The 71,694-nt window shown below is 44.8% G+C and overlaps 1 protein-coding gene across 3 annotated transcripts; it reads left to right on the top strand.

Annotated features, from left to right (window-relative positions):
- The first annotated feature begins 17,510 nt into the window (after nt 1-17,510).
- On the top strand, nt 17,511-51,585 carry ZNF664 (zinc finger protein 664). 3 transcript variants are annotated; one of them, XM_068989846.1, is made up of 6 exons: nt 17,511-17,570; nt 18,233-18,369; nt 33,022-33,109; nt 33,791-33,829; nt 48,845-48,905; nt 49,013-51,585. In XM_068989846.1, the coding sequence occupies exon 6, from the start codon at nt 49,522-49,524 to the stop codon at nt 50,383-50,385; it is 864 nt and encodes a 287-aa protein (XP_068845947.1). In that variant the 5' UTR covers nt 17,511-17,570; nt 18,233-18,369; nt 33,022-33,109; nt 33,791-33,829; nt 48,845-48,905; nt 49,013-49,521; the 3' UTR covers nt 50,386-51,585. The 3 variants fall into 3 exon arrangements, with proteins under 3 accessions (XP_068845947.1, XP_068845946.1, XP_068845948.1); XM_068989845.1 differs by having other exon boundaries at nt 17,546-17,619; XM_068989847.1 differs by lacking the exon at nt 33,791-33,829 and having other exon boundaries at nt 17,546-17,619.
- The last annotated feature ends 20,109 nt before the right edge of the window (nt 51,586-71,694 follow it).

Below are 71,694 nucleotides of genomic sequence, written 5' to 3'. Positions count from 1 at the left end.
ACAGTCAGTCCATGGGGTCAAAAAGAATCAGACATTAGTTAGCGACTAAACAACAACGTGACTTGGGGCAACCACACTAAGCTTTACAGATTTGAAGTATTTACAGCTGTGCCTGGAACTATGTGCTGTCTGCCATTACTACCCTGACATGGAGCACCATCCACGCATGTTCCCCTGGCTCCCAGATAACACCACTGCGGAGTCTGCCAGGGCCTGCTGTCACTCTGCGCTGCAAGAACACTTTAACAATTCTTAATAAAATTTTTTTAAGTTGATAGGTTGTATTCTCATTTTTATTCAGTTCAAGAAAATTTCTTTTTTTGGTTGCCCAGCATGTAGGATCTTAGTTCCTTGACCAGGGATTGAACCTACACTCCCCGAAATGGAAGTGTGGAGTCTTAACCAGTGGACTGACAGGGAAGTCCCAACTATCTTGTCATTATCATCATCCCATCCCATCTTGAGTCTTTATAGCACTAATCACTATCTAAAATTAGGTCATTTATTGATCTTTCTTACAGGACTAGAATACAAGCTCCATGAGAACAGGGTTTTCTCTCTGTCCTCCGTTATAATATGAGCATTTAGAGCATGGAATGCCTCCCTCTAGTAATCTGAGCTGGCCCTTTAATAAGAAAGGGTTCTAGTTGAGAATTAGAGTAATTTCAATCTCTGGTCTGACTCCCCTCCACCCCCTGCCACATTAGGTAGTGTATATTGTATTAGTGACATGAGAGGACTTGGAAATACCAATACTACCTTGTCGGGCATGGGGATAAGCCAGAGGAGGAAGCAGTGCTAGTTCATGCAGGCCTCTGGGAAGTTTACAAATAAAAATGCCCCAAATCTCTCAAGCCACGTACAAAGGAAATATAGTTTAATTTCAGTGGGAGGGGAAGGGGGGCTTGTTGAGGATGCTCTGCAGAGCCTGTGACATACAGGATCCCACTGGGCACAGCTTACTGACACCTGGACAGTTAGTTCTGTTAGGGGCCGACTGTGTGTGCTTGCCAGCACTAACACGGGCACAGTGCCAAACCTGAAAGGTGGCTCTACCTGTGAGAACTGAGCTGGCTTCATACTTTCTCACCTCTCCAGTGGAGGCAGAAACTCAGAAATTCAGGAAATGCTCATGCCAAGCTTTGATGATGGTTTTTCTGGTCCGTGATGGAACGAGAGAAAAAGGACAATCTGGTGACTTTTCCATAAGGCTAAGTTTATTTGGTTCAGAGGGTGAGTCTTTACTTTCATTTTAGAAATTCCCAATTGAAAAATGCACCGTTCAATGAATTCTGCAGGCCTAGAAACCATTTGAGTCACCAAGAGGTTTATGGTGATGGCCAGGAGCTTAACATCATCATCGTCTTTTTTTTTTTTTTTTTAATAATTCAGTATTATGGAAGTTCACTTTATTTAACTGGCTGCCTTGGGTCTTAGTTGCAGCACGTGGGATGTTCGTTGTATCAGGTGGGGCTTTTTGTTGCTGCACGTGGACTCACCAGTAGTGGCTCATGAGCTCAGTTGCTCCAAGGCATGTGGTATTAGCTCCCCGACCAGGGATCAAACACACATCCCCTGCATTGCAAGGCAGATTCTTAACCACTGGACCACCAGAGAAGTCCTCTCAATTTTGTCTTCTAATTTTTCTTTTGAAGTTTAGGAGGCCCATTACAACAGGTCGAGCAACCATGCTTCCTTTTACATATGCACTGAGGTTAAAGATCAAGCCGGCATATGTTCTAAAGTGCTCACTGTGTACTCAGTCCTATGCCTACAGCTTACTGGGGATGTGAGGCTCAGCCACCAGAGTACAAAGAAAACAAAGTTATAATTAAATCCTTGTGAGGATGCCAAGTCAGGGACCAGGGAAAGGGTAACCCAGCACAGCACCTGGAGCTCCTTCTCATTTACCTGCCTGTCTACCGTATGAGGCTTTGTGAATCCCAGACAGGTGGGGGCCACATCCCAATCATGTTAGTGTTCCTGGTACCTTACAAATCACTGGGCACGTGGAGCTGCCTGAGAAACATCGAGTGGCTAAGGCTGCAGTGACCTAGCTGGTCTCAAGAGGCTGGGACAGAAGCTGACCCTCAACGATGGGCAGGGTTTACACAGGAGGAGATGAGAATGAAGTTTTGAGAGTCACAGAGAGACCACTATACTGTCCCACATGGAAAACGCATTCTGGCGAGTGATGAAAAATAAAGTCAAACAGAAAAGTGAGGGCTGGATTTGAGCTGCTTATTAAAAGTCACTCAGAAAAGCTGAGCTGGAAGAGAGAGGAAATGGGGGGAAAGTTGAGTTTTTACCCATTAGAGCCAAAGTGCTACCAGAGGGAATTGAATCTGGCAGGGATGATGCAGTGGGGAAGGGAGGGGCTGGGAAGGGCAGCAGCCACACAGCCTGGGCACCAGGGACTCAGGGTGAACAAGGCCAAAGGCAGAACCACCTTGTACTGAGGGCTCACATGCCAGGCGCTGAGCTACCCTGAGTGTTACAAACATTCTGAGGATTAGAGAGCCGCCTCCTATCTCACAGGGCTAGCAAACAAGCTGAAGGGGTTAAATGAGCTCCTTAAAGTCACTACTAGCCAGGGGCTGGGTGGGGCTTCATCCTTCTGACTCCACAGCCACACCCTTAGCCGTGAACTCCTAGGTTCTTGGCAGGTGAAGGTGAAACTCGTGCATGCCTTATGGGGGCAGAACATCCTTTGCCCCATATTCCGCTTGTTAAAACTCTTCTGCTCTTTCCTTTTCCTATGTTTTAAGTTTCTCTAGTCTACTTTTTTTTTTTTTTTAACTCTTTTTTGGCTTGGGCTAACCAGGAGAATACTAGTGGTTGTTGGGTTTTTTTTTTTTTTTTTTACGAGTTTTTTGAGTGGACCATTTTTTAAAAGTCTTTGTTGAATTTGTTACGATATGGTGCTTCTGTCTTACCTTTTGGTTTTTCTGGCTGCCAGATATGTAGGGTCTTAGCTCCCTGACTAGGGATTGAACTCACATCCCTTCCATTGGAAGGCGAAGCCTTAACCATGGAAAGTCCCCAGGGCTTTTTCTTGATGCTCATGAAAAAAGCATGTTTCTTTGCTCCTAAGGCTGCAGAACCTCATTCCATAGTTCATCAGGCACTCTATCTATCAGATCTAGGCCCTTAAATCTATTGCTCACTTCCACTGTATAATCATAAGGGATTTGATTTAGGTCATACCTGAATGGTCTAGCGGTTTTCCCTACTTTCTTCAATTTAAGTCTGAATTTGGTAATAAGGAGTTCATGATCTGAGCCACAGTCAGCTCCTGGTCTTGTTTTTGTTGATTGTATAGAGCTTCTCCATCTTTGGCTGCATAGAATATAATCAATCTGATTTCGGTGTTGACCATCTGGTGATGTCCATGTGTAGAGTCTTCTCTTGTGTTGTTGGAACAGGGTGTTTGCTATGACCAGTGCATTTTCTTGGCAAAACTCTATTAGTCTTTGCCCTGCTTCATTCCGCATTCTAAGGCCAAATTTGCCTGTTTGCCAAATTCACCAAAATGGCTGTCTGGCGAGGCCTTACAAATAGCTGTGAAAAGAAGAGAAGCGAAAAGCAAAGGAGAAAAGGAAAGATATAAGCATCTGAATGCAGAGTTCCAAAGAATAGCAAGAAGAGATAAGAAAGCCTTCTTCAGCGATCAATGCAAAGAAATAGAGGAAAAGAACAGAATGGGAAAGACTAGAGATCTCTTCAAGAAAATGAGAGATACCAAGGGAACATTTCATGCAAAGATGGGCTCGATAAAGGACAGAAATGGTATGGACCTAACAGAAACAGAAGATATTAAGAAGAGGTGGCAAGAATACACAGAAGAACTGTACAAAAAAGATCTTCACTACCCAGATAATCATGATGATGTGATCACTCATCTAGAGCCAGACATCTTGGAAAGTGAAGTCAAGTGGGCCTTAGAAAGCATCACTATGAACAAAGCTAGTGGAGGTGATGGAATTCCAGTTGAGTTTTTTCAAATCCTGAAAGATGATGCTGTGAAAGTGCTGCACTCAATATGCCAGCAAATTTGGAAAACTCAGCAGTGGCCACAGGACTGGAAAAGGTCAGTTTTCATTCCAATCCCAAAGAAAGGCAATGCCAAAGAATGCTCAAACTACCACACAATTGCACTCATCTCACATGCTAGTAATGCTCAAAATTCTCCAAGCCAGGCTTCAGCAATATGTGAACCGTGAACTTCCTGATGTTCAAGCTGGTTTTAGAAAAGGCAGAAGAACCAGAGATCAAATTGCCAACATCCGCTGGATCATGGAAAAAGCAAGAGAGTTCCAGAAAAACATCTATTTCTGCTTTATTGACTATGCCAAGCCTTTGACTGTGTGGATCCAATAAACTGTGGACAATTCTGAAAGAGATGGGAATACCAGACCACCTGACCTGCCTCTTGAGAAATCTGTATGCAGGTCAGGAAGCAACAGTTAGAACTGGACATGGAACAACAGACTGGTTCCAAATAGGAAAAGGGGTATGTCAAGGCTGTATACTGTCACCCTGCTTATTTAACTTCTGTGCAGAGTACATCATGAGAAACGCTGAACTGGAAGAAACACAAGCCGGAATCAAGATTGCCGGGAGAAATATCAATCACCTCAGATATGCAGATGACACCACCCTTATGGCAGAAGTGAAAAGGAGCTAAAAAGCCTCTTGATGAAAGTAAAAGAGGAGAGCGAAAAAGTTGGCTTAAAGCTCAACATTCAGAAAATGAAGATCACGGCATCTGGTCCCATCACTTCATGGGAAATAGATGGGGAAACATTGGAAACAGTGTCAGACTTTATTTTTTTGGGCTCCAAAATTACTGCAGACGGTGATTGCAGCCATGAAATTAAAAGACGCTTACTCCTTGGAAGGAAAGTTATGACCAACCTAGACAGTATGTTCAAAAGCAGAGACATTACTTTGCCGACTAAGGTCCGTCTAGTCAAGGCTATGGTTTTTCCTGTGGTCATGTATGGATGTGAGAGTTGGACTGTGAAGAAGGCTGAGCGCTGAAGAATTGATGCCTTTGAACTGTGGTGTTGGAGAAGACTCTTGAGAGTCCCTTGGACTGCAAGGAGATCCAACCAGTCCATTCTGAAGGAGATCAGCCCTGAGATTTCTTTGGAAGGAATGATGCTAAAGCTGAAACTCCAGTACTTTGGCCACCTCATGAGAAGAGTTGACTCATTGGAAAAGACTCTGATGCTGGGAGGGATTGGGGGCAGGAGGAGAAGGGGACGACCAAGGATGAGATGGCTGGATGGCATCACAGACTCGATGGACGTGAGTCTGAGTGAACTCCGGGAGCTGGTGATGAACAGTGAGGCCTGGCGTGCTGCGATTCATGGGGTCGCAAAGAGTCGGACACGACTGAGCGACTGAACTGAAGGCTGCAGAAAATTCTGGACTATACTGGACTAAGAAGCTAGTTCTATTAAGGAACCACAAGCTTACTCTGCTCTTCAGTGTGGAAATGTGTGTAAAGGTGTATACTTCTTTGGTTTATTATCAAACAAGTGTTTTAAGACATTTGGACTTCCAAAACTGTTGCTGACTCACTTAAAATGTAACTCCTAATTTCTAAAAGTTTGCGTTTCTAATCGTTTGCCTTACTTGATAATTTATCATCTTAGTAATACAATTTAAATCATTATCTGTTTTACTGACATTTTAGGGTTTCCTGATTGGTTAGAGGAGAGGCTTGGGAAGGTTGAATTAAGTGTAGTAACACTTTCTTTATTCAGATGGAGATTGAGTCTGCCAGTTCAGATCAACAATTGGATGGCTAACCAGCCTGGGGAGGGGAAAGAGAGGAGGACGGGCACTCCTTCCTGAGACAAATACAATCCAGAGCGCTGAAAGTAACACCCCTTGGGTCTTGCTGAGGAGCTGGTCTGCTTCTGCAGCCTGACTGACCTGCTTGGAACACCCTCTATGGAAGATTGTCTTCTTCCTTGGAGAATCTATACACAGTCACTATTTTACAGCTGAGGCAAGATACTGTTGGTCGTTTTGGTCCAAAAAATACACAGAATAGGCATGTAAATTTTATGACTTGAGACACGTAAGGGCAATCAGAATTCGAGGGGGAGCATCCTCCTGGTGAACCTCAATTTTGAGTCTGACCAAGTCAGGCAGTGGTGTTCCTGGGGGAGACCGGCCAGGTCTGGAGACCTTGTGGGCCGTCACAGCCGGGGAAGGGGCACTTCCGGCATCTGGTGGGTAGAGGCTGGGGTACCACTAAACAGCCTATGACACACAGGATGACCCCCCTCAAGGCAGAATGGTCTTGCCCCGAAGGTCACAGTACTGGGTTGGAGGCAGTCTAATCCGAGGCGGGCCTTTTCTCCCTCCTGACTTGAGGTTTATCCTGCTCTCCTTGGGGTTCTGGGATTGCTAGTAAACTGTGGGTGATGGAGCGCTCAGGAGGGACAGTCCCAGCCATGCAGCCTCCTTCCTATAACAGAGGGCTCCTGACCTGGGAGGAGAGGCAACAGTCAGTGAGAGACCACCAGGCTGCCTGTCTGAGAGGGTTTCTCCACACCTTCAACTCTTGGTGAGGTAGGTGTGTAGAAAGGCACTGCTTTACACATCTCACTGTTTTGCGTCAGGATATATGCATTTCCTTTTTTTCCCCTTTTGCTCAGAAGAAAGAAGCTGTATGTAAAATTTGCATAAAAATACAATCATTTTCTTCCCACTATCGGAGCAGTTTGAGATTTTGTTTTTCTTGTTTGAATGCTTCAGTGAACTGGGAAATGGGGAGGTTGAATGTAAGGTAATTCTGGAACCCCCCAAAGGGGACTCCAAATTTACAGTGATAAAGCTGCATATTTCTGCAGATGTTAAATGGATATATCCAAGTTGACCCAATATACACTTTCAACAGGGGTACTTTGATCTAAACGTTCAGGGCACTCCTAGAAATGTTGATGTTCAGCTTTAATGTTTCTTGAATGCAAAGGAATTCCTGTCTTAAAGGAGACCACTTTTTGTTACTGTTTTTAGCCACTAAGTTGTGTCTCTTTGTGACCCCATGGACTGTAGCCCACCAGGCTCCTCTATCCATGGGATTCTCCAGGCAAGAATACTGGAGTAGCTTGCCATTTTCTTCTCTAGGGGACTGTCCTGCTCCAGGAATTGAAACCACATCCCCAAGCCCAGGAGACCACTAAATACTTGCATATATCTTATGAGGGTTCTAAAGACTCCCTAAGAAATTTATGAAACCATACCCAAACTCTTAATCTTTTACATGTGGTGGCACTTTTAGAAAAGATTTCCAGGCGGGGAGAAATGAAACTACAGGCTTCATGGCCACCAGGAAACCCTGTTTACAAAAAAGGGCCATAATTTAAACTTTGTAATTTACACAAATATACTGGAGAAATTAAAGAAATGTATTGAGCTGGTAATTTTAAAAATGGTCTTCTACTTTAAAAAGGTCGATTCCAAAATACATTACTCAGGTTATAAAATCCCAGTTTAGAAATAAGATACAGGTACAAACTGAAAAGCTACTTATCTTCTTTAAAAAGCTTCTGTATTAAGTACAGGAAGGTATTGCAACAGAACACAGAAGATGCATGAAGAATTATTAAAATACTCTTGAGGCAAAACCCTTTCATACATTGTTCAGTGACTTTGGGGATGTAAATGAAGGTTCCGTTTCCCTCTGTTGGGGGATATAAAGTATCGCTGTGCAGTCTTTCAGTGGAGAAACCACCTTTCTCTGAGCCTCTGTCTGAGTGAGGCACCTCTCGGAGGACAACTGAGAAACACCAACAAGTAAAACAGATGCGAACCCGGCCACTACTGGAGCTTACATTCCTGAGGGGGGAGGGACAGATGATCCTACACATTATCACTTCATACCAAAAAAGCGGGATTTCTGCCAACAGGCTACATTAAACCGAAGTTACTATATTCCTTACTGACCATTATTTAAGAGTAGATAAATCTAAACATGAGCATACAAGTAAAATGAGCTATAATGTACGAAACTGTTATCCTATCATTTGCTCTTAAAAACTCTCAGACAATATTACATTGTGTTAACCTATAAAACTGCTCTATTTCCATTAGCTGAGTAATTTTTTTTTGAGTAATGTTTTAAGATGCCATACTTATCTGACAAAGTCTTAGTATCAACAGTTGCATTATCCTTTAATGCAACTTACAGTAATATTTATTTTCTAAAATCCCTAATTCTCTTTGGACTAATGGTGAAGTAGTTAGCTAACTTTTTACCTCAAGATTTGTAAAGAAATTAAAATAGGGAAAACACACCTTATCACCTCATAATTCCTGCGAATCATCTGCTCCATATTTGTTGTTGTTACTGTTTGGTTTTTTCAATTTTATTTTTCAAATTTGAGGATAATTGCTTTACAATGTTGCATTGGTTTCTGCCATACAACAATGTGAATCAGCTCTAAGTATACACATGCTAGCTATTTTTGAACACTTATTTTTAAAGCCAAAATTAAGACAGTAAAATCAATTGATATATAATTGGCTTCTGATATGAAAACTACAATGTAAAATCTCTAAATAGTGCACTGTCGTTTAAATATACTGTTTAAATGTACCTTCAACCACGTGTGTGTATGTATGGGTACATCAAGGTATATTAAAGTAAATCAGTAATAACTTGTGTATAATTGAGGAGAGAAAACTAGCAGCTCCCAGAACAGAACATCAGTCCCTGGAACGCAGAGTTCCAGCAGAGGAGGAGGCTCTGTCTTCGTTTTGCTTCCTCATGGTCTGTCCACAGGCAAGACGTATCGCCCTCACTGCAACATGTGATTCTGCTTTTCCTTCTTACTCTTTTTTTTTCTGATTCCCCTTCTGACTGTGGTCAATTGTGAAAATAGTGAGGGTGCCTCACTCGGGGAGGAACTCACGTTTCTAACGGTCTTCATGTTACCCTATGTTGGGGCCATTTCAGAAACATTCTCCCTTTGATGAATGCCATGGTCAAGGCTGTCTTTGGCCAGGCATCCTTTGTGCACTGACCAGTCCCTCAGTCCCTCCTTTGTTGTTGTTTTCTGGCTTCACTGGCTTTTTGTTGTGGACAGCGGGCTTAGTTACCCTGCGGCATGAGGGATCTTAGTTCCCTGACCAGGGATCAACCTGAGTCTCCTGCATTGGAAGGCAGATTCTTAACCTCTGGACCACCAGGGAGGTCCCTGACCGGTCCCCTCTGGCAGCTCTTTATCATGCTGTACTTGCCCCCGATCTCGTAACCCATGGTGCAAGGGCCTTTGGAAGCTGTCAGGGGTCCCTGTAACTAGTCACTTTGGCCTTCCCCAGGCAGCACCTTAGCAGCTCCTAAGGATTTTTCTCATCTTGCTCCTGTGCCCCCGGCCTTGTACATGCACGTGTAAAGGGCTGCAGGGGATAATTCAGCAGGAGTGGTATCTTCCAATTTCAGCAGTTCAACAGCACTGTATGAGATACATTATGTGTCAGGCTCACATGGGCAGGAAGGCAGGGGCATGTAGACCAAGAGAGTGGCTTAGCTATCTCCCCTTTAGAGGGGTGGGGTTTGCAAATCTATTCAAATTTGCCTGATTCAAACAAGGAAAATGATTTTCATGTCACCACTTAGTAATTTCACCAGATGTAGAGGGTACCCATGTACAAAGGGCTGACACAATGACCATCAAAAAGACTTCTAAAATATTTTTTTTTTAATTTCTGGATATGGTACTTTAAATGTGTCTAGACTTATAACAGGAGTCTACAATTTATAGGTTGGATTGTAAATAAAGCTGTAAGGCCCTACACATTCACTGTATCATTCAGAATCAGAAGAGGCAGTTAACTGTCACAATGGAATTGTAAGAAAAAAAAAAAAGAAAACCTGGCAGGATTTTTCAGAACTGGACGGAAGCAGCCAGGTGCCCTACTTACAGACTGTGAACATGAGAGCTTTAACAGACAAAAAATGGGACCTTCATCTAAAAAACTCAGTAGGCTTATGAGACTTTTTTTTCTAAGATTTTTCTTTTAATGTGGACCATTTTTTAAAATCTTTATTGAATTTTTTTACAATATTGCTTCTGTTTTGCATTTTGGTTTTTTGCCCTGAGGCACATGGGATCTTAGGTTCCTGACCAGGGATCGAACCAGCAGCCCCTGCATTGGAAGGCAAAGTCTTAACCACTGGACCACTAGCAAAGTCTCTTATGAGACTTCTAAAGGTAGAATTTTAATGTGCGAGGTGAAGTTGTGCTCTGTCACTGGGCAGTCCTGATAAAGGGCATTGAACCATTTCATTCAAGCTAAGAAGCCTGGGTGATTCACTTCAGGGCTCAACAGTTCGCACTGCTGAATAGTTGAACCTTCCCACAAGGATACTTCTGTGGGCTGCTAATACTAACATACCAAGGCCTCACAGCATCTCTTGTGGAAAGAAACTGGCCCCAACTGCATAACAACTCCTAACTTCACTCGGTTTTCCTTTGAGGTTCAGAGACGGATAATCTGCTTCCCACTTGAGTTTCAGACTCAAGATGAAAAGCCACCCAGGAAGGTCCTATGGGCCTCTGGGCCTACACGGGAAGGCCCTCTTCTGTGCCCATAGCCTGCTGGAGGGTAGAAGTCAAGGCGCCATTCGTTCCAGGCTTAGTCCATGAGCATCAAACTGCTGAGTTCCATTCTACAACTGAATGAGCCACAAGAACACTGCCGAACACACAGCACGTCTTCTGGAAGGTCTCACCTCTGGCCATATTTGTTCCAATTTAGATTCTATCCTCCCCCCTCCCGCCCCCAAACCCCATGTCTTTGGCCTCAGACAGTAATGTTGCACTTTGCTCATCTATGAACCAAGTCCTAATACCACAGCCTCACTATACTGAGAAATCACTTTTTGTTGAAAACTGACTCCAGCACTTTCTTGATGGGAATGAATTCCTCACTTGAAACAATCACACAATTCAGAGGCCGAGAAGGATGACGTATCTTTTTCCTCTGTCATCAAAGACTATGTCCTACCTGCCTCCCCCAGCCCTACCCCCATCCAGTGCAATAGGACATGTCAGTGAGCAAGTATCTCAATGGCTGAAAGCTGCTGCTCTGTTCCCCAGGGATTTTCTAGTCTGCTCACCATGATTCAACCGAAAGATAAAGATGACTCACTATCGAAGACAAGGATTGACCCCTCCCTGAAAAGGACAGGCTCTGCTGTATTCCCAGAAGAGAAAATTTAAAAAACAGCAAAGCCTTTCTTCATCTTTCTCACCAAAGTGCAAGGCAGATATTTCTAAAAAGTGGATCTATTCCCACATGCCACAGCCACTGAGGGAGACGTGACACCAGTGTCCTTTACCTGAGTTGATGCTTGTGATAGTTGGAGAAACAGGGGCTCCTTCGATGTCTGGAGTGTGGCAGGAACCTCATCACATACACTTGTCATTGTAAGAGAAACTACATTGGAAACCATTAGAAAAATATGGCGGCCTCTGGATGATTAAGCCATGACAGGAATGGACCTGTACCTTGGGGAGCCAGGGTTTTCACAGTGAGGTTACACTCAAGGTGGCCCTTTCAGAGTGTGGTGCCACTCATTTCCAGGTGGACTGTGTGACTTTAAGAAAATCAGTACTGTAATAATCCTGGGAATCATCATTAATATGTGGCAGCAATGTCACATGAGAAATGCCTCAGATGGATTTTCCTGGTGGTCCAGTGGCCAAGACTCCCAGTGCAAGGGGCCCAGGTTTGATCTCTGGTCAGGAAACCTAGATCCCACATGCAGAAACTAAGACGCGGTGCAGCCAAACAAATAAAAAAGAAATGCCTCATAAATCCTCTTTAGTTCAGTTCAGTTCAGTCACTCAGTCGTGTCCAACTCTTTGCGACCCCATGAATCACAGCACGCCAGGCCTCCCTGTCCATCACCAACTCCCGGAGTTCACTCAGATTCATGTCCATCGAGTCAGTGATGCCATCCAGCCATCTCATCCTCTGTCGTCCCCTTCTCCTCCTGCCCCCAATCCCTCCCAGCATCAGAGTCTTTTCCAATGAGTCAGCTCTTCGCATGAGGTGGCCAAAGTACTGGAGTTTCAGCTTGAGCATCATTCCTTCCAAAGAAATCCCAGGGCTGATCTCCTTCAGAATGGACTGGTTGGATCTTGCAGTCCAAGGGACTCTCAAGAGTCTTCTCCAACACCACAGTTCAAAAGCATCAATTCTTCAGCACTCAGCCTTCACAGTCCAACTCTCACATCCATACATGACTAATGGAAAAACCATAGCCTTGACTAGACAGACCTTAGTCGGCAAAGTAATGTCTCTGCTTTTGAATATACTATCTAGGTTGGTCATAACTTTTCTTCCAAGGAGTAAAATCCTCTTACCTATGTAGTAAATAACAGGGGTTCAGCCTGCATTTAGAAACAGGGTACAGAGGAACTCTGAAGAGGAAATGATCATGGATCTTACATGGGTCTAAATGTAACATCTTAAGTGTTGTCAAAGAGGCAACAAAGAGAAAGATTGTAGCAGCAGAATATTGTATGCCTAGAATTCCATTATTAAAAGCATTCTTCTATTTTGTTTTCTTTATTGTAGCTTTTAGCATCTCAGGCTTGTTCTTGTGTGCTGCTGCTGCTGCTGCGTCGCTTCAGTCGTGTCTGACTTTGTGCGACCCCATAGACGGCAGCCCACGAGGCTCCCCTGTCCCTGGGATTCTCCAGGCAAGAACACTGGAGTGGGATGCCATTTGCTAGCTGATGGAATTGCACTGCTCACTCCCGAGAATCAGCTAGTAGGAAGGATCTTGAAAAGAGGACAACACTTAATCCCTCTTCCCTTACAGGCCCAGAGGAGTAGAGAATTCTTGCTTCAAATGGTTATTTCTGATAAAGTGGTATACAGGGATAATCATAAAAGTATTCATTTGCTCCCCAGTGTGGAAACTCGGGTAAAAACATAAACTCTGGTTTTCTGATTAACAAAGGGGTCTTTTAAGACATCTGTGAGATGCCTTCAGAGATTATGCCGAGATTCTGTAAAATGTAACCTTTCACCTACAAAAAAGCTGCTTTCTAACTGGTTGCCTTACTTGATAATTTGTTGTCCTGATCATAATATTTAAAACAGCATCTGCAATTTTTTTCCCCTCAAGGAATAAATCAATACTCGTAAGGTGTCCTTATTTGATTTTTTGGTTGGCCAGAAGAACTTGGTATTCTTCTCTTTTTCTTTCATGCATAAAGTATAAATAAACAGTGCATCTCTGGTTCAAGCAAATTTTTAAAATCTTTATGTTATTTAAATAGTCACACCCAAATCCAGCTGGTGGATAACAGGCACAAAAGCATGGGACAAACTCATCTGCTAAAGAACAAAAGTGAGGAACTTTTTTAAAGTTTTTTTTTAATTAATTACACATATACATTAATTCAGAGCTGTTTTACCACCCCCCACCCCCAACCTCTTCCTAAATTGAAGAGCTCAGAATCTGGTCTAACTCATGTTCCACTTAAATCCTTGTGCAGACAGTATTTATTGGGTTCTCTACTGTTCACAGGAACCTCCAGCTCTGCTCCTGGACCACAGACAGAGTCCTAACCCCACTGATCCACTTAATACATGTACTGTGATTGACAGTGAATAGCCTCATCTTTGTTGTAACAGACAGAGCATCATTCTTATCACTGACAAATCATCATTCCCAGGTTTGGGCTTAGTACAAATGGGACACATCTTTTCCTTCTTCAAACACAAACTCCAATTCACCTCATCTTTTTGGACCACTGTGATTCTGCTTCTCAACTGTGTTTTACCTGCCAACATGTATGGGGCAGACATATGGGGAAAAGTCAAGTGCAACTAAACTGTCAGTGGATATGACTGGACTTCTGGCTGTGAAATTTGAGTCATGTTTGAGTAATGAAGTAAACAAACTAAAATGCAGCACAAGCACAAGAGTCAGCCCTTAACCAGTATCTTTCAAAAAATGATTTCAGCTAAGAAGAAAAAAATCTATTCATCTTCACAACCTGCTGACTCTTGAAAGAATGACTGACATCATTCCATTAAAAAAAAAAAAAAAGCCTCTCCTGCTTGTCTTCCTAGAAAAGGGTAATTTTCCTCTTGATTAAATGTTTATTATAGAAAATAAAAGCCAAGAGAAAAAATCATGCATAATTAAGAAGAGTCTTTTAAAATAAGACACGGGATGTGAGAGTGCTTTATTACCTGTAAAGCCCCACACAAATGCAAAGAAAGTAGGCTTAGAATCATCTCTGGTATCAGGTAGGCCTCTGTCCTGGTAACAATCTTCCGAGGAGGGAAGTAGGTGTGTGGGGTGTTGTTATGCCCAAACTGCAGAAGTCAGAGTAAGAAATAAAAAGATACCACGATGCCCTCCAATCAGACTGCCACTGCAGTCCCTCAGCCCCCCTCAGAAGACCTCTCTCATGCCAACGGGGGTACCTCCTAGCAGCCATTCCTGCCCAGCAGGGGACCAGATTATTCAGAAAATCTGCAGGGAAAGAGCAGTCCCTTCTTGCCACTGGACGTTCTAATTATAAGCAACTTGTGCTTTTTACATCAAAGTGAAGTCTGCCTTTCTGCAAGTACTACTTGCCTTTGTTGGATCTCATGGAAATACTCTAAAACACACAAAATCCCTCTGCTGCTGACAGACCTTGAATATTTGAAGACAAATAGGACACGTTCACTCCTCTGCCCAACCTTTCTGCTGGTTTAAACATCAAAGCTGGAGATGTGAAAATTGGTGTCATTAAGCTAGCACCTACCGAACTAGTCTGGAATGGTTAATCTGAATCAAACATTTATTGCACACTTGGTGAGGGAAGCATATAAAGGCGCCTAGTTTCTGCCCTTTAAGGATACCCAATCTAGTAGATAGAATTAATCTCGGTTAACAAACATAGTGTATCCACTATGTCTTAAGGACTTTTTATGGCTGACCTTGTTCCAGATAAAAGAAAAAAGGCTTCTTCTTTTCTTGCCATATGAGAAAATGATAAATAAATATAAAAATAAGTATGTCTAAAAAGTCTTGATGCTGTTAACATCAGTATTGCCGCAAATGCACTCTGTCAAGTAATGATGATGCTAAAATGAATTTATCCAGTGAATGACAGATGAAAGTTATGCACCCACAAGAGTGATTTTCTGCCGTAAGTAAAAGGATTCATTTGTTCTTTTTGAAAAGAATTAACAATAAAAATATCTAATTGCCAAGAAACCTGTTTGACTGTTGCATCTACAAACGCTACAGTAAAAAATCTCATATACACAAATTATTGTCCGGTACTTTAGATATTAAGTATATCTAAACTAAATTTACTAATTACATCATGATGCAGAGGAATAATAAAAACTATTTTAAGGTATTCCAGTAGTGTCTATGCACATGTAAACGTGTATAAAGACACACACATATAAATTTACCACAAACCTTTAAACCTTCTCCCCAAATATATTTCATATAAAATGAACATTTAGCCAAAAGAAATAAATTCAAAACATCTTTGGAGGTAAAAGTCACTTTAAATGTTAGCATTATTTTCCTTGCAATTCAATGGCAAGACAATGTAGAGGAATTCTTGATTGTGCAAAACAAAACCCATTTAATAAAACAATAATAAGTCTCTTGAAATACATTTCAGACTTAAAAGTCTTAAAACGGCAATTCTAGCATTAACACTCTTACAGGTAGGTTTCTGGAAATGAGTAATACATTACGGTAGGACAGTTGGGCGGCTTGTATTTTGTTATTAAGACTGATTGCTGCAACTTAAATAACAACGCGATCACACTTCCTCTTAAGGCCACTTCATTTCATTATAGAAATAGATCATACTGCCCAATACCAAAGCTTCTAATTAATACAAGTCAGCATGAAAACAGGTAAGTTAGATAAACTAGAGTACTCGCTGTAGTAGACGGCGGCTCTGTAGCCGAGCCTGGAGCCCTGCTGCATATTTGCATTCCGCTCAGTTTCATGAATCACAAACAAATCGTTATTTAGGGTAAACTAAAGCTCACACCAAAGCTTCAGAAAAGGGCTGTAAAGGTAGAGTACTTACGTAAAGGGTTATCAGGACAGGAGACAATGCAACTTATCTGGGAGGGTCTCTAACGTCCACGGGGTGCTAAAACGCATTTGAAAAGGCGACGTGGGTTCGGATGGCCGCCTCCCCACGGCCTCCCAGACAAAGCAGGGCCAGGCCCTCGGGCGCTCCCAGTGCACCTGCAATGCGGATCCCTCACCCTACAATCCCACCCCGGGGCTGGCAGGAGAGGCCCCTGGGCCGCCCTCTCCACCCCTTCGGATTGGCTTTGGTGCGCGGTGGGTTCGCACCCCAGCCTGGACTGTGGCCCTGGCAAGGGCAACCCCCTCCCTATAACGGGCTGGAAGACCCTGCAAGCAGCCAACGCGGAATCGCCGCGCCTCACTTTTGCCCTCCTTTCCACCTATTCGTTCCTCACCCCCCGCCTCATCCCCCCGACATGTCTCCGTAAGGGGACACCCTTCCCCACTCGGTAGGTCTGGACCACCCCTCCCCTTGCAGTGAGGGCTTGAAAATTTATCTAAACGAGTTCCCACTGCGACAGGTGCCGCCGCCCCTCGCCGGCACCCGCAGAGCCTCCCTGCAGGTACCGCCAGGTGAGCGGGGCTGGACTCGATCACACCTCGGGCCCCGCCTCACCTGCGGGCGCAGCCGTCGCGGTCCTTCAGGCGGCTCCCCCCCTCGGCGCGATCCTCGGGGCGGGAGGCTGCGGGGGCCGGCGGCCCATGGGCGGGGCGGCGGGCGGGGCTGGCTCCTGGCTCCGGCCCTGCCCCGGCCGGGCCGCCGAGGGAGGTCAGTGGGCACCGCCCGCCGAGCGCATCTCGCCGGCTCCCACCCGAGCGCTCGCCGCGGTGCACGCTGGGAGCGGGGGGCCGGGGCGGCGAGAAGGCCTGGCCGCGCTGACCCGGCGGGCTGACGAGGCGCCGGCGCGGCGGCGGCGGCGGCGGCGGCGGGTCTGTGTCTGCAGGGAGGGGCGGGGAAAGCCGATCGATACTCACTTCGCGGGGACGGGGTGACGCCCCGCCCCCACTCTCCCGCAGCTGTGCGGGGCTGGGGAACCGACCTAGGGGAAGGGAGGGTCTGGCCGGTGGGACGCAGGCGCACAGCTCAGGTGCGGCCGCACTGCGGTTGCCCAGGGTAACGCGGGCCCGGGTGGGGCGGGGGGGAGGAGGAGGAGCGAGGCGGGCGAGCGGGAGCGCGCGCGCTGGGCGGTGGGGGTTGGGGGGGTACCCGTGACAGGCCTGAGATTGGGGAGGGGGGAAGGCGCGCGCGGGCAGCCGACGGGGGCGGGGGCAGAGCCGAGGTGGGGGGGAAGGGGCGAGGGCCGGGCGGCGCGCATGCGTGCGGCCCCCGCTCCCCCGGGGCTCGCCGGTCTCGTGCGTGCGCACGCGCGCTGTCCCCCGGAGGCGTCTGGGTGTGCGGAGCGCGCGCGCGCGGCTCGGAGGCGCACCTGTGAGGTGTCCCTTGAGGAGAGGGAGGGTGGGTGCGCGGAGTGCGCGGCCTGGGGCGCTTCAACCCCTCACTTGGAGTGAGTTCTGGGGTGGCCGGGCTGTAGTGTCTTTATTTCTTTTCGGGATCAAGGCGGGGGCTAGCGGGGGTGGCCAGGGAGCGGGTACTGGGTCGGAAGGAGGATGAGTGGATTAAAGAAAAGAAAAACAACCCATCACTTACGATGGGCCTGGAGCCGGGGTGAGCGCCCAGGCATCGGGTGGGAAAGGTCACAGTGGCTCCGCGCAGCCGGGCGGCCCGGCGGCCACCCGGGCCGGCCCGGGGAAGGGCAGCCTGACTTTGGGCCTCGGCGAGCCGGCGTGGGCCCGCAGTGCCGGGGAGCGGGGGTCACAGATGGCGGCCAGGGCGCGCGGCGGCGGAGGGGCAGCGACCGGGGCGAGGCCGGGCGGAGGCCCCGCGGGACCCAGACTCCTGAGCCGGGCTCCATTGTTGTTGGAGCCGAGGGAAGGGGGAGCAAAACAGCTTTAGAAACCCGTGAAGCCGCGCCTTGGAGCCTTTCCAGGCGGGTCCCCGGAGAGGCGGTAATGGCCGCGCCGTGGGATCAAGGGAGCAGGGCTGTGCCGCGGAGAAGCCTGGCTGCATGGTGTGATGTTGTGTGTGTGTGTGTGTTTTTTTTTTTTTTTTTTTTTAAGAGCGCCTCGCGTCCCAGCAGAGCCAGCGGAGCATCCTACTCAGGTGATGAGGAACCCTCCGGGCACCCAGCGCAGATCGCTGCTGCCGCTGGACGCCTCCATTGTTTGACCATAACAAGGGCCGGATTCTCACCCAGGTAAACTGGATGGCAGCGCAGTCGAGCTCCCTCTAACCTCCCACATCCAAAGGAATCCTCTTCTCTTTCAGGACTTTACTCCAGTTTTCTTCCTGGGCCCTGCTTCTGATTAACTCAGTATATCCACTTCCCAGGCATTTCCCCATCTGGCTTAATCTTCCCGCATCTCTCTGACCAGTCACCTCTCATTTCCCTCAAAACTCAGCTCCTTTGTGAAACCTTCGTTGCCCAACTCTTAACAACTAAATCTCTCCCGGAGGAGCCTGTTCCGGACTGTCCTAGTTGATAGTTTTTTGGTTGTCTTATTGCAACAAAGGAGACTAGATATTTAAAAAAATTCTAAGCTATTGCCTTTTTTAAAGGAAAGTTTTGTGATGTTTATTGTTTTAAGATAATTGAACTGTTTTTGTTGCTATATATGTATTTTTTTTTTAAGCGGGGGTTCCTCCTCCTTTTATAGATGCACAGTTTTTTAGACCCAGAAAAATGATCTTGTTCACCCCACAGATTGGTTAAATCTTAAGAATTACTTTTAAATCAACAAAGTAAAACCTTTTCTTTGTAAAAATTAAAACATCACAGAGATGGCTAATGTCTTTGATTATAGACCTCTGTTCCCAGAGATAACAACTGTGTATAACCTTCTAGATCTTTAGAAATGTTTTTACGCCAGTGTGTGCTTGTATTATCTTCGACTGTTTTAACAAGTGTGAGTGCTCTCTAGCTTTCCGTTTTTAGCATAGGATGCATTCAGTCATTTTGCAGAACTGCTGTATCATGTTCCATAGTTTGAGGTCACCATAGTTTATTTAGCCATTTCCTGAACTGATGGCAATTTATGATTTAACTTTACATTAAAAAAAGTTTTTTTGGTTGTTCTCTACTGAAATTTCAATGAAGAGAGCACAAATCTACACTTATTAAATAAACTGTTTATGATGGGCGTTCTCTTTGGTTCAGAAATTTACATGTGGGGACAACCCCCACCCCTCCGTAATTGTGACTCTGTTTTAATTGTGACTCCTGTTTTAAAGTCCTGTGACCTTGAGGAAGACATTTAATCACTCTAAGCCTGAGTTTTCTTTTCTATAAGTAGTGATAATATCTGCTCTATTTACTCTACCAAGTTCAGTGATATGATGTGTGTGAAAGTCTTTGTAGAGTATAAAGTAGTATATAATGTTGATTTTGTGATCTGAAGGGATTTTTTAATTTGCACTACAATTTTTATTTCCATCTTTGGCCAGATATGTATATTATAAAATACTACAGATAGCCAACTTTGAATGCTGTTTAATTTCTGATTTTGTCATATTTTTATCAAGTACTCTTTAGACTTCTGAAAGAGTATTTTACAAAACGTATTTTTTGTAGTGCTTTACATGCTTTGAAAAATAAGGCATAAAAATTAGTTGACTGTGAATGAAACATCAGCAAATTGAACACTACATAAAACACTCATAATATATAAACAACTTTCTAGTGATGTAAATTTGTTTGTGTTTTTCTGTAGCAGCAACAGATTCAGGTTAGTTTTTATGTCCTTTGAGTAAAGTGGATTCTTACTGAATTTGCCAGCGGTATCAGTTTTAACAGTTTACATACATATTCAGTAATGTGATGGTTATCATATTAAGATGTAAAAGGCACAATTAAGAGGTATGTAGGTAGTTTTTTTCTTTTATTCAGATGTACACGAATGTTTCTAGCATGGCCACCAAAGTCAGCTTGCCCCTGTTCTCTTCTAGTTTACGTTATGTGGGCAGAAGGGATCAGAAATTAAACACAATCACGCAGCTGCTTGTATAATCACAAACCGGTATCTGCTATGAAAGTGAGGTAGCACTGGCTATGAGAAAGTATTGATAAGGGAACCAAATTTTAGATTGCAGAGCGAGGACCCAGAAAAGACTTTTTTGCAAAAATAAGCTTTGAGCTGAGATCTGAGGGGTGAGTAGGTGTCAGTGTAGAATGAGATGGGGGATAATTTTCCAGGCAGGGGAACGGCATGTGGGAAGGCCCAGAAGGGGGAAAGCTTTGCCCATTCCGGGAACTGAAAGAATGACTTGTGGATAGGCTATGGTGGGTGAGGGGCAAGTGTGGCTAGGCAGGGGGCCAAATCATGTAGGGTCTTGTAGGGCAGGTTAAGGATGTTTTGTTTAATCCTGAGTGAAATGGGAAACCATTACAAGGGTTGGGTTTTAAACAAGGGAATGACTTAATCAGATTTGCATTTTTAAACAACCACTCCAGCTGCTGCTACCTGCAGCATGTGGGAGTGGGGAGTGAAAGTAGGGAAGACCAGGTAGGCGATGTCAGAGGTCTGTCAAGAAGAGAGATGGTCTTTCCCTTCTAGTTCACATTGACTTCAAACTACCAGCTAAACTAAGGTCAAAATAGATATTTGCAAAAATAAATAATTTTTTATTTTCTAAAAGTAAGCATAAAGATGCACTTTTTTATGCAAAACGCACATATGATAAACTAATTATTCATACTATGCTTAACAGAATAGGATCAGAGAGAGTCAGAATTTGGGATATTTAACATATTTTTGGTAAGTTTTGTCAAAGCAGGAATGCATGAAATAAAGAGTGAGGTGAGGTTCTAAAAATGAAAAGAAGGGAAATATTGTAAATGCTGTTTGCCAAAAAAAAGTGAGAATAACAGAAAAAAATACTAGACAAAAAAAATGAGAAAGCTGGGCACACAGTGAGTATATAATATTTATAGCTTTCTGAATACTAATAATAACTTTTTCAGAAACTAAAATGGAAAAGCAAAAAAGCAGGCTCTGATCACAATGCAAAAAACCATGAAACAAGTAAACACAGTTTCATCAAGACAAGTGCGACTGACCTGCCTGGAAGAGACCAAACAATACCCTGAAAGATAAAGGAAGAATGTCTTAAACTGAAGGATAGGCCGTATCCCTGGATGTGATACTTAAATGCTATAGAGATCCCCCTTTTCAGGTGCACTGGATAGAATAGTGAGTAATAAACTAGAACAAGGTCTATCTAATTGTTTGAACATATTGTAGAGCCAGTTGTGTTTAAACAGTGTCACACTAGCTTCAGAGTATCTGGGCAGGTCACTGGAACCTATTCAGCACCCTAAAGATGAAAGTGTATGGAAGTGTAATAAGTGACAAACCATCACGAATGCCCTCCAAATCAGAGAAGATAAGGAAGTAAATATTAAGCATCTAGGCTGGACTTCACTGATGGTCCAGTGGTTAAGACTTTATCTTCTAATATAGGAGGTACAGGTTTGATCCCTGGTCAGGGATCCCACATGCCTCAGGGCCAAAAACATAAAACAGAAGCAATACGGTAACAAATTCAATGAAGACTTTTAAAATAATGCCCACATTAAAAAAACCCTTAAAAATAGGTGAACATCTGGGAAAAGGAGTTCTGCACGCCGAGGTGAACAGAGAACAGGCTTAGCCATCAGACAGACTTGAACTGGAATTTTGGGAAAATGATACCATCATACAGGTGTTGAGAGAGAAAGAGGTACAGGTCCTGGCACCCACGAGACATTCAAATCTGTTATTAGTTAAAATCTGTATTGGACTACATGAACATTTAAAACTTCTTTAAGAAGAAAGGAAAAACGAAATCCTAAAATAGTAATGACAAATATAAGTGAAGAGTTAATATCTTCAACACGTAAAGAACTCACACAAATCAATGAGAAAATGAAAATCCACACACATGGTTGCAGGATGTGGCTCAATAGTTCAGTGGATATAGATATAATTTGTTTGACATTTAGAAAGATGTATAATCTCACTGATAATCAAGTAATTTGTAATTATTCCTGTAGAAAAGTAAGACTGTATTCTCAACAGCAACAAAACCAGAAGACATTTAAGAGTAACACACAAACGTACAAAAGCTCTATGAAAAAAGTAGGAATTTTTACCTGAAGAATTTAAAAGCTAACCCAAATAAGTGGGCAGACATTATATGTTTTGGAAAGGGACTGCATCTTTGTAAAGCTTGCAGTACTCAACAAATTAAACTGTAACTTCAGTGTAATTCCAGTTGAAATCCCAGTGAGACTTACTTTTGGACACTTGATAAATTGCTTCTAAAATTTGTCCAGAGGACTAAATATGCTCGAGTGGCCAAGAAATTTTTCAAGTTGAAAATAATGATGAAGGATTTGCTATGCCAAATATCAAAACATACTGTAATGGTACAGTTATGTAAATGGTGAGTGCAGGAATAGAGAGGTTGGTACATGGAACAAAGTAGAGTCCAGTAACCCATTTATGTAGAGAGGAATTTATTATATAATAAAGTTGGTATTTTGAGTTGGATACATTGGATATAATGTTGGATACATTGTAGAGGGATAAATGACTATTTGGAAAGAAAGATTCTGCTTCCCCTTATTCAAAATGACTTACTTGCATTAAAGAATGAGCTTAAAGACAAAAACACCTGTAAAAGTATAAGAAGAAAATATAAGAGAATTTATTATGTTGGAAAATAAGTTTCTAGGGTAAGCAGTTTATTAATAGGTAAGACTAAGGCCCCAAATCTAAAGAGACTGATAAGTTTGAACATCATCAAAGCTGATATTTCTGTGTGATGTAAAAACATTATAAGTTGACAGAATGGGGGCAAAGTTTTGGTAACATGTACAAACAAACAAAAATAATAATAAAAAGCCACTTCCCTGGTGGCTCAGATGGTAAAGTGTCGGCCTACAATGCGGGAGACCTGGGTTTGATCCCTGGGTTGGGAAGATCTCCTGGAGAAGGAAATAGCAACCCACTGCAGTACTCTTGCCTGGAAAATCCCAGGTCAGAGACAGAGGAGCCTGGTAGGCTGCAGTCCATGGGGTCACAGACAGTCAAACATGACTGAGCGACTTCACAAACAAAGGATAATACAATTGACATAGTTAAGAAATGAATGGAGGATGTGAATAGTTCTCATAGAGAAATGAAAGTGTCAAAGCGATGACAGGAAATTCAGCCTCACTTGTGATTAGGGAAATGGGAATTAAAACAGTGAGATTTTGTAGAGGAGGGAATGGCTCTCAGGCAAATTAAAATGCTATCCAAGTATGTAGAGGAAAAGCTACCTGATTCAGTCTTTGTTGTTGTTCAGTTGGTAAGTTGTGTCTGACTCTTTGTGACCCCTTGGACTGCAGCACGCCAGGCTTCCCTGTCCTTCACCATCTCCCAGAGTTTGCTCAAGCTCGTTTTCCACTGAGTTGGTGATGCCATCCAACCATCTCATCCTCTGTCGCCCCCTTCTGCTCCTTCCCTCAATCTTTCCCAACATCAGGGTCTTGCAGTGAGTTGGCTCTTCGCATCAGGTGGCCCAGAGTGTTAGAGCTTCAGCATCAGTGCTTCCAATGAATATTCAGGGTTGCTTTCCTTTAGAATTGACTGAAATTAGTCTGCCCTTTCCCGATGACAATTTGGTTAAACTTATCAAAATTTGAAAAACAGCCATATGCTTTCATCCAGCAGATACACTTCAGGGAATTGGGGATATTCTAATAAGAGCATACAAGTTTAAGTATGAATGAAGTCTGTCACAGTATCACTTATAAAGAGGAAAAGCTGAAGATGAATGCAGAAAAAGTTTGTTGCATCTACATTGTGGAATGTTAGGTAGCTTTTAAAAAGAAAGGCAGATTTGTATGTATTGACATAGCCTGGATGGATATCTAGAATATATTTTTGAGCAAGTTTAGTTCCATTTTTTGTAAGATAGAAAACAAAATAATAATGTGTGTGGTTGTGTGTGTGTGTGTTCTGAATGAAAATAGAGATACGTCTAGAAAAATATGTGGAAAATATATTGTGATTACTTCTTCTGAGGGGAGGAGAATAGGGGAGATTGAATTTTCTGGGACTGATTTTATATTTATTTTACATGCGTTTGGATTTTTGTAGGTTTTTTAAAACGGCATTTACTTCTGTAATGAAGATATTACAATTTCTCAGTTAACAAAGGCCGAAATTTAGACAGAAAGTTTTAAGACCTAGTACTTACCTGGGTGTAGCAAAAATGTCACACACTTATGTTACATTGGCTATATGTATCAAGAGCCTTAAAAGTTATCATATTCATTGATGTAGCAACCACCTAGAACCCATCAAAGGAATATTTTTAAGTACAGAGAGGCTTTATGTGTAAAAGATACATATTATAGAATTATTTTTAAGGGTGCATTTGCAGGCTGGTTAAGTTATCCACTGGGTAATATATTATTGGCTATTAAAATATTTATGAAGAAAATGTTTTGAAGTACTTATGACAGTGTTAAGAAAATCAGGATACAAAATTGCATACGTTATATGATTAAAACTCTTATTAAACAGAAGTCCCAAAAGCCCTCCACAAAAATCTATGATGGTAAAATGTCTGGAGGAAATTAAATGAAAATCTTAAAAATTGTGGACTTTGGGTAGTAGGATGTTGGAACATTTAAGTTTTTCTACTTTTTTATTTTCCAGGATTATATGTCATTGCATCTGTAATTTGTTATTTCATTTATAATGGAGCATTTACTTTTTAAAAGTACATCATATCTAGGACATTTGTTAGATGCATGGTTTATAGATGTGTACACTTTAAAAAATACTTCTGTCATATATTAAAGTATCCTCTAAAGTGAATATTTTTTGAGTGATATGTTTGTTGCTCCCACCTTTTGGAGGGAAGTTTTCTTCTTAGCAATATGCAGAATACAAGTAGTTCTCATTTCTTATAACCGTAGAATAAATGCAGAAACTTAAACGTGGGCCCTGGGATTTCCTAGTTTGACTCTTGTTAACTCTTTGTGTTTCTAACACACACATTGGGTTGTAAAGCACGCTGCCTTTTACTGAGTCAGGGTGAGGAGGACTTGGCCACGGGACCAGGGGCAGAAGCATGGGGAGCCTGATTATTATGCAGGGCCTGCAAGTGACTCAGCAGAGTGGAGCTCAAGGTACCTCCAGCCATGCAGTGTGGAACTGACGGGGTTATGCCAAGGGTAGGTAGATTTGCTCCCTTGCCAAGTGTCCCATGGACCTGCAGGATTCTGTGGATGTGGCATAGTGTGGGGCTTAGTGGAGGACAAAGCTGAAGAAGTGTGATAGTGGAGATGAGGTTGAGGACTTTGAAGGGCTCTGGGAGCACAAAAGAAGGGGTCATGCAGAATCCAGAGGTGAGGGTAAGCTTTCTAGAGGCAGTGATGTCTGGTGGTGAGACCGAAGGTAAATGGAGGGAATAGCAAGTGTGATGGGTCAGAGGTAAAAGGAACGTGGTCGGGGGGTGGGGATAGTGATTGAGGCCTAGGATCAGACTAGGTCTGGGGAGCCTGAAGAAGTTCGGTTTGGTTGGAACTAGAATTGGAGTGAGCAATGGTGAGAGATGAACCAGGAGAAGTAAATAGTAGCTCACACTGATCAGAGTTTAAAAGCCATATGAATAAATTTGAAAACTACACTGAGAATTAATGGAACCCATTGAAAAGCTTTAAGCAGGATAATGAACATCCCATTTTGCATTTTAGAAAGATTACAGGACAGTGGATAATGGATTAGAGGAAGTCAGGCATGGAGGCTTTGTAGTGTCCTGGGGGAAGACGGTGGCCTGAATGACCGCTGAGTGTAGGTGAGGTGGGTGGATAAATTCAGGAGCAACTGGGAAGATAGACTTTGTGAGCAGGAGGAGGGTTGATGGTAACCAGGTTCTGGCTTAGGCCATTGACTGACCAGTGAACCCATTTGCTACAGCTGAGAACAGAGTTGACTTTGGTGAGGAGATGACAGACTGAGTTTTGGACGTGCTGACAGAACAGGGCTATAGAGAAACTACATGTCACTTGTAGGTTCTTCCTGAGAGAATTTGCAAAGAATGATTTTATGCTGCAAATACACACTTTGCTCTATGAATGAGTGCTCTATATAAATCCATTAGTAAAAACAGTGTTTCTGTGGTAACTATTTTTTGGAATATAGTTACACATCTGTATATTGTTAAGTTTGGGGAGTATCTGTCTAGCTTAGACTGGACTGTTGATGTCTTCCATTTAAGACAGCATGACCCTGACTTTGGGTAATACTGTGATTGACTTTTGCACTAGACCCTCTCTGAGCAGGTGATGGTGCTGTAGTCAGCTATCCTGTTGTGAGTTATGGCTGAATAATCGGAGTGATTTCTACTGATGTTTCCATACTGGTCCATTCCGCACAGAGGTAGGCCAGGACACAGAGTGGTGCCGAGTCTGTACCCATCTGCACATGCTCAGCTGGCCACTAGAAATTGTCCTAGTCCATTTAGACTGCCGGGACAAAAGATCACAGACCAGGCAGCTCCAGCAACAAACGTTTACTTATGGTTCTGGAGGCTGGGAAATCCAAGATCAAGGAGCTGGTAGATTTAGTGTTTGCTGAGGTCCTGCCTGGTAGCTCAGCTGGTAAAGAATCCGCCTGCAATCCAGGAGACCCTGGTTCAATCCCTTGGTTGGGAAGATATGCTGGAGAAGGGATAGGCTACCCACTCCAGTATTATTGGGCTTCCCTGGTGGCTCAGCTGGTAAAGAATCCACCTGCAATGTGGGAGACCTGGGTTCAACCTCTGGGTTGGGAAGATCCCCTGGAGAAGGGAAAGGCTACCCAATCCAGTTTTCTGGCCTGGAGAATTCCATGGACCATATAGTCCATGGGGTTGCAAAGAGTTGGACATGACTGAGCGACTTTCATATATATATTTTGTGAGGTCCTGCCTCCTGATTCATAGATGCCATCTTCTTGCTGTGTCCTCACATGGCAGAGGGGCAAGGGAGCTCTCAGGGTCTCTTTTATAAGGACACACATCCCATCGTGAGGGCTTCACCCTCATGAGCTAATCACCTCCTACGGGCCCCACCTCCTAACACCATTGCAGTGGGGTTGAGGTTTCAATATCTGAAGTTTGAGGGGACACAAACATTCAGGCTCGCACAGAAGTATAGCTAGAGGTTGGAGAGTCAGTCACAGTGTCCTCCCCTCACCGCTGGCATGGCAGCTGTGGCTGGGTGACAGTGTGTGGACCAGAGTGAGGTGAGGCCCAGAGCAGAGCTGAGGGGTGGTCCAACTAGGAAGAAGTAGGGGAGGCAGGGCCTGTGGAAGAACTCATCAGAGAGGAGGAAGATGTCTTCACCAGAGAGCATTTGGTTAAAAGAAAAAAACGTGTTTGAAGTGGCCTAAGTGCAGGGGGCTCTCTGAGGAGGCTGCCATGGCACCCCACGCTGTGTCTTAGCTGAGGCCCACTAGCGTCTGGAGCGTCACAGGAGCCGGTGCAGCTCTCTCTGCCCGTGTCGCTTCCGAGTCACTGTCCCTCTCAGTTCACTTTGTAGACCCTGGCTTTCCACCTCCCAGTTCCGAACTCTCAGGGACGAGCATCTGATTGGGTCAGCTGCTGACCCAGTTCCTGTTGCAGGGCCCACAGGGGCAGATTCTCCAGGTGGTGAAGGCAGGTGGGGTTCTCGGGGGAGGGTGGTGCTCTGGCAGCTGAGGAGAGAGTTCCCAGAACTGGCAGGGACAGTAGGTTCTAATGGCTCAGAGATGTGATAAAGGGATAAAGAGTCAACCTAGATTTGGTAAATCAAAGTTATTTAGCCTAGGTGTAAAGAATTACCACAGCTAACCCACAGCTATGGTGGTAGATACTCATGCTATGGAAGCGGTTGGAAGAAGGGAAATTTTTAAAAAATGAAATGTAACTGTGGAGTCGTATCAGCAGAATTCAAAGTTTAATTTGAAAAAGCAGTAATTTCTGTTTCTAAAGCATTTCTACAGCTTTATTTTAACTCGAGAATATGCAGTGTCTCTTGTGTCACCTGATATAAGAAATTCAATAAAGCTATTCTAGAGTTCATTTATTTTTTATAACCTTCAATTTGATAAAATAGTCATATCTTATTTCCACAGCTTATTTTGCATTGCCTTCCACAGTAATGTGCCAAATCTTGGAAGGAAGCTCTTGTTCCAGCTAGAGCAATCCTCTGTCCCGAAGGTTATAACTTCTGCCTCTTTAGGTAGATGATAAAACAATTCATAAAAAAAAAATCTGAACTCTCTTTCCTCGGATAAACCCCATTATGTCCCTCTGGCTTTCAAAATTATTTTTAGATGTGCATTTCAAATGGGTAGGATTAAGCTTGATAGGATTTAAGAATGTTTCAGTGATTCAAAGTACTTGGCGTCAGCCAGCAAACACAAGTCAGGTTTTTAGTTAACTAGTATTCAGTAACTTATCACTGTATCTCTCTATCATGATAGAATTAGGATCTTGTGATAAGCCCCCAGACTCACAGTTAGGATCGGGGAACCTGCAGAAAGCCGGCTGTACCAGTCTTCATGGTGCTTAGTAACTAGTTAAAGGTAGTAATCAACTGTGAAATTCCCTGTAAGTTCTAATGCCTTAGCCTAAATATCCATGAAGATTTATGAGCAAGTGTTTGAGTGCCCTCTGGAGGCCTTATGAACAGTTAAAACACAGACTCCTACAAAAGGTTTTCTTTAACAGCTAGAATTAAGAACCGGTGGACTAGATAGATGGTTGAACTGTTCCGTGTGTGAGTAGGGAGCAGAGGAGAGCCAGGATGGAACCCACAGGAATGCTAGTACTTGGGGAGAGGCAGGAGTCTCCAAGCGGACTGAGGATACCAGTGGATGTAGTGAGAGTGGAGTCATAGAAGGGAGTGTCCAGCATGAGAAAGAAGGTGCCAAGAGGAACTTCAGCGGTGTAGTGGTGGGTCGAGGAATGAATGGGAAATGAAAGGATAGAAATCGGGAGAATAAGTCTCTAAGAAGCCTGGATGGGGAAATGGAGAAAATATATGGCAGCTAGAGACGGCTAAGTGTTGGTTTTCCTTAAGGTAGAAGAGAGTTTGCGTGGGTTTAAATGCCGAGAAAAGAAGCAGAGATCAGATGCAGTGGAAGGATGTGTGGGTGGGGGGCGGGGCAGGGGAAGTTGACTTCAAAGTTCCTGGCTTAGAAGAGTTATTGGGGAAGATGTTGCCTTTTACAGGGTCTTAGAAGATGGTGAATTAGTGATTTTCAGTTCACTGTGTGATGATAGGGAAGGATTCCTGTTACGAGAGAATGTGGAATTGTCATTGTGGAAATGGTTCTCATTCAAGCCAGGAGGTTGAGCTTAAAAAAAAAGATGGAGTGCGGACATACCTTTAGCAGACACTCGTTTAGAAAGAAGAAATAAAAGAGGAGGTCAAGGCCTGAGGAGAGGTGAGGAAGTGCAGAGGACTGCAGATCGAGGAGATGCGTGTAAATTAGAGTCAGTGAACCGTGAACAAGGCTCTTGGGCTCTAAAGGGGAGGGGAACTTTTGTTTTATTTGGCTGGACACCACGCAGGTTTCTGGATCTTAGTTCCCCAACTAGGGCTGGAACCTGGGTGCTTGGCAGTGAAAGCACAGAGTCCTAACCACTGGACCACCAGGGAGTTCCTAGGGAACAGTTTTGCGGAGGAGGCATTGTGGGGGTGGGATGTAGTGGGGTGCCGGCGGGGGGAGGGTGGGGTGGGGTGTGTGGGGCAGGGCCAGGAGGTGTAGAGTGAGCGGGGAGGGGAGGCTGGCAGAGACAATGGGGAGGGGAAGTTGCCACAGCTGGAGCAGATGGAGACCTGTCTTCGTTCACTCAGTAAGAGCCCGAATGAGCAGACTGCAGAAAGAGAATTATATTTGCCTTTGTGCTTTTCAGGTGTAAGATTCTGTGCTCCCTTCTGTTTTTTTCAAAGTGAAAGTGTTAGTTGCTCAGTCGTGTCCGATTCTTCGCGACCCCATGGGCTGTAGCCCTCCAGGCTCCTCTGTCCATGGGGTTTTCCAGGCAAGAATACTGGAGTGGGTTGCAGTTTTCTTCTCCAGGGGAGCTTCCCAAGTGGGATTGAACCTGGTTCTCCTGCATTGCAGGCAGATTTTTTTTTTTTTTTTTTTTACTGTCTGAGCCAGCAGGGAAGCCCAGTGAGAGGGAGAATTTGGCCAAATGGAAGAGAATGTTCAGATCTGTTCCTGACATTTGAGGGGACTCTTATACAAGAAGAGAGTACCTGTGATCAGTTTTTGATTTATTATTCTGACAGATGGCCTTTAAATGTACAGGATCATTTGCAACCTGAACAACATTATTTCCCTTCTTTTTGGTAAAACTCATAGGACAGCTACTAGAAGTTGTTTCCTTTTTGTAAAATATTTCATTAAGAAAAAATAATAGACTCCTAACTCAGGAGTGCTAAAATTACAGTCTGTTTAAATTTGAAAGGTGAGGGTTGATTTCTAACTTCACACTGCTCAGTTTTAATAGTAAGGCATAATATTTAACATGTAAGCTTCTATAAAGGGTAGGGTGGGCATGCTCCAGCTTACGCCCAAGCATGTTTGGTTCCGCAGGACTGGTTTGTAGGCCTCTGAAGGCCTCAGCACTTTTGTCTTTGGCAACCTTTAGCATGTCACATGTCAAACAGAAACATGTACCCATATCCCATGCAAACGTAGCTTATACAGAACTGAGAGTTAAGCTTCATTTGACTAGTTGTAGGCATTAAGCATTTATTAACTTTGATTTTACTACTTTCTTTTCATATTTTACATCCAATAACTATTTTTTCAGGTCTCAAAACATTTTCATGGGCCATTAAGATGCTCATAAGCTTTGGGGCCTGTACTGAAGGTTCATAGGGAATGAGATACCCCTCTTCTGCTGAGATGTTGAGGCATGTCTGGCTGGGGTGGACTTGCCAGAAATCTGTTTGTTGGAGGCACTGAGCTACCTTCTGGGAAAACTCCATTCTCAAGGGAGCTGAAGTAACTGCTTCAGTTAGTGCTCTTTTCTTGTTACAAAGAGCAGAGATCCATTCCATTTTAGGAAACAGGATATGAGATTAAGGATGCGCTTAGGCCAGAAAGCTAGGCAGCTTTCGCTAGGCTAAGGCAGCTCAGAGAAGCAGTCTTTCCCATCGACAGTGGGGTCTCAGGGCTGCTGTCTTTCCTCTGTGTCTTTTTCCTCTTGTGCCATCTGGCTTATCCTTTTCCCTTATCCTGTCAGTCTTTTTTCTACCTTACTTAGAGTTTCTACTCCCTCATGACTTTGGTTTGCTGTGATTGCACATGGCCACTCCAGCTCCTTTGTATATCCTAACCTTTCAGCTTCATCTCTCATGGCTCATCACCTGGTCCTTAGTATTGTTTAGATTCCTGAGGGAGAGATTGGGCATGTGACTTTGTTGCAGCTTTTACTGTTACTCCAGGCCACAGCAGAGGTCGCCGTTAAGCTCATGGGTCAGGTGTCTGCACCTGCTCTCAGAAGCTTGGTGACGTGAGATGGAGCAGTCATGTGGTCCATGGCAGCTGGACCTACCCTTAAAGCTGAGGCAGTTCCGTTAGTAGGATTTGCAGGCCAGCAGGCACCATGACTGGCATGTATAGTTCAGCAAGGAAGAAAAAACCTGGCCCCCTGTCAAAACCATTTGAAGTCTCTATCCTTTAAAGTATATCCTATTAACAGCCTTCATTCCGAGGCAACACTCTGTTCCTGTAGAGAAACTGAAATCCCTAAATATATTGAAAGCATTTTCATTTTTCCCTTTTCTCCCCATTTTATTCAGTCTCAGATATTGCAGGGTCACTCAGGGTGACCTGTAGGATTCCATTTCTTGTATTAGTGATTTCTGCTGAAATGGCTGTTAGCAGAGTTGGGACTTGAACCTCATGTCATTCACATGTTTCCTTCCTCTCAAAGTTCTGGGCAGCTATATAGACATATAGTAACTTAGCACCAGCCCCAGAGTCTCCAAATGAAGTGTCCCATCTGAATGTCACATGGCAGCGGTGATACCTGACTTCCTCAGTATGCCATCAAATTTCCCAAGGAAAAGCGATTTCCTCAAACTTTAAAGTAGGTCTTGGAATCTATACCCAAAGTACTCTTAGCACTTCTAGAATATAGCAGAGGGGAAGGGAGCAGATGGAATAAATAAGATAATGATAATGATAGCTAACCATGGTTCAGCCCTTAACATTTTCTAGGCCCTATTTTAAATACTTGTCATATATTAACTTATTTAATCCTCAAACTGCCTTATAATGGTCCCTTACAAGGTCAGGTGCTTTTTCTTATCTTCATTAACCCCATTCTTAACCTCTGAGGTGAAGGCTGCACAGCCAGCATGTGGTAAAACCAAGATATGAACCGGCTCAACCCTCCTTCAGTCCCTACTTCTTCAGCACCTTCTCACCCGGAAAATAAGTGAGAAAAACAGTATTGATTCACATAATGATTAAGACTGTTTAGGATTCCAGCCAATCCCAGTCAGTTATTGGGTCTCTAATAACCTAGAACTCAGTGTGGATAAATTCCTAATGAGGCTATTTATGATACTAGGATTCTTGCGTCTTGAAGTGAAGTTGTGTAGACATTCCTGGCTTTTCCTTTATAGAGTTTCTTGGGTTTTCTCATCATCTGTTTGGCCCTGCATGCCTTGAATTCCACATTTTAGAATAAGTCTTGATTATAAGAGGGTCATCTGGGGCCCCATATTTAGAATACTCAGTTCTTTGAAAAGCCTGGTGATCCTCAGTCATCCCTGATACACGCCTTCTCCTTTTCTCTCCACATGTTTCTGACCCCGCAGGATCCCAAGGCTCTTGTTGCCCTTCAGCCACTGTGGGCCCTGACTCTTCCTCTGGAATGTCTTGGGGGTTTTTACTTCTGTCACTGTGGTAAGTGTTCCCCTTTTTTCACCATTTTTGTAGATGGAGAATCACCCTCAACTATTTCTAAACCAAAATGTCTTTGGAGTTCTTTCTAAGCATGTTCCCTTTAGGGCTCAATGAGGAAGCAAATTTCCCTGACTCATGGTTTTTCTTATACTCTTGCCTGGATCTGGCTTTGACTTCTGTAGACCTTAGGCACCCTTCCTTAACTCTGAAGTCAGCAGAAGCATCTTTGTCCCATCTGGGGCTCCTCTTTGTACCTCTGGAGTCTAATTTTCTCAATTTCATGTGAGCCATTAAAGTTATTAAAGCTTTCCTTTGGCTGTTCCACTTCCCTTTGCTGTCCTGAAGGACTCTGGATCAGAAACCTGGTTTCTGGACTGATGGTCTCCTGGTTGTCTTTCCCATTGTTCCTGTCTTCATTGAGATATCACAACTTGCTTTTGAGCTGAGTTTGTTACTCTGTGTGTTTCTGGTGTTTTCTTGTTTACAAAGCCTGAACATCAGCTTTCTCCTTAAATATGAGTTCCTGGAAGTCTTCTTACCTTGGGCAGGATGTTACATCAGTCTCTGTGCAGACATAATTCTGAGAGCATCATATTTCCAGCATAAGCATTTTTTCCTTCATTTTCTTTTGAACCTGTGGATTTGTGATCATTTTTAAATAATTTTTTTTTCCTTTTTCAGCTCAACTCAAGAAGACAACATGTATTTTACATAGGACAGGTATTTGTTCCTCTTCATTTGGTCATTGTTGAAATCCAAAATATTCCAGTTGAACCCATAATCTGGATTGCTGTGGTTCACATTCGTGAGAAAACTTTATGTCCTTGACATGTACAGCTGGGCAGCAGGAGGAAGGAGAAGCCTGTCTTGGTAGCTATTGGCCTGGGGCATGTGGCTTCTTGTCTTCCCCCTTCACTGCCAGAGACTGAATTCTCAGCTCCAGGCCACTCCCAGCCCTAACTTCACTTCCCAGCCACACAAGGAGCACTGACTGGGTGAGATAAAGGAGTTTCAGTGGCCTCTGTCCTAGTGGGTGTAGTTACTATACCTGGTGAGAAAGTTAAGCCCAGGGGGAGGTGTGGTGTCTTTCCCTTCTTGACTCTGCAGGGCCCGGGTGGGAAGGTGGGGGCTGCTCCTGACCAGCTCGCTCCCGTCCCTTTCTCTGGGAGCTGAATTGATTGCCAGCCCCGGCCCTGTTTGGAAGCCTGGGCAAGTCTGCCTGGGCACGGCAGCAAAGGAGTTTTCTCTCTACGCTGTCCCTGTCTGTCTCCTTTCTGGTGCTGACTTGGGTGCCCCCAGCCAACCTTCTTCATTGTGAGTGGCCAGACCAGAGATACAGGCCTCGGTTTATGTGAAGTCCTGTTCTTTCCATACTGACTTTGGTCTCAAGTTCAAGGTTTCCACTAACAGAAGAAAAAGAAGGTCTCCGTGTGATGCAGTCCCACTGTGAAATGCCGCATCAGAACGGGCTTCACAGGCCTAGCTAATGGTGAAGTGTTGGTGTGTGTTGTGTTTCCAGTTCAGTCCCGTGCTCGTTTCTGCTTAGAGTACCTGGGCTTGAGGAGTGTTACTGAGGCCACTGGCCACATTTGGTAGTCGTCTGCCAGCACACGTTTCTACAATGACACTGATCCCCCTCGGGTGTCAGTCTTCCCAAGTCGAAAGCCTGAATGTTGAAGCTCTGTGCTGTTTGTTGTAACTGTTTCTGGGCCCTTTTTGAGAAAGGGGTGGTGATGCCTCTCTAGCCGTGCTAATCCTGAATTCCAGCTGCCAGAGAGCATCCAGCCTGGGATTATGGCAGCAGCTAAGCTGTGAGCTGCCTTCAAGGTTCGTGCTTCTGAGGGAGCCTGCTCCACAGACCTATCTCCCCCAGTCACACTCACCTTGGTTTCCCGAATAAAACAAGTTACAAGCAGTGACCCAGGTGTAAAAGTAGCCAGAATCTGAGATAGTTAAAGTAGGCAAATTCATGGAAACAGAGCAGAATGGAAGGGGGAGTTGTTCAACGGGCACAGGGTTTCAGTTTTACAAGATGGAAAGGTTCTGGAGATGATTCACGCTGACACACACATACTTAACACTGCCGTGGACTCTACATTGAAAAATGGTAGCAATGGTATGTTTTATTATGTGTTTTTTTAAACAATTAAAAATTAGAATCCCAAATCTGTAAACTTTTTGACTTGCCAACTGTTGTGGCACTACCAATCCTAGTGTCACTCAAGACAGGCCTGTTAAAAATCCACTTTTCATTTCTCTCGAGGTCCCCTGGGTCCAGGCTGTGTTTCTCCTTCCTTTACTTAGCTGGGCCCTTTCGGGCACTGAGGGTCCTCATTGTGAACTGGGAAGGTTTTGTTTTCAGTCCCCCCTTCAGTACTGCTCCTTCTCGAGGGCTAAATGAGATTGAGGCCTCTAAGCTACACGATATCAGTGAGAATGAGCATTGGAATGACTAATGCCGGGTCTTACCATCCACTTTGTGGATGAGTGAGCTAACGCTGCGTGACCAGCCTGTGGTCACACAGCTGTTTAGTGACGGATCAGGAATTTGAACTTAGGACTGCATGCAAGCCCAGTGTTCCACCCACCAAATTATTATGATTCCTAATGTATAGAGATGTTTACACATTTACCAGATAGATAAGATGAACTTGAGCCTTGTATGTGGGTACTCAGGTGATACATCACCGAAGCAAGTCACACTCTGTCCTGTCCGGCGGTCATTTCTATGTATAGTGTTCAAGAGCAGGAGAGAGGTGGGGGAGCTCAAAGTGAGGGGAGATGTCACTGCAGTCAGGCGTGTTTTAAAACGATCCTTTGAATAGAGGGTCAAGAGGGAAAAGTGCTGGGAGGCGCAGGAGACAGATGCGAGGGTGAGAAAGCAGCGTTTGACTCTGAGCAAAGGAGGAACCCTAATTACAGGGAGAGGCACCGCCGGGCCTCGGGAAGCCTCTCTCTGTGAAATGACATTCTTGGCAAATGAATGCATGTGTCATGCATTAATTAAAATAAGGGAAATAAGGAAACTCATATTTATTTGGCTTCAGCGAGGCTGCGGGCACCCTGATAAGTACTTTCACACTTACTATCTTCTTTAATTATCACAGCCGAGTGTTGTAGACATTATTATCCATATTTTTACAGATCAGTCTGAGATCAGCCAGGGTCACATAGCGAATGGCAGCACCAGGCCCACACCCTGCTGTGTCTCTTTGCAGGTCATTTTTGTGGGAGGACTTGGCTGGAGGGGAACGGAGGAGTGCGTCCCTGTGTCATGCTTTTATCACCGAAATCACACAGGCAGGCAGTTGTTCTTTGCAGACTCAGAAGAAAACTTGGCATCACTCCCTCCATACTTGTTGCCCTTCTCCAGACCTCATTTCATAGTCTCTGAGATAATTTCTGGTTAAAGAAAAATCTGGCATGGTTTCTTTTGTCTTTTATCTTTTTTCCATTAGGAATCATTAGGCCAAGTCACACAAAGAGCAGTCATCCCAAGGACAGAGGGAAAGCGGCTCTCTTCCCTACAGCTCAGTAAAACCCAGAGCTCACGTCCTTGGCCACTGGACTTTGTTAAGGGCGAGGGCAGGGAACCTAGAACTTTCAGTGTGTAGGGCTTCAGGACATGTGGGCAGGAATAGCGGGACAGAGGAGCCCACACACCTGGGGCCCCAAGTAGGGACAGAGTGGCCTCCCTGGGAGATCCTGGCCAGTGTCAAGGTTCTCCTCTAGTGCTCAGGACTCATACTGGATCAGAGTCTTTTCTCACCAACTGGAGGGAGTGAAGCAAGAGGAAGGCATCCAAAGTGTCCTGAAATTCATTGTTGTTGTTAAAGTTGAGTTGGAGACTCCTGCTCAGTCAGAACCTCCTTTGACTGATCTGAAAAGTTGACCTCACTACCGTTGGGGAAATTGTCCCTCTGAATTACTCAGGCTACTGATGATCAGTGGTGTATTCAGGAAGAGCCGCTCCAGCGCCAGGTCGGGAGTGTGGGAATACCGGTGAGGGTGTGCTGCTGAGTAGATGTGCACCGACAGTAGCCAGCGGCCAGTGACTGACTGACTAGTTCAGGAGCCCTGCTCCGAGGTCATGGCGCTCCAGTGACAAGGTGCAGTGTGTAAGCACCTGCACGGGCCCCGGGGTAGATAGAAGCCCAGCCCACGTTCTGAGGCTATAGAGGGATTTGACCGCAGGACATTTAGGCTCAGGAGAGAGATGTGCGCTTGAATCACTGTAAGTGAAGCTCCGCTCTCAGCTGAAGTTAGCCTGGAAAGACGAGGAAGCCTACGTTCACCTGTGTGAGTGAGAGCACCAGCTCAGAAGAGCGGCCTGGCGGCTGGGGCTTGGCCGGGGGATTTGTCAGCAAGGGCAGGTGAAGACGTGTGGGGAGCAAACCAGGTGGAGGCCTTAGTGGCTTCTGTAGAGTGTTAGGGGAAGCCAGCCCCTAGGTGAGAGGTCTAGGACCTTACAAGGTGGGGCTTCCTGTGACCTGTTGCCATTGAGGCAGCCCAGGGCATGTGCAGAGGGACCAGAATGAGGAAAAGTGGCCTTGGTAGCTTAGGAGTGAGGTACTGGGAAAAGTGTTGGAAATTGGAAAGGCTTTCTGGGGACATGAGCCTGCCCTGGGCAGCCAGCGTGGGTGTCTTCCAGGCTGCTGTGTCTTCCATTCGAGGACTGATGGTGACATAGAAACAAAATAGAATGAATGTGGCATTCAGAGTCCTGATCAGTGAGTGACAGGTGACTGCTTATTTAAGTTATTCTGAGGTAGATAGCTGAGCAAAGATGAGTGGCTTGGGCCCATGGAGTTGAGTATCTAGGTCGACACTACCTTGTGTGATGTGTAGTTTAGACTGGAATTTTCTGAAGGTGTAGTGGGGTCAGTGAGGACATAGACACTGCCTCTGCTGTCTGCCCGGATCTTTGTGGCATGCAGAGAGGGGTGGCCTTGAACTTCTTAGCCCTGTTCTCGGCAATACGCAGACACTAGGCACCCGAACAGTCTTTACATTTATCTTTTGTTCCAGGACTTGTAGAAGAGGGTCCGGTAGAGGTACCTTGGTGCAGTACTGCGGCCAGAGTAATGTCTGAGCTCGTTGACTTCTGGGACTTCTTTATGGCTGGGGACAGGTTCCATGTTCTTTCTTCACTAACAGCGGCATCTGGCATGTCCAGGGAGAACCATGTAAGATAATAAAAAATCACAAGGCCCTTGGGCCAGAGATCAATCAAGGTCTTACAGGAACACATCAGGGGTTGCTGCCTAATGGGATAACTTCTGAATCCTTTAAAATGAATTATTTCTTGTAGTGTTTATTTTTCAGTCTTCTTATGGACAAAACTTGACTTTGGGGTTACTTTAGAGGAGTATCATTACATTTATAGTATCTTACACCCAGAATAATGATGGCTGATGATAGAAATGACTGACTACAATTAACTGTTCATCTTACAGTTTGTTCCCATACTTTCAGCTTTAAAAAAAGTGAGTTTGAGATAGAATCTCAATCCCTTTTTGGGCTTCGGATCTTTTTACACTTTAAAAAGTGTTATTAAGGACCTCAAAGGGCTTTCTGTCTATGTGGATTACAGGGATCGACACTTATAATAGAAATGAAGACTAAAATTTTACAAAAGTATTAATTTAAAAATAATGATAAACTCATTACACATTAACACATTATGTTTTTATGAAAATAATACATTTCTAAAACAAAAAACACTTAGTAGGAAGAGTGGTATAAATATTTATGTCTGCTTCTGTGCTCAGTCTCTTGCAATGTGTTGTTTTAGAACTGAAAAGGGGGTTTCAGTAGCCTTTTCAGGTACTTGTGAGTTCCTTTGTGACCTGATACCAAACTTGACAAGTGGTGGTTTCCTGCAGATTATTTACAGTGTGCAGTCTGAAATCCTATGTTAAAATTCCTGGTCTCTTCCTGCACTTTGAATAGATGTTTTACCCATGATGATGCATTACCTGACACATGGTTCGTTTGGACAACATCAGCTCACTTTTTGCAGAGGCAGAAAATGTTCATACATTTCATTATGTACAATATCAGAAAACTCATGGTTAGTGTTACTGTCGTTTTCATCAGAACAGTCTTCAAGTCTCAGGAGACTAGAGAGCCCATGGTGACAGACAGGAGTTTTCCCAGATTCTAGTTTTCATTAGAAAGCTCAGATTTGACAGTTGGCAATAAATGCCATCAGTTTCCTGTTATCTCAGATGTCTGCATCCCAGTCTGCAGAGCAAGTGTGTAGTCACTCAAGTAAAAATGACGTTCTGTCGAGAAGAGGCCGGTTGAGTTTGCAGCTCAGACAGTTAGACAAGCATTCTTCCTTGAGACAACACTGTGCTTGGGTACGTGACCTGATGTAGCTCCATTTTAACCAGGAATATGATAAATATACATTAAAATATATGTGTGTGTATTTCATATCAATATAAATAATGAACATATGTTTAACATAGATGTTATAAATATAATAAAAGGGTCTAGATTTAAAGAATTATTTTTTATTGCTTCTTCAAGGGTATTCTTAAGTGGAACTTTTTTTTTTTTTACTGTGAAACCCTGGAGGTGAAGAATATTTCAACTACTGGTGCCTTTGCCACAGGGTTTTATGTGAGGAGCCTAAGGAGTGGGCACGTTGGCCAGCCAGTGCATTTGCCTGTGCCAGCACAGTGAAAAAAAGCAAGCAACGTTTTAGTATTATCTTGAAAGTCATTTGATCTTGTTTTGTAAGGGTCTGGAATCCTCAAGAGTCTTGGTTTTTGAGAACTCCTGGTCTAGGACAGCAGCTGCAAAGCCTCCCAGGGTTGGATGGTTATTTGGGATCCCTTGCTCATGGGTTGGGTTTTTTGCAAGAGACTCAGCTTGTAGCTGGTGGACCACTTTCAGCCTGATGACATTGTATTTGTAGGAGTGAATGCTTTTAAGGGAGAGTAGGTGGGAGGGGCCCACTCACCCCTGATGTCTTCAAGTGGACAAGAGCACATGGTTCTATTCCCTACCCAACCCTGAAGGCATCTGACCTCTTGCCTGTTGCTGGAGCGTGGTTATATGGTGAACCAGGCTGTTTGTCAGGCTCTTGGCTTAGTGTGTTGGAGGAGGAGCCTTAAACCTGGAGTGAGTGAGGAAAGCAGAATGTGCAGGGCGTATTTTAGAGCACACTTTTACCATTTCTGTGGGTAGCAGAGACACAGAGAAAGGGGGCAGGAAAGTGATGGATACCATGACCAAGCCTTATTCTGAGCTACGAAACTGGATACAAGAGGAATTTTTAGGGAAAAGAGTTTCTTCGTCATTCTATAGCCAGTATTGATGAGTATTTTCCCCAACTCAAGAGAAAGATCTGGGGACTTGGCTTTCACCCCAGGAGGATAGAGCACTGAATTATTGGCTCCTCAGTGCTGCACTGACGGAGAGGTGATCCGGAATAGGGATGAGCACATGGTCCAGAGAGGGGACGGATGCAGGGAGGTAACCAGACACTGGCCGAGCACTGCAGGCTCCTGAAGCTGCCCTCCAGTGAACAGCAAGCCTTCCCGACCTGCACCAAGCTGAAGAAAAGATCAGAGGGGCGTGCACACGGAGCCTGGGCTTGTGCACAGTCTCATTTCATGTTCGTAACAGCCCCGAGAGATAGAGGTGTGAGTATCATTTCTCTTTTATGTTCAAGGTCTTTGAGTCTTAGGCTTAAATGACTTGCTTAAAGTCACGCTGTAAATAAATGGGAGAGCTGCGAAGTGTGTGTTTTGCAGAATGACAAAGGGCAGAAAGTGCCATTCTTGGGGGAGAGGCAGCTTTCAGTGGGCTGAGTGTGAAGGAGTGAGGGCCGCTGGGGCCACAGGGCCGGGGCTGCATGGAGACTCTTGCTCTCAGGACTAGGCTGTCGGATGGGTGGTAGGTTTCATAGGCTTTGGTGTCTACAGAAGAGTGTAATCTTTCTGAAATGTTTTCTTGGTGGTGAGGATGAGAGGCTGGAGCTTCTTCATAGTCTTGGCCCGCTAGAGGGTATGCAGTCTTAAGACTCGCTAGCAGATGATTCCCTGGCAGGGTTTGTGGTAATCTGGGGGGACATTAAAGTCACGGCTGCTGTGGAAAGGGACGTGGTGGGGACGGGTGAGTGAAGGTGTATACGCTCCACAGTAGGCCAGCTTTGCCTCAGTCCTGCAGCAAGGAGCCTCGCTCCCTCACTGACCAGGCTCTGGGGACAGATTCCTACGGCATCGGAGGCCATGTGGACATGGCAGAAGCTACATGTAAGTTAGAAAGCCTCCCCTCCTGTTTCCAGACAGAACATTATTGCCTGTTGCTCCCCACTCCCCTTCGATTTCAAATCCTAGAGTTTTATCCTAAGAAAGCACCCTTTCCCATCACACAGGAAACCATAATCTGGTAGAGCTAAGAGAGGGGCAGAGTTGCCCACCACCCCGCCCTTCTGCCTCCCACGTGCTGAAGTGCGCTCCTAGGGCTGGTCATCCTGGCTGTCTCTAGACACTTGCCCTTCCCCAGGGTGAGTTCCTCCGAAAGGGTTCCTCCTTTTGGTTTCAGTTTAAAAGTAGAGTTTACTGGACATCTTCCTTTTGATGTGAAGCCAGTTGGGATGCCCCTCAGGCGTGCAGCTGTGTCCCCACGGCCTTTCTCAGCCACAGCACCACTTGCACAGCACTGAGCCCGTTGCCTCCCCTGCTAGACTGTCTGCCACACAAAGGCAGAAGCCACGGCTGTGTTGTTCATCACAGGATCTTCCAGAGGGCAGCCCACTGCCCAACAAGTACTGGGGGCTGAGTGTTTGTGGAACGTGTGCATGCACTCTCGCACAGGCTGATCCTGCATCTGAGTTCAGTTTCCAGGACTGTTGGCATCAGGGACACCTTTCTTCTGGGCCTGCTTCTGGGTGGGCTGGATTCTCTTGAGTATCACTTAGATATCAAACACTCAACAGCATGGCATGAACCAATATGTGTTAGGGCAACTGGGAACACTGGGATCTTCCTGTAAAACACTTCCTAGTAATTAAGAGACTGGGAGTTGATTGGGATTCTTTCACCCTGACTAGTCTGAGGCTTCCTCATCTGAGCTACAGCCCTTTGATAGTCTCTGAGAACCTTCTCCAGGCCCTGGGACACAAGTGCCTGCTCTGCACGTGGGGAGGAGACGAGTCACGTGGCTGGTGCAGCCCACTGCCATTGGTAGTAGGAGCCTTGGTTGACGCTGGAGGCATCGGAATGTCTTCCTTCCAATTTTTTTTTTATTCATTTTTATCTTTTCCAGGAAGGATGCCCTTGTCCCTCTGAATGTCAGAACCAAAAGCCCATATGTTCTGACAGGTCTGGTTCTGGATAGAAAGTTAGTTTGATCTCTGTTGACGTAGCTTCCACTGGGCTATTAGAGTCGGCTCCTGTAGAGTGGGGTTATCTACACTCAATGCGTGGTAGGAGCCACAGCATGTAGACAGACACGGCGCACCACGGCAGCCGGCTTGCTGTGGGGTCTGAGGGCAAGGCTGCTGTCTGCCACCTCCTTGACGGGTGTGCATGGCTTTCTCTCCTGCTCAATCAGGGGCTTGGTCTTGATTTCACAGCCAGCCTGTGCGGAGTGTGTCTAGGTCCAAGTCAGTGTTCTGGAGCATCCACTCGTCTCCTTTCCCAGTCTGTGCCTCTCTGTGGGGGAGCTGGCTGTCCTCTGGACATGGCCACACTGGTGCCTCCCACTGGCCCAGTACCGGGCCCTGGGGGGTGCTGACTCAAGTGTCCCACTCACTCCCTCTTGTCCCCAGCCCCTGCCTTGTGGCGCCTGAGTCCTTCTGTAACCACTGGATTGTTTAAACAAGAAATCCATGAAAAATGAGTTCACTGATTTTTCCTATGTAGAATCGTATTTTGGGGACAGCTGTGTAAAAGACAGTAATATATGAAAGGCACACACAGAAGTATGTTTAAATAATCCTGTTTCAAAGTCCACATCCAGTCTTCCCTCCCCAGCACAGCCTCATGAGCTTCTTCCCAGGGCAGAGGGACTGTTATCTTTGAGTTTTTCAACAAATTCAGGCTGAAATTTGGAGAGAAAATCAGTGTCCCCACTCTGTACCTGCCTCTTGACCTTTGCCCCCTGCAGGTAGGACCAGAGTGGGCTCCTCTCCCACCCTGGAGCCCACTAACCATTGTCAGCAAAACTCCAAGAGAAATGATAGACCCTGTGCCTCCTCCCCCGGCCCAAGCCTGATGCCATAGGAAACAAGTGTGCTGCCTGCAAGGAAGGTCAAGGCCACTGCGGTAGACACTGGGCCTCACCCCACAGTCCAGCAGCAGTGCCGCCTCCTGGTCACAGCGCTGGTTGAACTGTGTCTAGACTTGGGAGCACGTGGCCCAATTAGCCCTCCAAGGGCAACAGCCCCGTCCTCCTGGCCCGTTAATCCTGTGTCTCCGTCTCCAGGTGACCCTTATCCTGTGCCAGGGCCCAGACCTTTTGTTCTTTCAGGACGTAGTTTCTTTGTATTTAGGGCTCATCTGTTTTTTAACTTCCTTGCATTTCAGCTGCAGTTGTTTGTTCACCTAGATCCCTTACTTTTAAGTGGCCTAGGGACAGGTGTTGATGAGGTGGTGTTGGTGTCACATAGTTGACATGAGGCAGATCTCCTGATGGACAGACCTCAGGGAGAGAAGAAACTCCTTTTAATGAAAGGTGGGGTTTGGGGCAGTTGGGCTACTTAAAACCCTTTTCCTCTCATTTCTGCACCTTTCTTATTTGAAAAGGTTTCCTCACATGCAGGTTGAAGGCACGGACTTGGTGATGGTGCCTCAAAGTCTCGTGGAGAGTTGGGACATGGCCTGTGGTGGTGCCTGGCAACGTCAGCTGCAAGCCCACTTCCTCCTCAGGTCTCCCAGGTGGTCCCCAGTCATATACACTGTCCCCGTGAAAGCCCTTATGGGACACTGGATAGGAAACATGCTTCGAGGGAGAGATTCATGGGAGCATCGTGCCCTTGCGGCGTGTAGAATTCTGTGATCCCTCCCTGCTCTCTTGGTCTGCTGTCTGTGAAGAGGCAGTGAGACAGGTGCTGTTTTAGGAAAGGCTGCGGTGGGGATCCTTGATGCCTGTTTGTCCTCTTGTTGGTCACATGGCAAGTCTGGAGATTGTTTGCCTGGCCTTTTACCTGCAGAATATGGCTTGCGCTCAGTGCATTGAGACTTACAGCTGGGCCCAGGCCTTTTACCTGGAAGGCACGGCAGTACCCGATTTCCCCACTTAGAGGTACTCTGGTGGAAGGTCACGCCCGACGACTGCAGGAGTTTCACGTCACCAGCAGAGCCAGTCTCTCTGAGGCCAGTCTGGATGGATGCCCTGACCCTGGCCACTGCCTCTCCAAGGGAGGGCCCCAGGGGAACCACGGCATCTCGGTTGAGGAGCTGGTGAGGGAAGGAGGAACCGAGTGCAGCACTGCTTCCTGCGTCCCTTGCTCATCCCCAGCAGCCTCCCTCCGCTCTCCAGAGATGTCTGGAGTGCACCCACACTCACGCTCTCAGGATGGACTGCTGAGGTCGCAGCCACTGGAGGGCTGCATCTGCTTGGTTCACGTGCACCTCTGTGCAGTGTTCCAGGTTTGGGGGTCAGTTTGTCATTGCGAGAGGAGCAGGCAAAGAATGTTTCCCAGTATTAGCCAGTTTTGTTATCATGAAAAATGACAGACATACACAAAGGAAGAGATCGACTGTCTTATTCATTATTTATCTGTCACCTAGATTCGACAGTTACAACAGTTCTCCCGCATTTGCTTTGTCTGTTATTTTTATCTAGCCCAAGCATTTTAAGATGTACCTCAGACATCATTTCATTGTTACAAGCCTCGGTATACATCTCTAAAAATACAGATATTGGTTTACACAACTGCAAAGGCATCATCATACCACATACAGTGAGCCCAGTTCCTTGTGTAATCTGATACCTAGTCCCTAATGAGCATCTCCCCAGTTGTCCCGTTTTAGCAGCTGGCTTATTTGAATCAAATTCCTAAGAAGGTAGGTCCTCAAGTTACATTTGATTGTTATATCTCAGGTGTCTTTAATCTAGAGCAGCTCCCACCTCAACTTTTTTTTCTTGGTTTTTTTTTTTTTTTGGCTGTGGCATGTAGCATGTGGGATCTTAGTTCTCTGATCAGGGGTCAAACCCAAGCCCCCTGCATTGGAAGTGCAGAGTCTTAACCACTAGACCATCAGGGCAGTCCACCCTCCCCTCCAACCTTTTCCACACCATTTACTTGTTGCAGAAATGGGCAGTTGTCCTGTGGACTGGCTCACATTTTGTTATTTTTCTGCTTGTATCCCTAGCCTGCTGTGGGATAGCAGCAGGTGATTGCTGCTATCCTGGTAGCAACTACCTGGATAGTTCCCTATCCATCCTGGTAGTTCCCTAGCCGTCCCTCCTAGTTCCCTCAAATAAAAAGGAGTCCAGGAGGCGTGTTTGGCAAGAATGTTTCAGGTGACGCTGTGTGGTTGCTGTGGCCATCAGGCCAGGAGGCAGGGGGTGTACTTGCTCCTCTTGGAGTATGTTGACATAAGGGGGTCCGGGGTTGATAGTGGGATCCTCAAAAGTATAAGAAGTTCTTGATCAGTCTTTCATCTGATGTTTTTGCCCATTTCTTGCCATGGTCTGAATCATTCATTTCGTTACAGTTGCACATTTACTAGCTGGCTTGTTGCATTCTCTTGAAAGAGTTTATAGAGGAAGACATTCTTTCCTTTTAATTGCCAAGTTTCAAAAAAGGTAAAAGTTGGTATTCTGTAACTTTCAGTTTAGTCTAGTGCCTTGAGTCTGTCTCTCTGTCTCTGTCTGTCCCTCTTTCTCTCTCCATGCCTCCCCACCCCTTGTCGTCACTGTGAATTCGGGGATTTTGTATATTTGGTGTGTTTCAATGGATCACATTCATCATTCCTTCTGACGCTCAGTTGTCCCAGTTTTGGCCAATGGGAGTCTATTCATAAGTTGGCATCTGTGTTCTTTGGCATGACTCCTCACATTCTGGCGTAACAAGGTGTCCCAAGGCTCACTGTGTAAAGTGCTGCTCTGGCCTTGAGACCAGCCACTCTGCAAAGATCCCTGTGCCATTTGCTGGAGAAGGTTCCATAAGAGAAGGGACCACTGCTGTTGGTTATCATTGTTTACAGGCCTTTTTGGTGGATACCCTGAAAAAAAAAAAAAAGAGGAAGGGAAACATGAATTCAAACAGATATTTCTAAATCAAATTTTACATTATAAGATTTTTTTCCTTAATTTTGATTTTATGTCAGTATCTCACTTCTTTCACTTTGAATCTTGGTTCCCAACAACATTACCATAATGAGTTATTTGCATTATCCTACTTTATGAACATACATTTGTTATAACTCAGTTAAACTATGAAAGAAGTTTAAGTTCTTTGCAGCTTTATTTATCAACAGAATTTCCCTCCAAGTATGGACATTCAGTCTCTTGTACTTAAAAGTTTTTTGTGGATAACAGGAAAGTTAAGGTTCATTTTCTTCATTTTGTTTTAAAATTTCAGGAACTGCTTTTCTTGTTTATTTAATTTCATTTTTTGAATATATAAACATATGTTTCCAAAGCCAAAACAACATAATGTTACATTCAGAGAAATTTTACATCATTCTTTTCTCCTTCTTCCTGTTTAAATTCATTTTGTATTAAACAAAAACAGACTTTCAGATATAGAAAACAAACTTAACTATTACCAAGCAGGATAAGTGGAGGAGATAAAATAGGCATTTGGGATTAACATATGCACGCTACTACATATAAAATAGAAAACAGCAAGGACCTACTCAACTCAAGCACAAGGAACTATACTCAATATCTTGCAAAAACCATAATATGAAAAGGAATATATATCTAAATGTATAACAGAATCACTTGTACACCTGAAACTAACAGAACATTGTAAATTATACTTCAATAAAAAGTTCATTTTGTATTATCTTTCTCCATGTTTACTTTTATACATCACATAAAGATATATGTAAATAATTCACATTCCCCGCCTTTTTTGCACAAAAGTTAGCAGGTTGGATATATTAATCTGTGCCTTGTTTTGTTTTTCCTAGATAGTATTACCTGGGCCTGGAGAAGGGAATGGCAACCCACTCCAGTATTCTTGCCTGTAGAATCCCATGGACAGAGGAGCCTGGCAGGCTACAGTCCATGGGGTCACAAGAGTTGGACACGACTTAGCAACTAAACCACCAGCACCAGCCCCTGGGCTTACTTGTGTCAGTACATCGTGCTCGTCCCCATTCCCTCGTTTTGATGGCTGAGCAGTAGTTCCCTGTAAGGAAGCCCCATAGTTGGTTTAAGCCCTCCCCAGTGGGTGGGCCTTGGGCTGCCTGCAGTTTTGCTGTGACAGGTACCGCATGAGTGAATAAACTGGCCATCTCCTATTTTGCCAGTATATCTTGGGATTGATAGATGCATATATAATTTTTCACACACTGATTATATTTTCTTTTGCGGAAACCTTGGTTGTTTAGATGAATTACATTATTCTGACACTTCCATCTGGAAACAGTACTGTTTATTTTGCATTTTTTTTTTTCTTTTTTGGGCCATGCCACTTGGCATGTAGGATCTTTGTTCCCCGACCAGGGATTGAACCTGCATCCCTTGCATTGGAAGCTTGGAATCGTAACTGCTGGACCACCGGGGAGGTCCCCTTATTTTGTGATTTTAATGTTAAAGAAACCTCCTCAAGCCCTTGTGTACCCTGTCTTTGTATTGAGCATAGTATTGAGAATGTTATTCTAAGATCTGTTTATTTCATTAACTAAGTAACTGAAGTATCACTTGCTGAGCATAATACAGGACATGAAAATGTAGCTAAGGCATCCTAAACCTCAAAAGATTTCAGATTGAGTACTTGGGGATTTTCTTCTGTGTCTATTTGGTGTATATTTTGTCCCATGTTGGTTATCAAAAGTCTGATAATAAGGCAGTGGAAAACATACCTTTACCTGCTGTACCAGAATGAAGCAGGACATATCTGCGGGAGAGAGGAGATGCCATTAAGTACCCTGTGGATGCATCCAGCAGGTATCCATTGAACACCTGCTTGGCCAGAATGTAAGTGAGCAACATACTAAGTTCCTCCCTCCTGGTGTTTACTTTCTAGCACAGGAGACAGAACAAAAAGCAAGGAACAATTAGATAATTACAAGTTCACTGTACTCTGAAGGAATCAAATAAGAGACTTAAATAGAGTCTTAGCCAGGAGCCTTCTTGAGGAAGAGGAGAGAGAGGCAGCTGACACACCCAGCTGTGTGTGAAGTTGGAGCAGGTGGGGGCAGGGCCGTGCAGGACCTTGGGTTTTAGGTTAAGAATTGGGATTCTAAGAACATCAGGAAACCATTGGGACAGTTAAGCGAGGGAATGACTCTTGATGCCGACATGTCATATATTTACTTTCTCTGGATTGGAGGGCTCCTCAGTATTGTGTTTCAGCTCCAGAAGCAGCAGCATTGTTCCTTCTGAGGTTCCAAGTGGAGGGAGTTTTCCTTATTGCTCCTTTGTGTAGACAGCTGCTTCTCATACTCGCATGTAGGTCTTCTGAGGATTTCTTCTCTTTTTCAATAATATTAGCCCTTGGTGTTGCTTAGATAATTACAGTCAGTGGTTGTAATTGGATTATGTGCGTGGACTGTGAATGGGAGCATGATATCTACATATTCTCTTCTTCAGACCTGCAAATCCAAGAGACACATCTCTGGAAGAGAGAGCTCCTTCCTCAAGATCACAGAAGGTCTGTGTCACCACTGTCTTGCTTATTGGAAATTAATTATAGAATCCATGGCAATTTTCTGGACGAGAAAGGCATTTTCAGTGTATGTGTTTACGTTTCTGTTACAGGAGACCGCCAGAGCAACACCTGTGCAGGGAGACCTCACAAGGAAGGGTTGACACGCCTGGACCCGCGGTGCTTGCTTCCTGGGAGGCTCCTGTCTGATGCGAAGGAAGCAGGATGTCATAGTGCCTCTGCAAGGGGAGGCTCCCGGGGACCGAGGCCAGCACGCAGGACCGCGCCCTCGGCCGCAGGGGACACTGGGCAGGCCTTTCCCTGCAAGTGAGACGAACGAGGTTATTCTGCAAGAGGAAGATTCCAGGGGCTTAAAAGCACAAAGGTTTGCACCCTGGCAGCCTCTTGGAATGTTGACAGCTCAGGATCTAAAAGAAAGTGCTGTGTTAATGAGTTCCAGAGTTGATGTGGATATACATGTCACTTTATAATCAGTAATAATACTGAGTGAGGAACACTATGCAGGAAGAAACCTTCCATAGAAAGACAGGCAGGGAAAAGCTTAGGCCGACCTCAGACCTCCCGCATAGAGCCAGCTTGAGATAAACGCCACCATGGCCAAATGAGAGACTCTGAGACAGCCGCCTGTAACTGTAGTCTTTGTAAGGAAATCTCTAAATCACGATACCAAATAGGAACCATGATCTACAAGTGCCCCATGTGCAGGGAGTTTTTCTCTGAGAGAGCAGATCTTTTTATGCATCAGAAAATTCACACTGCTGAGAAGCCCCATAAATGTGACAAGTGTGACAAGGGTTTCTTTCATATATCAGAACTTCATATTCATTGGCGAGACCACACAGGAGAGAAGGTCTATAAATGTGATGATTGCGGTAAGGATTTTAGTACTACGACCAAACTTAACAGACATAAGAAAATCCACACAGTGGAGAAGCCCTATAAGTGTTATGAGTGTGGCAAAGCCTTCAATTGGAGCTCACACCTGCAGATTCACATGAGAGTTCATACAGGTGAGAAACCCTATGTCTGTAGTGAGTGTGGAAGGGGCTTTAGCAATAGTTCAAACCTCTGCATGCATCAGAGAGTGCACACCGGAGAGAAGCCCTTTAAATGTGAAGAGTGTGGGAAGGCCTTCAGGCACACTTCCAGCCTCTGCATGCATCAGAGAGTCCACACAGGAGAGAAGCCCTATAAATGCTATGAGTGTGGGAAGGCCTTCAGCCAGAGCTCCAGCCTCTGCATCCATCAGAGAGTGCACACCGGGGAGAAGCCCTATAGGTGCTGTGGGTGTGGGAAGGCCTTCAGCCAGAGCTCCAGCCTCTGCATCCATCAGAGAGTGCACACAGGGGAAAAACCTTTTAAGTGTGATGAGTGTGGGAAGGCCTTCAGTCAGAGCACCAGCCTCTGCATCCACCAGAGAGTGCACACAAAGGAGAGAAACCATCTCAAAATATCAGTTATATAAAGTGTTTTGCTAAGAGTTAAAAAAAAATTTCTTAAAACCCATAAGTGCCACTAGGAAGGAAAAACCCTGTAAATACCTACATTGATCCAAGAAATTTTTACAGCAGGACCCAGCAAAACATTGTTTTCCAGGAGGCATGTGTGAGGGTGAGTTTTTGGATTCATGCCAAGTGTGTTGCACAACTTGTGAATCTGGAGCTCCTGTGAGTGTGTGCCCAGGGCAGGCTGTGAGGTCCCAGTTGTGGGTGTGCATTTCCTGGGATTCTGGTGGAATACATAGGAAACCATGGTGGTTGCACAGCCTCCCAAGTCACCTTCTGTCTACACTTAACCTAAAAGTTAGCCCAGATACTGCCCCATTTCAGGAACTCACGATCTTCCTTCTCTTGATCCCAGGTGAAAGCATCTGAAAACGGCCAGCTCCCACCAAGTAGTGTTCTGGCACTTCAGAGGTTACCACTTGGTTTAGCCTCTCCATATCTGTCCATGTATCCCATTGCTTCTGCACTCACTTTACCCGTGTATCCTCCAAATGCCCATAAATATCCACCCCTTCCTAGATGGCATCAAATTTCATTTTAGGTTTTAGGTGACTCATGATGGCCACTTTGCCTATCAGAGAAAATCATTGGCAAGCATACACGCCCTTGAACTTTAATTTTGTGAATTCTGCTAATCACTGTGTCACTATGTTAGACTTAATTTTCTAGTGGCTACATCACATATTTTTAACTTGAATATTTTTTTGTTTTTTTTGGGGGGGACAATAGCTGAATGTAAATAGGGAGGAGGAAGTGAGCGGAGTTAGGACTTTTCTCCATCCAGAACTGCCCTCTGGGGCTCCTTTAGTAACACGTGGAGCCACTTTCCTGTAGGAGAAGCGGATGGTAGGAGGCGTCCCTAATAATAGTTTCTGTTTCTGTAATTTTGGGCAATAATGTGTAGGATTACATATCCGTTCCTTTGTAGGCAGGAAAGTCTCTGTTAACCTCTCCTTTTCTTTCTTCATTCATTGGACAAATATTTATTGAACACCTCCTATGTGCCAGGCACTGTGCCCCTTGCGGGGGATACCACTGAGTAAGACAGACAAGGGCCCTACTCTCGTGGAGTTGACTTCTGGTGGAGGAGACAGATGATAAGCAAGTAGATAACGTAGTGTGAGATAGTGATTTAAGTGCTATGGAGAAAATAACCTAGGGTGGTGATTTAGAGCGGTGGGGGGGGTGGGGGGTGGGGGGCGGCGATAGATACCGGTCAGGGAGGCCTTTGTGCGGGCGAGGGCGGTGCGGGAAGGCTGTGGAGCGCAGGTGCCCAGCTTTCGCAGGTGGGGCGGCCCTGCGGTGCGCAGTGGGCGGAGCAGAAGGCGCTGCCCGGCGGTGAGTGTAGTGAGCAGCGGGGCGGGGGAGATGCTGAACCCTCAGTATCCTGAAGTTTATAGGCCCTTTTTTTTTTTTTTTTTGCTACATTGATATTAAAAACTCATGTGGAGGAACTCCAGGAATGTTTAGAAGACCAAAAGTCCCCAATGACAACAAAAAGCAACTAAGTTTGAACTTTGTTTCTCTCCTCATTCCTGTTTTCGTTGATTTCCCACATGTAGTCCTTTTTGCTCAGGAAGTCTTTGGGGGAAATTAAGGCTTTTTGAAAGCTCTGAACTGGGTGATCAGGTTAGCAGTGTCTGTCCACTGTCTTGAGAGGTTGGAAAATGAACTACCCGAAATAGTCACCGAAATACGAAACAGCTTGATTTTCTCTTCATATTTGAATTAATTTCTTCTGTTTGACTGGAAGGGGTTTTTGTATAACTAAAACCTCAGCGCATAAAGGAGATTTAAAAGGGGCACATAACTGAGTGGGTGAAGGTAGAAGATGGGATTTGGGGGGGGTACATGTGTTAACATCTGAATTTTCATCTGGATAGCTCTGTTAACAAGCCTTTGGGAAGTCACTTCACATAATCTTCCTCCTTTTTGCGAAGAGAGGGCTGGCTTAGTTATTTGATAAAGCCCCTTCCAGACCTGAATTCCTCGACTACAATTTACTGTAGTGTCTTAACCCTCTTTCATGTCACAGTAGTGTGGAGCATTAGAGAAAAGCCTAGACTTTTAGTTGATAGCGAGCCAGTTGAAATATCACTGATAGAATTTTAGTTTTAGGGAAAATTGGTTTGATTTCTAGCTTTATTACTATTAGGTATGTGAGCTTGGGCAAAATCGCTTAATCTTTGAGTCTAGTTTTCTCACATACAAAATGAGGACATTAGGCTAAATGATTTCCGAGTTTCCAGCTAGTCCTAGAGTTCTATATTTCTACATAGTTGAATTATTTTATCATGCTGTTGCTGGGGAATATGACTAACACTTTTGAAGCTACTAATTTTATGTCGAGCTTTAAAGTCCATAATTGTTACCTTTGGAAAATATTATTTGACCTACAGTATGTCCAAATCAATTTAATAAAATCACTTTATAACAGGGTTCTGTGCTTGACATACAGTGGTATAGATTTGGGGCGGGGAGTGTCTGTCTGTCTGTGTGTGTGTGTATGGTGGAGTGGGCTTGTGCATTATATCTAGGTGACCATATGATATAGTGAAGAGGTTGCTGTTAATACTCAAACATGGACAACAAGCCTAAACGGGGACCATCCCAGCAAACCAAGATGTGAGGATGCCCTGCCCCGGGGACAAGCAGTTGACCAAGGAATCATGAGGTCTTTGGCAGACTGGAGAAACCCCACCCTCCTGAGAGGATGGCCTGCTCAGTGGTAGCTGTTGGTTTCCATCATGGAAACCAGGCCTCAGGGTCCCACATGGTCTGCTCTTTTAAGGAAAAACCAACAATCCAGATTTTTACTAAAAATTTAATTATTTTTAAAGGTTAGCAATTAATTCACGTTTCCTGTGTGACCCATTTTGGTATTTGTATTAAGGAAATGGCAGCCCACTCCAGTATTCTTGCCTGAGAACTCCCATGGCCAGAGGAGCCTGGCGGGCTATATGTCCACGGGGTCGCAAAGAGCTGGACACGACTGAGCGACTAAACAGTTACCTGCATGCTGCCCATAGGCTTCGGTTTCACTTTGCAAGCTCTGCTGTGGCCCTTGATGGCTGTCACCCCCCTCTGCTAAGGCCTGACACCTCTCAGCTAAGAGGTGGCCCAGACCTGAGCCACAGTCTCTGATAGTGGGTCTGGCATCCATCTGCCTCTTGGGGTGAGTCTATGCTCCAGTTCTGGTTGAGGCAGAAGTAATCCAGACAACCCTTTCAGTGTGAGTGGGGTGGGGCAGAGAGGTCACACTTCCACTCACGTTCACCCATCAAGTTACTCCTGTGCCTGCTGGGGGTTCAGGTATGAGAGCGAGAAGTCACGGCTCACTTCCCAGTTTCCCGATGCCTTCCCAGGGGCCTTCCAACGCTTGGTTCAGTTATTCCCGCAAATTTAAATTATTAAGCAATGTTTTCTGTACAACCTGCTGTTATCCTCAGCAATTTGAAAATAATAAGTGAAAGCAAATATCAGAAGATAGAAAAAATACTCGATGGTGAAATCAAACCCTGAAGAAGAGGTGAGAAAGAGGTTGATACAATCACAGGGCAGGAAGCAGGTTATCAGTATAAGTTGTATTGCCAAGTTGGTACACAGATTGAGATGAAGAGGGGTGGGGAAGTAGAAGGTGATGGGGCCCTTACTCTGTGACCTTGAGCTTAACTTCTCTGAACCTCAGGTTTCTCATTTGTAAAATGGTTTTGAAAATAACCTGGGAGATTATACTTGAGAAAATGAAATAAACACATATAAAGTACTTGCGTGCTGTCGTTTCAGTCGTGTCTGACTCTTTGCAACCCTATGGACTGTAGCTTGCCAGGCTCCTCTGTCCATGGGATTCTCCAGGAAAGAGTACTGGAGTCAATTGCCATGCCCTCCTCCAGGGGATCTTCCTGACCCAGGGATAGAGGCTGCATCTCTTATGTCTCCTGCACTGGCAGGCAGATTCTTCACCACCAGTGCCACCTGGAAAGCCCCTGAAGTGCCTAACCTTTATAATGTAACATAATTATTAATCCCAGATGCCTATTAAGGAAGATGAGTCACGTTATCTGGAGTCCTTTTGTCCTGTTGAGCACTGTGATGGGTCTGGACATCTGCATTTGGGGTGGGACCCGGAGAAGGCTGAATGGCTCCACGTGGTGAGAAAGCAAAGAACTCGAGTGTCCTAGTATAGTCTGACACGAGAAGATGCAGAGTGGACTTGGGAAGGGAATTGAAGAGAGGGACCCAGCAGGGCAGGGTGGTATCTGGTTGCACGCCGTCCCGTATGGACCCTCGCGACCACAGAGACCTTCCCCCTGAAGTCTTGGGATGCTCAGTCTGAGTGGATTTCTTACAGAAACTCATGGAAGGGCCAAATGCTGTGTCCAGATGGAAGTGGGGCAGAACAACTAAGTACCACACATCAATAATTCTGGGGCCAGGGGAGGGCAGCCCTGAGACACACACGCCAAGAGCCTTAGAAATTCTGGGAGAGCTTCCAGCTCCCGCTAGCCAGTGTCACCCAAACCCTGTGGGCAGGGAGGCCTCCAGGTGTTACCACTTGGTTCCCACTCCTGGTGTGCATAAGGTAGAGTAATTCTGAGGTCGGAAGGACACAAAGACATTTTAAATAAATCATTCTCACCTTATATTTTAAAATATTAAGAGGCACACGAGCAACTCCGGAGGTTCCTGGGCACTGTGTTTGTCACATGCGTCAGTGGAGGTCTTGGTGGACTGTGACCCGTTGAACCAAAGCGCTTTCATTGTTCAGATGCAGGTATAGTATTGGAGAAGGAAATGGCAGCCCCCTCCAGTATTCTTGCCTGGGAAATCCCATGGACAGAGGAGCCTGATGGGCTATAGTCTGCAGGGTCGCAAAGAGTCAGACACGACTTGGTGACTAAACAGCAAACAGGTATAATAGATACAACTAAAATACATTTTTAGAATAAGATAATAGCACATGTATGATGCTGTTACTGATTTTCAGGTAAATTTACACAATTTATAGCCTGTTTTGCATGTACCCCATCAGTCCTGCTCCCCCATACTGCTTCAGAAAGTGGGTTCACCCTGACTTGGCCTCCTCCTCTGTAAAGTTGGTCTTGGCCCAGGTCTTCTCTGCATCATGAATTAGAGTGGGAGTGTCATGTTGAGTTTTTAGACCCAGGATCTATAGATGGGTCTCGAGATCCAGAACCTTCTTAAACTGTATGCAGAGTTTTGTGTACCTGTGGGTATATAGGCATTTTTCGAGGAAGGCAGTCTTTTCAATTTAGCTTGTGACTCTGATGGATAAAGAACACTGATTGAGAAGAACTTTCTGATTGAGCCACACAGTTATTTGTTGTGCAGGGACCTTGGGGAAAGGGACACCTAAGAGGTCAGAACAACAGTGGGTCACTGGGATGACCTGAAAGCTGGGTAATAAATAGTAAAAAAAAAAAAAACAAAGTAATCCTGTGCTGTGTTGTGAGGCAAGAAGACACTGTTGGCATAAGGTGAAAGGTCCGTGTGTACAGTGGGCTCAGTGCAAGCCTGTGTTACAGTAGTGTCCTGTGCTCAGAGGAAAAGTCCTGTGAACAATGTGAGAGAGTCTGTGTAGGTGAGAACAGCTGGGTCCTTCAGAAGGACTGGCTGGACATGTGAGGAGTCAGCTCCATGCATGGAACATGCTGGAGCCACAACTGAGTCTGGCTCTTAGTTGCCAGAGAGGCAATTCCTGATGTAAAATTGGAGTGAGGGCCCCAGTGCTGGGGTAGGTTGTACTTAGATTCAAATAAACCTATTTGCATCACTTGGTGTCGTGTCCTTCCGTGTTTAGTTTCTGTGTCCCCCTTCACTTGCTTGGTATACCAAATTAAGGAAATATCTCCCTATTCATGGTTAAAGCAATCACCTTGAGCCTTCAGCCTGTCTGTTCCCCACAGTGTCCTCTGCCCTTGCACATCCCCTCCCTTTCTGAAATAAGCTCAAGACCCACAGGGACTTAGTCCAGAGGGTAAGTCCTCCTCCTAACATCCTGTGAGGAATTAGCTGGAGATTTCAACTAGCGACCAGCAGGCCACCCAGGATCACTGTTACCAACAGTGTTTGGAGAAGAATCAGTTTCTACATACTGTTGCCAAGACAGCTCACTTGATCCAGTTACACATCAGGAGAAGAACTCAAAAGAAAGAGAAGTGTAAAATAAGATGGCAAGGGACTTTCCTGGCAGTCCAGGGGTCAAGACTTCACCTTCCAATGCAGGAGTTGCAGGTTTGATCCCTGGTTGGGGAACTAAGATCCCACGTGTTTCAGGGCCAAAAAGTCAAAACATAAACCAGAAGCAAAATTGTGACAAATTCAGTAAGGACTTTAAAGATGGCCCACACCAAAAAATCTTAAAAAAACATAAGATAGCAGTAGTAGATGTCAACATAGTGTTCATCATAGTGAGGCCCTGGTGGCTCAGACTCAAGAATCAGTCTGCAATGCAGGAGATCAGGGTTCAATCCCTGGGTCAGGAATATCCCCTGGGGAAGGGAATGGCAACTCACTACAGTATTCTTGCCCGGAGAATTCCATGGACAGAGGAGCTTGGTGGGCTATATAGTCCATAGCGTCACAAAGAGTTGACTGAGCGATTAACACTTTCAGTTTTCATTATAATAAATATGAATGGATTAAATTCTGCTGTTTCTGGACATTTTCAAGTTGAATGGTAAAATTCACCACAAATATGTGTACAGGTTGATTATAAGAGACCATGTACAAGAAAGAAGTGACACAAAAGGTTGAAAATAAGAAAGTGAAAAAACATAACAGGAAAATATTAACAGAAAGTCAGTGGTGGCAGCCTTGCCAATAAAATGCAAGGTAAAAAGCATCCATTTATGCAGGGAATAATTTGTCAAGGTAAATAGTTATGTACCTTTGTTCAATTAAAAGCTTTGAAAGAGAGAGTTTATATGTTTAGAGGTACAGTGAGAAATTAATTCCCAACCACAACAGAGCATATTAATCCTCATATCTCAGAAACCTGCAAATCAATTAGACAAAAATCAACCATCACTGTTAACAAACTTAATCTATCAGCTGTCTCTGAACTTTGTGCCAACAAACCCTCTTGGAGCATTCATAAAAACTTACTATGTTTCATGCCAGAAAGAAAATCTCATCAGATTCCAAAAATGCATAAATCCCGCAGGCCACAATCTGACTGTAAAACATCTTACAAATCAAAGGTGCTGAGAAGGAGACAAAAATCCTATCCACTTGGAAATTTACAAAAAACTAGCAAAACCTCCCCTTCCCCTTCAGGTTGACAGCTAATCAGGAAGTCAGTGCCTGTGCAAACTATTCAGAGATGAATGGCAGTGGCAGTACCATGTAACATATCTCAGTTGTGATGGAAATGAGTAAAAAATTTTATAGCCTCAAATTCATCTATTAGGTAAGAAATGTTAAAAGTAAACTCAGCTGGGGACTTTCCTGGGGGTCCAGTGGCTAAGACATCATGCTCCCCATGCAGGGGGCCCAGGTTTCATCCCTGGGAAATAGATCCCACATGCTGCAGTGAAGATCAAAGATTCGGCATGCCGCAGCTAAGACCTAGCACAGCCAAGTAAATACATACTAAAGAAAAACCATAAACCAAGCCTTCGAACTTAATATGCTTGATCTTTATCAAGACCATTTTTTGTTCTTGTTCCTTTCACCTATCACTGTGCTGAGTCATTTTGAAAAAATAAGGATAACCCATAACATCCAGCACTGTTAGGACCCCAAGGAGTTGTCGGGAGGCAGAAGAGGGGCCCCCTGGATCCCGAGGAGCCACATAGATAAGGTTGCCTAATGATGTGCAGAATGCCTGGTTACGTTTGATTTTCAGATATCTGACCTACTGATGCTAAAACTTACTCATCGTTTATTCATTAATCTGAGATTCACATCTAACCAAGTGCCTTCTATTTTCATTTGCCAAACCTGGCACCCCCCTGCCTGAAGGAAGGAGGGGAAGGGGCTCTAGTTTTCAGGGGAGGGGTGTCATAAGGGAGTGAAGGAGACCCTCGGTGGGGTGAGTGGACAGCCCATCGGGCTGGACCAGAAGCAGGGAGACCTTTCTGGTTTCTGCAGTAAAGAGAGGCTGCACACCCTGGTGAGATGCTTCCCAGGCAACAGGGAGAGGGAAGATTCTGGGTTCACAAGAATAGTCCGATCCAGGACTCCTGGGCACCTGGACCCTGGGAAAAGCCTGTGTGGGCCCAAGTACTGAGGCTGGGGCTGTTGGGGGAGAAACCTCTGGTGACGATGGGGGCAGGGATTTGGAGCACAGTGTGGAGGCAGGGATCCAGGTGGGCACATCCTCATGGCCCCCGAGAGAGTCCAAGTGGGGCTGTCTAAAGCATGGACCCCAGGGCAGGGGCTCCTTCTGACCAGATGCCTACAGAGACTGAGCTTGGGATGATATCAAGCCAGACTGGCCCAGTAGAAATTTATTTTTTTAATGTACATTTAAATATATATGGCTTTGATATGAAGCCTGTTTAAAGTCTTTATCGAATCTGTTGCAACACTGCTCCTGTTTTGTGTTTTGTTTTTTTTGGCCACAAGCACGTGGGATCTTAGCTTCCCGACCAGGGATGGAGCCCACACCCCCTGGGATGGAGCCCACACCCCCTGCATTGGAAGGCAAAGTCTTAACCACTGCACCACCAGGGAAGTCCCCCAGATGAAATTTCTGCCCCATGTGAATACACAAAAGTGATATTTACAGAACAGCCATTCTGAGGAAAGGAAAAAAAAACCTGAGTCAGTGAACTCCAGCCGTCTTAGATCACACATCTAGGGCATTCGCTAGCTGACATTCTCAGGTCTCTTCCTGATTTCCCCTGTGTTCTGATCTCACGTTTGCCAAGGTGCAGACCTGACTCAGACCAAGTGGCGGGGAGACGTGTGAACAACTCTTTCCAGCGTTAAGTGTTTTCCATCGCAACAAAAGTGCTAATCAATATCCTCGAGAGATGCTTGTACTGCAAGAAGCCTGAGAGAAAGACTGCCGGCAATCTCAGTGCTCAGTGCGGGGCATCCTCAAAGGCTCGAGAGGCCAGTGTTGTCAGGGACCCCTGCAGGCAAGTGGCTTGTGATCCTCATCAGCTCTGAAGCATCACCTGGGGCCTCTTCTCTCTTCTCTTCTTCACACTCTCACAGAACGCGTGTTCAAGTTTCCCGGAGTCCTCGGGCCCCTCTGATCACTGCCTCTGAATACTGACACAATTTTAGTGCGATGATAGATGGTGTGTGTGTGTTGTTGTTGTTGTTTAGTTGCTAAGTTGTGTTTGACTCTTTGAGACCCCATGGACTGGAGCCAGGCTCCTCTGTCCATAGGATTTCCCAGGCAAGAATATTAGCGTGGATTGCCATTTCCTTCTCCAGGGAATCTTCACAGCTCAGGGATTGAACCCTGCATTGGCAGGCAGATTCTTTCACCACGGAGCCACCTGGGAAGCCCCCAATACAATTTTAGTATGCACACCAGTGGGGTGAAGCAATCACTCAATAACCCCCTTGAGTATGGAACAGTAAAATAGGTACATTTGCTTTGGAATTAATTCTATTTCATTTGCCTTCATGATTCAGTCTTGAACAATATAATCAAGTTAGCTGACATTACTTAAGCAAACTTGAGTTATGTGAGTAATTGGGAAAGAGCCAATTATTCGATGGAAAAAAGCCAAGCTGGGATTCTTTTTTTTTTTTTCCTCCTGGGTAAAGAATAGTCGTCTAGAAGTCGCTGACTCATTCATGTTGTTGTAGTAGTCGTCCAGTCACTAAGTCGTGTCTGACTCTTCAAGACCCTTGGCCTCCACTATCTCCTGGAGTTTGCTCAAACTCATGTCCTTTGAGTCGGTGACACCATCCAACCACAGCTGAATATTAATCATACACTAAAGAGTTTTATGTTCTCTAGATAGTTTGGGGTATTTGTTAAGACCATGAAGTAGTGAGAGATGTTCATATTCCTTTTCTAAAACAAAGAATGCTCTCAAGGAATCTCCCTGGCTGTCCAGTGGCTAAGACTTCACCTTCCAATGCAGGGGTGCGGGTTTGATTCCTGTTCTGGGAGCTAAGCTCCCACATGCTTTGCTGCCAAAAAGCCAAAACATAAAACAGTAGCAGTACTGTGAAAGTGAAGTTGCTCAGTCATGTCCGACTCTTTGAGACCCCATGGACTCTAACCTACCAGGCTCCTCTGTCTATGGGATTCTCCAGGCAAGAATACTGGAGTGGGTTGCGATTTTCTTCTCCAGGGGATCTTCCCAACCCAGGGATTGAAGCCGGGTCTCCTGCATTGCAGGCAGATGCTTTACCCTCTGAGCCACCAGGGAAGGCCAGAAATACTGTAACAAATTCAATGAAGACTTTAAAAATGGTCCTTGTCAAGAAGAATGTATCCTCATACTGAAGAACAATTTGCTTTATTATTTACTTTTTACTAGAAATAGTGTTGCTATTTTCTTTATTAGAGTTGATACATCCATCTATTATTGAAGTATAATTTCCCTGCAATATTGTGTTCTAGGTGCATAACAGTGATTGATATTTCTTTACATTACAAAATGATCACTAGGCTAAGTCTAGTTACCATCTGTCACCATACACATCTTTTAAAAATATTATTGGCTGTATTTCCCATGTTGTCCATTTCATTCCCCATGACTTATTTATTTTGTAACTGGAAGTTTGTACTCTCAATTGCCCTCACCTATTTCTAGAGTAGATACATTTTAGAACAAAACTAAAGAAAACCACCCAGATCCATTTTATTAGGATGGCAGAGTCAAATGCCAGTTATTCTACCTAAGGAAATAAGAGCTGTTGAGCATTGAGAACTTGACCATTCTATGTCACATGGCTAGAGTGGTCAAAAATGAAGTCCTTGGTTATTTTGGATCAAGCAAGTTAAAAATCAAATCATTTCACTTGGAAAAATGAAGTGATGTGGCTTTAAATGCATGGATAGCCCCCTCTAGTGGTCAAAGGGGTGGGTCAGGGCTTTATACAGGTTCTTTGTTATTATCCATCTGGGTTCCCTACCTCCCTGCATGCGTGCATACTAAGTTGCTTCCATCGCGTATGACTCTTTGGGACCCTATGGACTTGTAGCCCACCAGGCTCCTCTGTCCATGGGTTTCTCCAGGCAAGCATACCATGCCCTTCTCCATCCCTACCTCCCTGCTGCTGCTGCTACTGCTAAGTCGCTTCAGGCTTGTCCGACTCTGTGCGACCCCATAGACGGCAGCCCACCGGGCTCCCCCGTCCCTGGGATTCTCTAGGCAAGAACACTGGAGTGGGTTGCCATTTCCTTCTCCAGTGCATGAAAGTGAAAAGTGAAAGTGAAGTCGCTCAGTCGTGTCCAACGCCTAGCGACCCCATGGACTGCAGCCTGCCAAGCTCCTCCGTCCATGGGATTTGCCAGGCAAGAGTACTGGAGTGCGGTGCCATTGCCTTTTCCACCCTACCTCCCTACAACTTTCTAAACATTTTTTTTTCCCTCTTGGAGAGGGGGAATGCAAAAACTTCCATTCTACACTCGTTCTCTGGATTACTTTAAGAATATTTTTGTTGTCTGTAAAGCATCTTTCTGGGTCCACCGACCCCAAATGCTGTGAAAGCAACTACTGTGAATGTTACAAAGCTTCACAGTCCCAAGTTTTTGCCCATTCTCTGTTCAATTTATTCCTTTCTAATCTAAGTTAAATGTTCCCTCTCATGCCCGTTTGTTTCATATGTTTAAGTTCTTTGTTAATTCTGTGTTATTAATTATATCTAGGCTAGTCCTCCAATGATCACTCATTTAAAAGATAAAAAGATATAATTAATTGGGCTTCACTGGTGGTTCAGTGGTAAATAATCTGCCTGCCAGTGCAGGAGACATGGGTTCAATCCCTGGTCCGAGAAGATCCCACATGCCGAGGAGTAACTAAGCTTGTGCACCACGCTATTAAGCTTGTCCTCCACAACCCGGGGGCTGCAACTACTGAGCCTGTGTGCTACGCCTACTGAAGCCCGAGTACCTAGAGCCTGTGTCCGAAACAAGAGAAGCCACCGCAATGAGGAGCCCTTACTTTGAAGCTAGAGAGTGGCTCTTGCTCTCTGCAACTACAGAAGACTCGTGCAGCAACAAAGACCCACACAGCCAAAAGTAAATTTTAAAAATTATTTAAAGATACAATTAATAATGCTAAGAAGACTTTGTGGTCTTGTTTTGTGTGAGGTGCATGCGAAGTCACTTCAGTCGTGTCCGACTCTTTGCCACCTCATGGGCTGTAGCCCACCAGGCTCTTCTGTCCATGGGATTCTCCCAGCAAAAATACTGTAGTGGGTTGCCATACCCTCCTCCAGGGGATCTTCTGGACCCAGGGATCAAATCCATGTCTCTTACATTTCTTGCATTGGCAGGCAGGTTCTTTTCCACTAGTGCCACCACGGGTAATATTATGTAAAAAACAGAAGCAGGATGTGATTTCATCAGGCAATGTCTTTGGGATAATATAGAATGAAAATTAAGAGTCTAGCTTATAAATCATTGAGTTACAAACCATTACTTCACTTGTGCTGTGGCTTGAAAAAGCAGATTTCCTTCCAAGAGCACAGACCATTGCCTGTAAATCATACCACGGATGATAATGTTTTTAAAAAAGACTCTTAACTGCTTGGTGAAGCGTGCCAAGTGTTTCTGATAAGAAAGCCTATTGATGAAGCAATTTTTTTTGGCTCTCCATATCCCAAGCATGTGTGTCAGCAGATTAACATTATCTTCCCTTTTCATTTTCCTGCGGGACTCATCAATGACCACTATCTGACTAAAGAAAGTTCCGCTAAACATGTAAGAGTGCTCAAAAGATGGCTGAACAGCACAGCAGCCCAGTAGGGCGTATTTTAGCTTAGAGACCATAAAAGCTTATGCGCTTATGGGTGGTTAAAAGATATTCGTTCTTTTCTCCCTCTCCAGGCAACAATATGGGGAACCTATAAACCACCTTTATTATTTTTTTATAGCTACCCCTGGCACTTTCAGACCCTCATTAACTCCATCTTCTACTGTATTATATTAAATATATGTTAAAATATATATACGTATTTTAATTTTGGCTGCATTGGGTCTTCATTGCAGTGACCAGATTTAGTTGCTCCACAGCATGTGGGACCTTGGTTCCCTAACCAGGAATCAAACCTGCGTCTCCTGCTCTGGAAGGCTGTCCAGGGATTAAGACTCAATGCTTCCAGTGCAGGGGTGCAAGTACGATCTCTGGTCAGGGAACTAAGATCCCATGTGCCGTGTGGTGAGGGCAAGAAAAAGGAGACCAAAATGATAAATGCTATATATATCTCAACACAGTGAAAATAGAGATCCCAAAAAGGGAATGGCATTTTGGAGAAATATTCAGAATGCAGAGTCAGGAAAAAAAATCGTAGTGGAAGCAGATTTTGAAGGACTTTTCCTGGCTTTGATTTTGGTCCCGTATTTCTAGCTGTGTGATTGTGAGCCAGTTGCTTGACCTCTCTGTGCCTCAGAGTCCTCATCTGTAAGACAGGAATAAGATTTGTACCTATGGCAACTGGCTCTTGTAAAGCTGAAAGGAGATGAATACAGAACCTTGCGGAGGGAGCATACAGTAAACACTGGCCATCATTGCTGTGATTAGAGTTTAACCTGGCCAAGGACTCTCCTCTAATAAATAGCAGCACCTCCTGCAAAAGGCATGTCAGCCAGTCTTCTCCACCGTTAGGGTGTACCTGTCACACATCATGTTATCTGTTGGACTGGATTGAAAGCAGAGTGCTACCATCTTTGGAAGGAAATCACTGCAGCTTAAAGATGATCAAAATATGTATTTAAGAAATTTGAAGGTGTCATGACACTGTCAATACTGGACTCTTCCTATAAGTGAAATCAAAGAATGGATCTATATGATTTTCAAATAAAATAAATGTATACTTAAAAAACCCACCACCAACAGGTATCCTGTTTGGCAAACTGGTGCTCTATCAATCAAGGAATTTCCTCCTTCATCTGGATAACCTGCTGCTTGAGGCAGCTCAAGTAGGTGAACTTGAGTGAAAGGCACCTTGCTAAGGCTGAAAATACGGAGGATGATATCAGACACACTCTTTAGTTATTTATTTAGCCTAGTTGGAGAGAAAGGCTTCCAGGGGGACATCCCTGGCAGTCCAGTGGTTAAGTCTTCACCTTCCAATGCAGGAGTTATGGGTTTGATCCCTTGTTGGGGAGCTAAGATTCCCACATGCCTCTCTGCTAAAACAAAACAAAACCAATATTGTAACCAATTCAATAAAGACTTTTAAAATGGTCCACATTAAAAAAATCTTAAAAAAAAAAGATTTTCAAACAAATCATCATAACATAGGGTCATAGAATACTCATGGAAGTCTGATTAAGGCACAGTGTGAGTGTAGAGGTGAGCATGAATAGCCTTATATTCATGATCTAATGAATAGGTCCACAGCTGCAAGAAAGACTTCCTCCAGGAGTCTTTTAAGGGATGTGTAAGAGTTTGACAGGGATGATGAGAAAGTGCACTTTAAGCAGAGGAGACGGTATACCCCAGTGGTTCTTAAAACTCACTGTGCTTCAGAAATCACCTGGAGGGCTCACAAAAAGCCCCACGCCAAATTTCTGATCCAGTGGGTATAGAAGGCACCTGAGAATTTTTGTCTCTATCAAGTTCCCAGGGGATGCTGGTGCTGATGCTGTTGCCCTGGCGACCACACTTCGCGAGCTGCTGAGTGACACGAAGACCTGGAGCATGAGTGATGACATGTGTTTGGGAAACTGTAAGTAAGACCATATTACTGGAACTTGAAACGTCTAAGGGATGTGGTTAGAGAGCTTGGGAGAGGTCTTAAGTTCCAGGGAGGGGTGGGCAAGGGAGATAAACACACAGTTGTATGCTCTAGCTACTGCAGACACACTGTGGTATAGTATTGGATCCTGGCAACAACTCAGGCAGCAGGGAGCATCACATTCATTTTACAGACAAGGTCATTAAGGAGCACAAGGCTAACTGATTGGAGAGAGAGGTGTAGGAGGCAGAGGACCCTGGACTTGGAGGCTCATGAGATGTGGATGAGCAGTCTCTCGGTCTTGACTCTGGAGGTAGATACCAGGTGATGCCAGCGACCAAGACAAGAAGTGTGGGGAAGGGGCACATTTGCAAATATTCTGCCCAGAATTAATGGGAGCAGGTAAATGTCCTCCTTCCCACACTTACCTGTCCCGTCCCCTTTCATTAGGCTTCCCTGGTGGCTCAGACGGTAAAGCATCTTGCTTACAATGCAGGAGACCTGGGTCAGGAAGATCCTCTGGAGAAGGCAATGGCAACCCACTCCAGTACTCTTGCCTGGAAAATCCCACGGACAGAGGAGCATGGTAGGCTACAGTCCACGGGGTCACAAAGAGTCGGACACGACTGAGCAACTTCACTTCCCCTTTCATTACATGCTTTCTGGTTAATTTTGTCTTTTATCTTCTCATTCACTCATTCTCTTTATATTTCCCTTCTTCTTATGCGATGCTCATCACCAGATTACACCTTATTAACAAATTTTCTCCATCCTCATATAGAACTAATTTTTTAAACAAAAAACATAAGGATGCAACTGGACAAGGAGAAAGGGACAGAACTTTTGCTCGATGTTCAAGTCGAAGCGCCTTGAGAGAGCATGTCTTCTTTTCATTATGAAAAACTTTAAAGAGGGAAAACAGAATATTGACACCCCTATGTCCATTACATGGATGTAACAAATATTAACAGTTTGCAATTTTACCTTCATTTCCCTTTCGAGAGCATTTTAACGTGTTTGAGACATTACAACACTTCACCTATAAATACTTGAATATTTGTCTTTGAAAATAAGGACGTTTTACTATGAACCACAGAAGCACCATCACTCATAAAAGATGAGCAGAATTTATTCAGTCATCTAATGCCCAGCCTCTATTCAAATATCCCCTCAAGATTTTATCATGAAGTTTTTTCAAACGTGGAAACAATTTTAGTGACCATCCATATACATATCCAACACCGCTAGTTTTTGTAATTAACATCTTGCTCTTTGCTTTGTCATGTACCTATCCACCTGTGCGTCCATTCATCCCTCTTAGTTTTTCAAAGCATTTCAAAGCAATGTGCAGATCTCAGCATTCTCCTTCCCCAAAACACTTCAGCATGGGCATCACGGATTGGCGTTCAGTAATTTTGTTGTTGTTGTTTTTCCTGGTGGGGTAAAATTTACCTGTGTAATGACACACCTGTTTTAAGTGTAATATTTGCTGAGTTAAGACAAATGCGTACATCTGAGTAACCCAAATTCCTATCAAGTTACACATTATCATCACCCCAGAAAGTGCCCCCAGACCCCTTTTGCAAGCCCAACCCCCAACCACAGGCTACCCCTGTTCCAATTTTTCCTACCATCACCTCTTCCGGAACTTCATTTAAATAGAAGCATACAATGTGTTCTGTTGATTGTGAGGTTTCTCTAACGCAGGACAATGTTTAATACTCACCCACATTGTGTGCGTCACAATAACTTCTTTTGCCTTGCTTCGTATTATCCCGTTTTTGGTTGGTGGACAATTGGTCAGTTTCCTTTTTTTCCGTTGCTAATGAATAAAGCTGCAATGAACATTTGTGTACAGGGTTTCTTGCTGTACAAATGACTGCTGGTTTATTTTAACCACAGTCCAATCAAGGACCGCACGTTATATTAGTCCGTGGGCTTTTCATGTCTCTTTTCATTTTCAGGGGGAGGGATCAAATTCCCTGATGTATCCACAGCTCCTGCTACCTGGCTGGCATAAGGAGGAGCTAAATCCTCTGAGTGAGCTACTGAGTCACCTATGTGTCGACCTTAGCTTTCTGACGGTAATGGTTTCTTGTGCCCTTTGCCTGTGGTCAGGAGGGAAAAAAACCTCCAGGTAAGAGATCTCAGAACTCCGTAATCGAAACTCTTTTCTGTGATGTACTGTCAGCTTGCGGCCACAGGAGGGCGCTTGCTCACTTTGAATGATTTAAATTCATCAGGCCCAGCAACCAGGGCTAAAATGTTCTTCCAGAAAACAAATCTTTTAAGATTTTTCCCTCCGTGTTTTCAGATCTGTTGAATTCAATAGTGACGTCTGTTCAGTTGCTCAATGAGTATTTACTGGATACCCACCATGTCTGATCCATTGAGCTGGCACCGTGGGTGGCAAAGAAATGAAACATTTTCCTGGCTGGTGGCTCTCCCACCCGCCGCAGGAAGATAAGGCAGCCACAGAACATAGTGTGAACTTGACGTCAGGAGCGTCAAGCTGAGACACGCAGGCGGGTGTGAGCTGGCACTGGGCTCGTCCCATGCAGTCATGATGTCAAGAGCAATGGTGGAGGGCCCGGAAAGTTCTGGAACACTGGACATGTTTAGGAAGGTTGGAAAGGATTGGGTGGCCCAGAGCTAGGAGGTTTGGAAGGCTATTCCGAATGCCACCGGGGAATTGAGTGATGGGTGGTGGTAGATTGGAGAAGGGGGGCGGGGCAATGGGGAAAATTGGGCAGAGGATTGGTTGGTCCAATTGGAGGTGATAGCACCTGTGTTAATGTTGACATAGGGAGAATGGCTGAGAATCGCCTCCGAATTCTGTAGGCATGAACAAGACCACGGGGAAGAGTAGAGAAAGAAGGTATGTTCTGGCATGCTCTCTTTTTTTTTTTTTCAAATTATTTATTTGGCTGTGTTAGGATCTTTTGTTGGGGTGAGAGGGCTTAGTTGCCCCGGACAAGCAGGTTCTGAGTTCCCTGACCAGGGTTCGAACTCACGTCGCCTGCATTGGAAGACAGATTCTTAGCTATTGGACCACCAGGAAAGTCCCAGAGCACTCCTGTTTTGAATATTGGTTTGTAAAATATGGGGTTTTAATATATTGCATTATATTAATAACACTCTTTAATATATGGGTTTTTAATATATTACATTATATTAATAACACTTTTTCACCCAGATGGTTTCAAGCGGTGAGATGTTTTTTGCCCCCCCCCCCCTTTTTTTTTTTAAGTTACTCTGAGGAGTTCCCTGGCGGTCTAGTGGTGAGGAGCTCCCTGGTGGTGTAGTGGTTTAGGATCTGGAGCTCTCACTGCCATGTTCCAGATCAAGGAACTAAGATCCTACAAGCCATGCAGTGCAGGCCAAAAGAAAAGTTATTCTGACCCTTGTTCTAATGGTGATACAGAAGGCTTTATTTAGGACGGTAGGTGTCAGGACTCAAGATGCAGGAGAGATCAGGCTCAACTCTGAATACAGCAAAGACAGCTGGGGATTTATAATCAATCGTTGGGTAGATTGGTGGATGGACAGTTACCAAGAGGACACATTGAGGGTAGGGAATCTTGCTAAACTGACTTGGCAGGATTCTTGCTGAAGACAGGACAGATGATCAGATATCAAGGGTAGGGGGCCCTTTCTAAAAGGACTTAGTCACAGCCGGACCAGCTGATGGAAGTCAGCGCCCAAGGATGAGGCCTGGGGAGAAGAGAGCTCAGAGGAGCCAGACTTGGGTTTGGACAAGGAGAGACTTGGTGTCCTGTCTCAGGCATTAATGGATCTCTCATGAATGCAAATTTCAATATGCAAATTGGGAAGTATTTCTAAAGCAGAAAGCCTAAATATATATCATTTAAAGTGGGAGGTATTCGTATTATTTAAATAGGAGCATGATCATGGTGAACTGGAAAAATGTGTGTATCTAAAGCAAGATGAAAGCTGAAATCATTTTCATACAAATATCGAGATTTTTTTTGACATTCTAAGTCAGTAGGAGAAGTCTGTTTGATTTGCAAAAGTAAATGAAGCGTCAGATAAAGAAAGGATTTGTGATCTTTTGTTCATACTTTAGAAAAAGATGGTGTTAGTGAGTTAAAATAGATGCATAGAATAAAAGGAAAACAGAAAATGCTTTTGGTCCATTGAAATAAAGGTCGTGACTAGATCCCCTGTCAATAGGCTAATTTGTACACACACACGGATTTGCATAAATATCCATCCTTCCTCCTACACACTTTACTAAGTTTAAGGTACAGAGGTTTCCCTAACAATTTATATATATATTTTTTCCCCTCATTCTCCCTTAAACTCCCCTTTTCATCACCAAGGGGCAGCTAGACGCATGGGTTCTGCAGCTGAGTGGAGCACCACCGTCTCACCCTGTCTGTGTGGCTTTAGTTTGCCCGACTATGTAATGGGGTAATAACACTGCAACCTCTCAGGAGAGGGGCGGGGCTGCCACAGTTCCTGGCTTCCACCCAGGCACGATCCTTGTATCTGGTTGAGAAGGTCTTGGACCCACGTTTAATGTAAGGCGGAAGCCCAGCCAATTCTCTCTGCTTTGTGAATTAAAAGGGAAAGCACTTTTCCAACTTGCCCGTGGAGTTTGATGCTTCCCTAAACTTCTTGTGTTACGTGGTTAAGGTTGAGTTAGCAACTTGCACTTGATCCAAGAAACTTCAGTAGACCCTGTTTAATGCTTCTTTTTTTTTAATGGAATCATCCAACCTTAAAACTCCATTTCTCTCTTATATATAAGTTTCTGTCCATGGGATTTCCCAGGCAAGAATACTGGAGTGGGTTGCCATGCCCACCTCTAGGAGATCTTCCCGACTTGGGAATCAAACCCATGTCCCTTGCGTCTCCTGCATTGCACGTGGATTTTTTTTTTACCACTGAGCCACCAGGGAAGCCCCATATATAAGCCCACGGATATGAAAAATAGAGCAAGGTGTATACACCTAGGATACAAGTTCCTTCTTCAACACAGCACTTGCAGAGATAAGATGAACTCAGGAAGAGGCTGGGAAGTCGGCCCCAGAGCCCAGAGTCGGAAGTGATCAGTTATGGTTTGTTTCTCTGCTATGCCCACTGAGCACCCCAGGGAGCTGGCCCCAGGTGGGTGTGCAGTAGGGCAGAATGACCTACCCTCTGGAAAGTATCCTCACCTGTGGACTGGTTTATCAGGGGGATTGAAACTCTGAGAGAATGAAAAAGGAAAATGGATGAAACCAACCAGATTTTGTTTGCTCCTGGTGGGGCAGGAAAAAGAAATAATAACCAAAAGTTTGTACTGTTTTTTAAAATTTTTTTCAAAGAATTTTTTTGACGTGGACCATTTTGTCTTTGAAGCTTTCTAACTCTGTGCTGGCGTATAGCTGATTAACCATGTCATGACAGTTTCAGATGGACAACAAGGGCGCTCAGCCATCGATGCTCATGGGGACCGGTTTTAAATCTTTATTGAATTTGTTACACTACTGCTTCTGTTTTATATTTTGGTTTTCTGGCCATGAGGGACGTGGGATCTTAGCTCCCCAAGCAGGGATCGAACCCACACCCCCTGCATTGGAAGGTGAAATGCCACTGGACCACCAGGGAAGTCCCAAAAGCTTGCGTCATCTTACCTGGGTGGGCAGTCCTCTGACACTGGCTGTGTGTCTCACCTTCAGGGTTCAAGGTCCCAAGCAGGGGTATCTGTTTAAGTGTCTGCTGTATTTCCAATAAGGTCACACTCACAGGTTCACAGTGGACATGAGTTTAGGGGGGCACTGTTCACCCCAGCACATTACCCAGGTGGTCATACCGTGGCCACGTGCCTGCACCTGGGCTACCAGGGAGCAGGAATATAGGTGCCTCTGCATTTGTTAACACAAGTGAGCTGCCTCGAAGCAAGACCCACACGATGGGGGTTCCCTCCAAAAAGAGGGATGTCTGGAAGCTTGACAGTCAAAAAGGGGAGGCTTTTCCCAACCATATGACCTGATGGCAGTAATGAGCACAGCAGCTCCATCAGCATAAACCTGAAGTTGGCACCATCGCTCATTCTTGTCTTCTGCTTCTACTTCCGTTATCTCCTCTCTCTCTCTCTCTCTAGATTATTTATTGGCTTCACTGGGGTCTTCACTGAGAAGCATGAGGGCTTTCTCTAGTTGCATCAAGCAGGGGGCTGCTCTTCCTTGCCGTGTGTGGGCCTCTCACTGTGGTGGTTCTCTTGTTGTGGACAGCCGGCTCTAGGGCATGGGCTCAGCAGCTGTGGGGCATGGACTTAGTTACTCCGAAGTATGTGGGATCTTCCCGGCGCAGGGATTGAACCTGTGTCCCTCGAATTGCAAGGTGGATTCTTAACCACTGGACCATCAGGGAAGTCCTTGTTATCTTTTCAATCATCAGTGAATACAGAGTGA

This window comes from Capricornis sumatraensis, chromosome 17, assembly GCF_032405125.1.
Source record: "Capricornis sumatraensis isolate serow.1 chromosome 17, serow.2, whole genome shotgun sequence".
Classification (NCBI taxonomy): domain Eukaryota; kingdom Metazoa; phylum Chordata; class Mammalia; order Artiodactyla; family Bovidae; genus Capricornis; species Capricornis sumatraensis.
Note: the sequence above shows the minus strand (reverse complement) of the source record. Positions and strands in the feature narration are given on the sequence as shown.

Coding starts and splice junctions, on each gene's coding strand:
- ZNF664 (XM_068989846.1), top strand. CDS start 49,522: ATGAGAGACTCTGAGACAGCCGCCTGTAACTGTAGTCTTTGTAAGGAA.